Source organism: Balaenoptera borealis, assembly GCF_965194805.1.
Source record: "Balaenoptera borealis genome assembly, chromosome: 11".
NCBI classification, from domain to species: Eukaryota; Metazoa; Chordata; class Mammalia; order Artiodactyla; family Balaenopteridae; genus Balaenoptera; species Balaenoptera borealis.
Window position 1 is genome coordinate 74,913,251 of NC_138868.1, and position 72,089 is coordinate 74,985,339.

At 35.9% G+C, this 72,089-nt stretch overlaps 1 long non-coding RNA gene across 1 annotated transcript; it reads left to right on the forward strand.

Annotated features, from left to right (window-relative positions):
• Window positions 1-15,887: 15,887 nt before the first annotated feature.
• Window positions 15,888-48,559, forward strand: LOC309604977. The gene is made up of 2 exons (XR_014231193.1): window positions 15,888-30,094; window positions 30,427-48,559. It is a non-coding gene; the product is annotated as an uncharacterized lncRNA (long non-coding RNA).
• The last annotated feature ends 23,530 nt before the right edge of the window (window positions 48,560-72,089 follow it).

Consider the following 72,089-nt stretch of genomic DNA (forward strand, 5'->3'; position numbering starts at 1 on the left):
TACCCAGAGACCATATGTCAATGGGAAATATTTTATACATTTATTCTCTCAGGAAACTCATTTTTTTCCCCCCATTTTTACTGCCAGATTTATTAGATTGATTTTCAGATCAGCACACTTCTTTTTGACATACTGTCTTTTGAAATAGTTCTGTGTCCCATTATCTCCATAACAATTAAACACTGTTTGAAATCATAGTAATAATTATTTCTAGAGATGCAGACGGAAGGGACCCTGTTTATGTACAGAACATCCTCCTAGATTCTCCTGTTTTATGCTCAGCTGCATTAATAGAGATAAATAGAAAATGGGTCTATGGGATTCAAAGTCAGGGCCAAAGTTAAGATGGTAACACTGACTCTAGTGTACACTTTGCAAATGCATAACAATGGTCATGAAAAATATGTTGCCTGTTGTCATGGTTCAAAGAGGAAATCAAAGCAGAAATTACTGATGGGAGATAATTCTTCATAAGTCTCATATTTCTGAACATCTTGGGAGCAGAGGCACTGACAGTATGTGTTACAAACTACACTTTCTTGAAAGGGCAGGTTTTCATTTCTTTCTTTCTTTTTGTTTTCTTTACTGTCCAGCATGATAAAAGTAATGTCTCCATTCTCTGGGACAAAGGTCAGGCAGACTTGCTGCTTATTTGGATTCTCAAACTTGGGATTCCTCAGCTATGGTACAAATTAACTGCATGTTCAGGGTTTACCTGGGCCTTTCTAATTCACTCCTGTGGGACTTGTGCAGCAAGTGGAAGCGGTGCACATGCGATGCTCATGCTTCTTGATGTGCTATGTGTAATATACTTCTTTGATTCTGACCCAATTATCGTGTGTCTTCAGCCAGCATTCATGAAAATGTCTGCCTAATTTGTTAGCTTGTAAACAGGGTAAAATAGCAAACCCTTCACAGTTAAAGGTACTTTTATTTTTTAACATTTCTGTGTCTTTATAAAGTCTGTCATAGAAAATATTTTGAAACAAATGATAATTAAGAAATGACAGAACATACTATTGGTATGAAGTGCTTAGAAGGAAATGTATAAATGATAAAAGAAAAAAGTCTGAAAAACAATAACTTAAATGTCTAGGTCAAGAAGCTTAGAAAAGAGCCATGCATTAAACACATAAAATAGAATGATGGAAATAATAAAGATTAGAGCAAAAATATATGAAATAAAATCAACAAATTCCAAAGGTGGTTCATAAATATGAGTAACAAAGGTAATAAATCAATGAGAAAAAATGAGTGGATGGACTCACAAATTACTAACGTGTGGAATGTGAAAAAATATGCCTCTACAGATTGTACCGACATCAGAAAGATAAAAGCAGATAACATGAAAAATATATGCCAATAAAATTAATCATTTTGGGTTAAATCCTAGAAAAATACTGTTAGGATATGGAACAAGAGGAACTGTCATACACTATTGATGATGTGTAAATTGCCTTAACAACTTTGGAAAAATATCTATATATACTAAAGCCAAATGTGCTTACCTTATGAAATAAAACTTTACTCCTAGGTATTAGTATTACCCAACAGAAATTAGTGTTAATATTTGTTACATGTTTGCAGTTGTCAAAAAAACTAAAGACTACCCAAGTGCCTATCAACAGCGGAACAAATACCATACAGCAATATGACAGTGACTGGAATACAATTACATGCAACTCAAGTAATTCATGAGTTGAATCTCACAAATATAGTGTTGAAGAAAAAGAGCCAGACACATAAGAGTACACACTGGATTATTCCACTCATATGAAGCAATGGCAAGGCAAAGCCGTGTGATGCTATTATAAGTCAGGATATTTGTTATTCTGGAGATGTTAGAGACTGGAAGACAGCAAGCGGAATGGTTCTGTGGTGCTGAGTTGGATGTTGATTACACAGGTGCATTCAGTTTCAGAAAATTCATTAGGCTATTTACTTAAGATAGGTTTAGTTTTCAGAGTGAATATTTTTCTTCATTAAAAAGTTAAAGGATCACCTCTGTTCAAGTTATTATGCTAGATATTGTTGAGGCAGAAAATGTGTAAAATAAAAGTTTTCTCATATCAAGGGACATAAAATGTAATGCAAATACAAAATAAGCATACTTAAACATGATACTTGTATGGCTTCTCCAAGAGTAGTTGTAGAAACACTACTTTTTAAAAACTTTTAATTAGACTTTACTTTTTAGAGAAGTTTTAGGTTCACAGCAAAATTGAGCAGAAAATATGGAGAGTTCCCATATACCCTCTACAACCACACATGCATAATCTCCTTCACCATCTCCATCTCCCTCCAGAGTGGTATGTGGTATATTTCTTACAATTGATGAAGGTACACTGACAACATTACTATCACTTGAAGTCCATAGTTTACATTAGAATTCAATTTTGGTGTCGTGCGTTCTATGAGCTTTGACAAATGTACAATGACATGTATCCACCATTATGGTAAATATGGAATCGTTTCACTGCCCTAAGAATCCTCTGTGCTTCAGCTATCCATCCCTTCCTACTCCTTAACCCCTGGCAACTACTCATATTTTTCTGACTTCTCCAGAATATCATGGAATCATACAGTATGTAGCTTTTTCATATTGGTTTCTTTCACTTAGTTATATATATTTACTATTCCTTCATTTTTTTTCATGGTTTGATATCCCATTTCTTTTTAGTGCTGAAGTTGTCTAAATGTACCACAGTTTATCCATTCACCTGCTGAAGGATATCTTGGTTGTTTTCAAGTTTCAGCAATTATGAATAAATTTGCTATGAACATCTGCATGCAGATTTTTGTGTGGACCTAAGTTTTCATTTCGTTTGGATAAATACCAAAAGGTGTGATTGTTGGATCATATGGTAAGAGTATGTCTAGTTTTGTAAAAACCACCAAACTGTCTTCCAGTGTGGCTATACCATTTTGCATTTCCACCAGCAATGGACGAGAATTCCTGTTGCTTGATATCCTCCTCAGCATTTGATGTTGTTACTGTTCTGGATAATGACCATTCTAATAGGCATGTAGTAGTAACTCATTGTTATAACTTGCATTTCCCTCATGATATATGATGTGGGGCATATTTTCATATGTTTATTTGTCATCTATATATCTTCTTTGGTGAAGTGTCTGTTCAGGTCATTTGCCCTTTTCTTAATTGGGTAGTTCGTTTCCTTATTGTTGAGTTTTTAGAGTCCTTTGCATATTTTGTTTAAGAGTCCTTTATAGATGCATCTTTTGCAAATATTCTCCTGATCTGTGGCTGGTTTTCTCATTATCTTGACAATATCTTCCACAGAGAAACACTTATGTTTCATTTCATTTTGGATGGATTAATTTTTTCATCTCTTTAACTATTTGCTAATCTCTTTGAATATTAATAGGTTTCAAAAATCCTTTTGAAAACCAATAGAATTAGATACCTTAAACATTTTCACATCCTCTAGGTCAATGAGTGAAATCTCAGCAGCTTCCAAATTATAAAGTTATTTAGAATTAGTTATCCTACAATTTTTTGACATTATTTACCCTATTGATGTTTTTGAAAAATATAGATAATATCATTGAGCATTCTCTCTGTGCCAAAACTGTGTTGATCACTAGAAATACATCACTCAATCCTCATTAACACTTTGAGTGAGTTACTATTATAAACATATCCAGGAAAGAAAACTGAGGCACAGATAAGTTAAGTTCCTTGGCCAAAGTACTAGAACTAATAAGTGGGAGGCACAGGGTTTGACTGAGGCAGTCTGACAGGATAGCTCACTGTGTCATCTATTTCGGATTTCAATGCCTGTTGCACCAACCATCCTCAAAAAGGAAAATCTCTTATTTATTACAATATTGTACACTCATTATTTTGCTAGAAATTGTTGTTTTTAAAAAAGTTACTTAGTTTTATTTATTAAAATACAAATAATTGTTTATTCTAGAAAAATGTTACAAGTTACAGATAGGCCTAAGGGAAAAGGAATGCAAAACCACTGAACCTTTAGTTGTACAAATTTAGAGCTATTTTTCTACTCTGTAGTACTAATTTATCAAACAGTCTCAACTGAGTGAGGTAGAAACATAACTGTTTGTTCTTCTTCTACCCCTGCCTTTATTTTTCACTTATGCTATATTAAATATTCCTTTCCAGTCTTTAGTGATATTTTGGGCAGGTTTTTCTAGTCACCTAAGTCAACTCTGGTCCAGTCTAGTCAATTGGTAAGACCTCAGTTTCTTAACTATTTGAATGCTTTTCATGTTCCATAAGCGTATGCTTGGATTTTTGAAGCAAGGAACCTATATTTGGACAGAGGGTAGGTCTAGCTTTTTATTCTACTTATACTACCTTACTTTTGTGCATTCTTTGACTCCTGTTTTTCCTCTAGAGTGACATGGACTGGGAAAAAAAATACTTGGAAGAATATAGGAAAAATCTTCTACTTACTCCTTCTATCACATTCTGCCTTTACTTTTGATACCCTCTGGGCATCTAGCTTTTGGTTCCCTCATGGGGCTCTTATGTCAATTTTTGAGAAATCTTCCACCACCCAGTTCCCCTGAGTTACATTGTATTGACTTGCCCCAAACCTCCTCTGTTTTTATAGTTTACTCTCTCTAACTTCTAGGCTTCTTTGGCTCCATAATTAGCCCACTTGGCTCATATATTGGCAAAGTAGACAGAGCCAGGATGTCTTTCCATTTGCTCTAGGAAACTAAAGAATTTGCAAATCAGAGGAGTGAAGAATGTCTCATTGTCCCCCCTTTCTTTACCGTCTGTCTCCAGATTTCTTTTTTTGTTAATTCAAATATGCTTAGAGTTATCCATGCTCTTCAGGCAAAGACCACCAGGGATACACCTGTAATTGAACAAGTTGGTCTATTGTTCATGATAACAAGGGAAATTGTACGCCAAGGGGAATTGCGGGAGTCTAGGTGAGAATATATTACACAGGGTTTATTGTACTTGGGCCACTGTTAGGTGCTTTCATGGAGGGTTTAAAAAGTAGGGCTTTGCTCTGTATTATATGCTGTCAGCAAAAAGAAGTAAGTCTAAGTTTGGGTGTCTTAACAATTCTTATCTAGAAGGAGGAGAGGCTAGAATGCTAATGCTATAATTGACAAAGAAACAACTCTCCTTCATATTGGTGAAGGTAGGGTGATGTCTGGTCATTTTTGTGGTTTGAACAATGTTCATGTTTTCTCTGTATTCAGATACAGCTATGAAATGGTCTTACTCTTTTCTTGTTTAATCACCACTACAGAGTAGCCCGGTGTGATATTGATGTTCTGTGATATTATTTAAGTTCAAGAGAGGACACCAAGGCCCAGCTGTGGCAGGCTGGCTTCTAGCAGCACCACAGACAAATTGATCTGCCAGGCTGTGTGGCTGCCTGTTGCTTTTCTCTTTTTCAGAGGATAAAGCAGCAAGTTCAAAGTCAAAAGCAGACTTCACCCTGGTAATGACTTGCCAGTCACTTTTCCTGGCAGGGTTCTGTGTACTCTATGAGTAATCTCTTGGAGCCCTCTTCAGCTCATTAGAAGGTTGTGGTGACTCTCAGATTTCTAACTTTTTTTTTATATAGGCAAGTAGGGGTAGTAAGGTGATGGTAGATGGCAGCCTTATAGCAAGTACTGTAGAGATGTGTCTCATGACATTGTTCAGCTGGTCTCCTTTTGCTCTCCCAAACTTGGGATAATTCTTAAAATTGATGCAATTCCAAGATAATAGGAAAAGATTAATTCATCTTCCTAGTAAACACACACATATTCATAATATGTATTTTAACAAAATATATCGTGCCAAAAACAGTATTGTATAACCTGTTTTAATCAGCAATATTTTGTGCACGTCTCTCCATATACAGAGGAAACATTATTCTCACATATTTGAGGAAAAACATTCTCAGTTTAAGACACTGTAAAAGCATAAAAGCCTTTGAATTCACACTATCTTACTACTGGTGCTATTTTCTGTTTTATCTCACAATTAAATGGTTAGAAAGTATGCAAGACCCTCGATAAGAATTCATTCTGCCAAAGTTGTACTTTTTCTATATTTTCAATCAGTTGTGTCACCAGAAACAATACTCCTAGATCATAATGTTATAGATTCCTGAAGAAATGGTTTTGCAGAATTAAAGCTCAGTATTAAGGAACTGGTTTTTATAGAGGTCCAAAAGGGAAAACTGTTGTTGAATGGAATTTAATAGAAAGAATGTTACTGAATGGAATTCTGAATTCCAGATTTAAATATCCAACTACCTTTTTTACATCTCTACCTGAATTTCTAATATGCATCTCAGACCTACTATGTCCAAAACGGAACTCTTGTTCTTCCCTCCCACTAAACCTACTCATCCTATCGCTGCTATGTCAGTAAATGGCAATTCCAATCTTCCGGTTACTCAAGTCAAAACCTAGGAGTCTTTCTTGACCCCTCTCTTTTTCTCATACTCCAATAAAATTAGCAAATTCTGTCGACACTTGTTTAAAACTATATTCAGAATCAGACTACTGCTTACCATGTCTACTGCTCTAGTCCACTTTCTTGACTAGATTATTGCTAGAACCTTCTAACTGGTTGGTCTTAAAATTTTGCTGCTGTTCTCCACTTAGCAGCCAGAGTAATCATGTTAAAAATAGGTCAGATCTTATTAATCTCCTGTTCAAAACCCTCCAATAGCTCCTTTTCTTAATTAAAGACAGAGTCCTTACAACATCCTTCCATACTCTCCCCTTTACTCTCTACAGGTAACCATCCTACTCTCCCTCTGCCCACTCAACTCAGCCACACCAACTTCTTTCTGCTCTTAGAACATGGTAGGCATGATCCTACCTCAGGGTCTTTGTATTTGTTTTTCCCTGTGCTTGGAAAGCTCTCCCTCCACAGAGATGCATGACTTGTTGTCTAAACTTCTTCAGGTATTTACTTGTGTCACCTTTTCAGTAAAGTCCTTCTGGGCCACACTACAAAAATTGTACCTTTCTTTCCTCCACACTCTATACTACTCTTTTTGTTTTATTTTTCTTTGTGCTTTTATCACCATCTAGCATATTTTATTTACTTACATAGTTTTTTTTTTTTCTTTCCCCATCGAGAAAATGCAAGTTCTTCAAGAGCAGAGGTTTTTGTTTATTTTGTCACTTGTGAATACCTAAGCCTAGCAAAATGCCTGGCATACTGCATATTGCCAATGATTATTAGTTGAATGAATTCATGAATAATGAAAGATTCTCAGTAATGTGCAATTTTCTTTATCTCTTTAAGATAAAGATTCCCATCTCTTTAAGTAGAAAATTTGGGATTTTTTTCCCTTGGTTCTAAAAAAAATCAGAATTCATGTTTGGAATTTATTAAGTCCAGCTCATACTTCCTTTAATTGTCTGATTTTTAAAAGCAAAAACTAGATATGAGACTCTTTGTTTGTGATCTTTGAATTTAATTAGGAAATATATAAAGTAAGATATGAATTTGTTTGTTAGGTTTTTTATATGCTTAATAATAATTTCTATGAAAACATTTACATGATGTTTCTCATTTTTTTATGTTTGGTTTAAATAGGAGATTATAATAGAATAATAACACATTTCTTGATCATCACTTCTTGATTTGTTCTTAAAATGATTATTTGTGTTTCCTGAATAATACTTATTTAATAACTGACTCCATAAATTAAAAAAAATTCTTTCTTTAATTATTTTTAAACCTTGATTATAAATATAGTCTTCTGCACATATTCTGAAAATACTATCCAAATAGTTCCTAGAAACTGAATAATAACGATGTTTTCACTTGATTACACCAAACATGTTTAACTAGTTATGCTTTGAATCTTATATTTTATACTTTTATGTGGGAATGAAGCTGAGTTCCAAGAAAAATCACAAATTAAGAGGAGATGATTCTTAAAATGTCCTTAAAATATTTAAAAATCATATCCTTATTTTTCCAATGAATTCTGTGCAATATTCATTCTTACATTATAATACTGTTCTTTAACACTTGAAAATTCAGCACAGAGATACTATTGTTTAAATAGAAAAGTAGGAGTCTCTACTACAACTTCCATTAAATGTATTTTTCACAGATTGAAAATGTATGAAATATTGAAGCTGTTGAGGATCTTCCCAGTTCCCTTTACTGCTGATACACCCATCCTCTAGGTATGGATGTTGGCTGCTAACATCTGACACCTGCACCACCTTCTGAGAACCACCTTACCTGGAGAGGCATAAGGTATAATGGGTATGCTGCCTTGCCTCTTAGAGAGACAACCTTTGTTTCACAATTCACACTCCTAAAGTCTACCTGGCATCAGCCTGACACTAGATTTCTCCAAAAGTCACTTCTCTGCTTGGCTTTTCCCATAGCTTAACTTACTTTCCTTACTCCCTCAATAAATAACTTGCAAAAACTATCCTATTTCGGATTCTGCTTCTATAGAATGCAAACTAAGATAAATGTTGTAGTATGTTTAAATGTCTTTTGTTATTGTTGTTGTGAACTCCATCTTTCAACCATACTTAAATTCCTTTTATTTATGGTTTACCACTTTTTCTGTATCTGATACTTTGAACACATTTACAACAAAACAGGATACTTTTTGAAACAAAGGATAGTACTTAAAATGAAGTTTATGATCATTCTCTGATATCCTATTTTATGCTACTAGGTTTACTTGAGGTATTCTTAATCTAAATTGGAAATATATTTCATAACACTGGAAGAAGTATTCTATACAGACTCTTTTCCATCCTCAATTTTTCTGGTTACCTCTAATATGTTACATTATCTTCTTTAGACTTCTGTTTCTTGAACTACAGGATGAGGCTATTACTGCCAGTTCTACCTTTTTCATATTTATTGTGAAGAGTATATGAGATAATGAATGTGAAAACACTTCCAAATACAGATCTAATTAAATTATGTAAAGAACATGCCTATTGTTAGTGAAAAGGATAGTGTATTTCTCTATGGATGTTTTGTTGATTCAAACTGTAGTACAAAATATCACTGTCAATAACCAATTCTCAACCACTTCTTAAGATATAAGGAAATAGAACAGTTCACAGTTTTAGAAACGGGTATATCACTAACATTTAATTAGCTGCTATTCTGTGCTAGGCTGCTATGCTTTGGGTAGTTGTTACTCAAATGACAGTGACAATGAGCTCAATTGGCTTAATTGCTGGAGATGACTCCCCTCAAAGTGACTCCCAGCTACTTCTGAGAGTATTCCAGAATTTACCTCAAGGATATTTAGGAACTGACCCTCAGATTTGTTGGTGCAGATTTCTTCTCACTCTGTTTTTCCATGACTATGGTTGCTGCCAACCCACTGTGAAACCACTTACTTAGACACAAATGTCCTCTGCAGCAACCAGTCTGGGCTCAGGGAAGGGTCCTGGAAGTTCTTGGAGATTCCCTTATCATTCCGCACTAATACCTTTGGTGTGCTGTGCAAAATTGGTAGTTTTTAAGGAGATCTGACTGAAGGCGCTTTCAGGAATATCAAAAGCAAATTATAATAATACAATCTTTGCATAGTCTTAATTCCACACTAAAATTTCTTACCAGAGTGATTCCTTGTTTCTTTCTGTACTTCTTTTCCACCTGACCTTCAGCAGCAGTGCTTTCAGAAATTATAGGACAGGGCTTCTGTGTTGTACATATTTCATTTTCTGGCATCTATTGAGACCAGTTTTATGTGTCTGGTGTTTTTTCCCCCTTTTGAACAAGGAATGGATTATTTTCCTTGTTGCATTCATTTCATGATCTAAGAGATATGGCTGATATTGCTACAATACAGTTATTCTTTAGGCAAATGGTAATTCACTTTTCCTCTGGGAAACTGCCTTTCATTCTAACTCAAGCCATGGGTTTAGTTGTGATAGTCTGTACCCTAAACTTGAGGGATGGGTTATAACAAGTTCCATGAGATGAAGTTATAACTCAGGGCCTGGTCCTGGTAGAGGATGGAATCTTATAAGAGGACCATCTCAGATGTCACCCAAAAGGTCTTGTTGTGCCAGGTGACACTTTGGAAGTAGAGCATCCCTGAAGGAGCTGGAAACAAGGAAAGTGCTGTTTTTAAAGAACTGAGACCATAGAAGAGGTAGAGCCAATGCCTGAGGAATTACCTGAATAAAGACAACTACAAAATTTGCAGGCCCAGTACAAAATGAAAATGCAGGTCTTTTGTTCCAACTGTAGGAAAAGAACTGCCATTACAGATATAAATTATAAAGCTCTTTCCTTTCTTCTGTGGTCTCTCTCTTGATATGTCATCGTTTTTCATCTGCCAGTCTAAGTAAAGAAAAATTAAAATGTTAAGTTATCAGTATAAGTTTTACCATTCATTTTCATACTGCGGGATGCAATGCAAACATGAATATTTAATGTGTACAGTTGACCATGAACAGAAAGGGTTTGAATTGTGTGGGTCCACTTACACTCGGGTGTTTTTTTGGTAGTAAGTACTACAGTACCACAGGATCTGCTGTTGATTGAATCCATGGAATCGGTACTGCTGATATGGAGGAAACGTGTATATGGATGGAGAGCAGACTATAAGTTATAGCTAGATTGGATTTTCAACTATTGTTCAAGGATCAACTGTATATGGAATCACCAAAATTACACAATTTATTTTTTGCAGCTCATACAAGCTCTTTGTTATCAGAGCAATGGAGTCACTGTAGAAAACAAACAATTGTCTTTATTTACTTCTTGATACATGTACATTCTACCAATACACTGTGGAAGTGGGTGGCTTCCATACATGCATATCTTATACTTATCTTGAGTCTTGCTGACCTCCTGTCCATTGTGAGTCCAACTGACTTCTGTGCTCATGGAGCATCAGAGACACTATATATGAATGGGGTGGCTAAGAGTGGTGGACACACATACTACACTTATCTCCTCTGCTCACATGTATGCTCCATTGTCCCATTGGACTTCACTCACAAAACACAAGTTCAAGAGTAAAATTATTTTGAACTTCAAGATGACAATAGCACAATATTAAGCAAACATGAAACACTTCTGAGCATGACGCTTTATGTGACCATACAGATCCCACACTCAAGAACGCCTATGTAAAACAGATACGGAGGGTGAGTTAAGGAGTAATATAGTGGCTTCCTTACTGTTTCTTCTTTCCAATTTTCTACCAGTCCCTCTTATTTATCAAAGATACTGGAAAGACAGTTGGTAAGGGATTTGGGGAAATGTAGTTTGCAAGTATCAGACTCTTGCACAACAGAGCAGAGAAAGATGGGAAATAGATGGGGAGCAGACAAAGATAGCTGTCACATGCACCCTGGCATATACAGTAGAAATCTTCATTTTCTTTTTAACATAGTTTTAATGCCTCTGTTCCTTCATGGTAATAATAAATTTTCTGAAATCACTTCTGAGATCATATTTAAATTAAAAGTATAGACTACATAAGCCAGGAAAATAATGATGAAATGTAAATTTGCAGTTAAAGACAATTCATTTCTATTTTTTTCATTTTCCAGCTTTACTGAGATATGATTAACATATAGTACTGTATAAGTTTAAGGTGTACGGCATAACAATTTGAATTATATACATCATGAAATGATTACCACAATAAGTTTAGTGAACATCTATAATCTCATATAGATAGAAAATAAAATAAAGAGAAAAAATTTCCTTGTGATGAGAACCCTAAGGATTTATTCTCTTTACACCTTTCATATATAACATACAGCAGTTTTAATTATATTAATCATATTGTACATTACATCCCTAGTACTTATTTATCTTATAACTGGAATTTTGTACCTTTGACCACTTGCATCCAATTCCCCAAACCCCCACCTCCCACCTCTGGTAAACTTTCATTTTCTATGTTTGTTTGTTCGTTCGTTTTTTGAAGTATAATTTACCTACAGCACTATGTTAGCTCACAACAGAGTGATTTGATATTTCTGTATGTTACAAAATGATCACCATTATAAATCTAGATACTATCTGTCACCATACAAAGATATTACATTATTATAGATTATGTTTCTCACACTGTACATTGCACACCCATGACTCACTTACTCTGTAACTGGAAGTTTGTATGTCTTGATTTCCCTCACCTAATTCCAGCCTCCTCCCAGCATCTCCTTTCATCTGGCAACCATCCATTAGTTCCCTGTATCTATGGCTTTGTTTCTGTTTTGTTATGTTTGTTCATTTGTTTTATTTTTTAGATCTCACAAAAGTGAAATCATACTGTATTTATCTTTCTCTAACTTAATTCACTTAACATAATATGCTCTAGATCCATCCATGTTGCTGCAAATAGCAACCTTTCATTCTTTTTATGAATCTTATATGGATTCTATATATTATAAATATAAAATGGATGTTGAATTTTGTTAAAAGCTTTTTTTGCATCTATTGAAATTATCATATGATTGTTATTCTTCAGTTTGTTGACATGACATATCACATCGATTGATTTGTAGATATTGAGCCATTCTTGCATCACTGGGATAAACCTTTCTTGATCATGGTGTGTGATCCTTTTAATGTATTGTTGAATTTGGTTTGCTAATATTTTGGTCAAATCCAAATATATATTTAATCCAAATATATTTGGTTTTTTACATTTATGTTCATCAGTGATTTTGGCCTGTAATTTTCTTTTCTTGTGGTGTCCTTTTCCGGTTTTTGTATCAGGGTGATGCTAGCCTCATAGAATGAATTTGTAAGTTCCCCTTTTCCATTTTTTGGAATGGTTGGAGAACTTTAATTCTTCAAATGTTTGGTACACTTCTTCTGTGAACGTATCTTTTCCTGGACTTTTGTTTGTTGGGAGTATTTGAATACTGATTCAATTTCATTACTGGTAATTGGTCTGCCCATATTTTGTGTTTCTTCCTGATTCAGTCTTGGGAGTTTGAATGTTTCTAAGAATTTATCCATTTCTTCTAAGTTCTCCATTTTATTGGCATATAATTGTTCATCGTAATCTTTTATGATCCTTTGTATTTTTGTGGTATCAGTTGTAACTTCTTTTCATCTTTGATTTTATTTATTTGGGCCCTATCTTTTTTCTTTCTGGATGAATCTACCTATAGATTTATCAATTTCATTTATCTTTTCAATAACAAGCTCTTAGTTTCATTAATCTTTTATATTGATTTTTTTTAGTCTCCTTAATTTCTACTCTGATCTTGATTTATTTCCTCCTACTAACTTTGGGTTTTGTTTGTTCTTCTTTTTCTAATTTCTTTAGGTGTAAGTTTAGGTTGTTTATTTGAGATTTTTGTTGTTTCCTGTGGTAGGTTTGTATTGCTATACACTTTTCTCTTAGAACTGTGTCCCACAGATTATGGATTGTTATTTTTTTTTTCATGTGTATCCAAGTATTTTTTGATTTCCTCTTTGATTTCTTCAGTGAGCCAGTAGTTGTTTAGTAGCATATTCTTTAACCTCTACATGTTCGTGTATTTTTTTCAGTTAATACACAACTAGCTGTTTTTCACTTGCTACTTTTTGTATTCTCTCTTTATCTTTAATTTTTGCCATTTTAATTAAAGTGTGTACTGGTGTGGACCTCTGTGGGTTGATCTTATTCAGGACTCTCTATATTTCCTGGAGGTGGATATCTTTATCCTTTCTCAGGTTAGGGAAATTTTCAGCTATTATAGCTTCCTATAAGTTTTCTGAACTTTCTATCAGTCTTCTCCTTCTGGCACCCCTCTAATGTGAATGACAGTATGCATAATGCTGCCCCAGAGATCTCTTAAACTGTCATTATTTTTTGGAAAATTCTTTTTTCTTTTATCTGTTCAGCTTGGTTCATTTCCCTTACTCTGCCTTTCAGTTCACAGATCCGTTCCTCTGTATCATCTAATCTACTGGTGATTCCTTCTAGTGTATTTTTTTGTTTCAGTTATTGTATTCTTAGCTCTCTTTGGTTCTTCTTTATATTATCTAACTATTTTTAAAACTTCTCACTGTGTTCATACATTCTTATTCTGAGTTTGTTGAGCATCTTTATGATCATTACCTTGAACTCTTTATTGAGTGGATTGCTTATCTCTGCTTTTCTTAGTGTTTCTGGGGTTTTATGTTGCTCCTTCATTTGAAATGTATCCCTTTGTCACCTTATTTCTTCTAATTCTGTGTTTATTTGCATGTATTATGTATGTTAGTTACATTTCCTGATCTTGTAGACATTCTATGGGGTCCAGCAATACACTCCCTTCTGGTCTCCAGACTTATATGATCTATGGGTGCCCCTACTTGAGTTTCATGGGCTCCTCTGTTGTGGTGGGAACGACTAATATGGGCACACTGGTTGGCTGTCAGGCTTTGCCTTGTGTGCAGGCAGCTAGCTGCTAGTGGGCAAAGCTGAATTCTGGTGTGACTGGCTGTAGGTTCTGGGGGGTTTCAGAGCTGGTGCTGGCCCACTGGTGGGCAGTGCCAAGGGTGCCCATGACTAATTGTTCATTTCTAAAATTTCTGTAAGCTACTGCTTGAAAAATGGTAATAATTTGCCAAATTCAGGATATTAGTGACATACGATACTCTATGTTGAACATATAGCATTCCCATTAGATTATGAAATATATTTTTTATTTACCTTATACACTTTCCCCTTAGTATTTTGTTGTGTGATAATTATATACATAGTCAAAGGGAATTTGGACTCAGAAATACTGTCTTCCTTACAAACATTTTCCTTTAACTTTGACTGAATTGTCAAAGTGAATAAAATTCCTGTAGAGCTTAGCATGTAAGAAACTATCTGCATAATCATTGATATCTCATTGAATTTTTTCCAGTGATTGCAAACTCTGCTTCAGGTGTGATATCCCGTTCCAGCTTTGGAGTTTTTAGAAAGTCACTGTTTTGTATAGGACAAAGTACAGTGTGGGGATCAAGTTTCAGCATATGAATTGGGACATGCACAAACATTCAGACCATAGTATACATGCAGGGGCAATTACAGGCAAATTCAGTGACGCCTCAACGTAAATGGAAATTCTTAGATGAGCTTGAAATCCCATATAAAACAATGAACCCACAATTACTAATGAGCAGTAGAGGCTTGACCCTTTAATGGTGTGGTAACTGAAAAATAAAGAAGCACCTGTGTAACAGACAGGAACAAACCTGACTCCATATTGGATCTATTCCTTTAGTATAACCTGTGTGCTCTGTTGCCTGTGCTTAGTCATGCTGGCTTTGCACCTTTGTAAAAGAATGTTGCCTATAGCCTGGAATATACATGATAGCCCATTCTCAAGGCTCTGGCCTTTAAAGGTATAACAACTTTCCATTCATATAGCTATAAAAAGTTGCAGAACAGAAAATAACAATTGTCTTGTTGTAGCTTCATAGGAACATTGTGAACAGACCTATATGGACAGCTGCAAGAATAAAGGATTCCTGTTTCATTTGTAGAGATGTGGAGGGACCTAGAGTCTGTCATACAGAGTGAAGTAAGCCAGAAAGAGAAACACAAATATTGTATATTAATGCATATATGTGGAATCTAGAAAAATGGTACAAATGAACCTATTTGTAGGGAAGGAATAGAGATGCAGATGTAGAGAACAGACATGTGGACACGGGGGGTGGGGGGGAAGGGGAGGGTGGGATGAATTGGGAGATTAGGTTTAACATAAATACACTACCATGTGTAAAATAGGTAGCTAGTGGGGACCTGCTGTATGGCACAGGGAGCTCAGCTCAGTGCTCTGTGGTGACCTAGATGGATGGGATGGGGGTTGAGAGGGAAGTCCAAGAGGGAGGGGATATATGTATACATATAGTTGATTCACTTCGTTGTACAGCAGAAGCTAACACAACATTGTAAAGCAATTTTACTCCAATAAAAAAAATAAATAAATAAACAAATAAATAAACAAAGAATGCAGGATTTCTGCATCAAGAAGTCTGCAACAACCATCCACACTCCCTCCTCTTTTAGTATAAAAGAAGCCTGAATTCCAACTTGGGTAAAATGGTTCTTTGGGACATGAGTGCTGTCTTCTTGATCTGCTGGCTTTCTGAATAAAGTCAGTATTCCTTGCCCCAATGCCTTGTCTCTCCATGTATTGACCTATCATGCGGCAGTACGAGCTTGGACTTGGAACACCTGTGCATCAAAGAACACGTGAATATTAACATTCTGACACCCTTACTTACGAAAGTTATCTGTACTGAAACAGGATTTTTTCTATTTCTGTCTTTTGTTTGTTTGTTTGTTTCATTTTATACGTGAGCTATAATATCTGTGCTGTTACTCACTTGCTGCTTCACTGGAACTAAGAACAAATACATACACGTTATCCTAGTTTGTATAAAGCACTTGATTCCTATTTACTCTGAAATCCATTTTTAAATTGGCTTCTTGATTTTTTTTTTAATTGGAGGTTTATTGATCTGTATTTTCCTCTTACTATCATTTATCTTTCGGGTGCTTGCCTTCTTGAAGTGTATATACAAGGCAGCCATTCCTAACCTTCTTTGGAGCATTTTAACACACAAATGTCTTTCTAAATCAATGACTTTAACTATCTTCAAATCTCCTTTGAAAATCCATTTTATTTCTATTAACTTAGTACTCTCTTTAGTGTATTAAAGAATTCTTGGAAATAGCTGATCAAACATAATTTCAGAAAAGCTGTGTTACAAATTTATTAATGAACTCAGAAGGAAAATAGAGTTCTATCAATTTATGGTAGAGTGTTATTATTATCGTTGTTATTATAGAGGGGGTCACTTAAATTACAAGATGGAGAAGCAAAATAATTATAAGCATTTTAAAATATTATCAGATTTAATTTCCTTGTTTTGAATCATACTCAAGTCCAGTATGTAGACTGATGATGGGAAGGATTTCTTAGCTTTTTATTATACTATCAAAATATGAGGCAATAAAGCAGAGTGGAAAAGCGTAGAATTTGGCATCACATGGACTTGTCTCTGCCCCACAGGAACTGTGTGATTTCAAATGAGTTAACTAATATTGCTGAGCCTCTGCTGCTTCATTTGCAAGATAAGAGAAATGACATATACCATATTTCCCATATGCAACACTTTAAAAAAAATGTTTTTTTTTTTTTTTTAAAGTGTTGCCTATGGGAAGTATGGCCTCATAGCCCCTCCTGGATATTTATTAAATTGAATTCAATTTTATTAGTTAATTGATATAGAAAAATAAGGAGTATTCCTAAAATAGGATTATTCAAGTAGTCACTTATTTTTTAAAAATCTACTTTATAGATACATAATTTACATACAATAAAATATCACCATTTTCAGGGTACAGTTTGATAAATGTACCAAACATATACACCCATGTAATCATGATCTCAGTTGTGATATTGAACATTTCATCACCACCAAAAGTTCTCTTCTGACCCTTCATAATCAATTCCCTTGCAATCCCTGCCCCAGGTATCCACTGATCAAATTTCTATCGTTATACATGCATTTTGTTTGTTCTAGAACTTCATGTAAATAGAATCATATGGCTCACCATTTTCTCTCTCTGGCTTCATGTACTCAGCACACAAATTTTGAGATTTTTCCATGTTGTTGCACATAAGTAATTTGTCTCATTGTATTCCTGTATTCATTTCACTGTGAGGATATGCCATATTTGCTTAACTATTGATGGACATTTGGATTGTTTGCTGATTTGCACTATTATGAATGAAGCTTCTATGAGCATTTGTGTACATATCTTTGTGCAGTCCTATGTTATTTTTATGGCCATGTAGTTGAACTGCTCAGATATCCTTTCAAGATCGCTCCCAGAATCACAGTTGACTGACAATCTCCAGCTGTCATATCCTTGTATCTGCTGCAGTGGCCTTCATGTCAGTATCTCAGTATCACACTTGCCCCAGGCTGTTCCTAGCCAATGACTAAGCCCTGAGCTGAGCTATTTTCACAAGATGCAGGACTCCTCTAGCAGGCCATATCTCCTTCCAGTATCCCATCAGTCAGGCAGAGACTCTCAAAACAGTGTGTGATGATTCCTATTGAATCCTTTATTCATTCTATTTTTTCACAGTGGTCAGACCTGTATATGCTCTGAAGACTCTACCCACAAAACTCCCCCTTTACCTTTTACATGTGTTTCTTAAAATGAATCTCTTGTACATATAATCACATCTTGAAGTCGGCTTCAGTTGTTAATCTTCTTTGGTAAATACCTGGGGATTACTCTATCATGTGATATCACAGGTTGGATTCTCTTTACACCTCTTTGGTGTAAAGTCCTTTCTTTCCTTTATCTGGCACATTTTGCTCTTAGATTGGCTATACTGAGACTTAACTCTGATCATAGGGTTACAGGGATGGCAACCATGAGAGGAGGTGGAGACAGCTTTTGGGGTGGTCATTTTTGCCTTTTGAGTGAAATATTTACGTATTATTTTTCTGCATCAGTGGGGTGCTAACTTTAATAGGCAAGGATAGGCCACTTCTATAGGCCCGGAATGTTTAGAGAAATCTGAGAAGTAAACACTTCGGGGTCATCCACTGAAATATTCCCATCCTATCTGTCAGGATTCCTGGTTTTCCAAATTCTGGCCATGATTTTGGGATAACACATTTGCCCAGGCTGAGTATTCAGCTGTCTTGACCTTCAATTGTTTTATGCTCATTCACTGCATAAAATGAAGGCTTCTTTGTAAACTACCAAAGAAACTCTATGACTCTCATATTCAGTTATCAATTATTTGTTAATTGTCCTCAGTTTTTAATTATCTGCCTAAAAGGCAGCAAGTTAACTTGGTAAAAAACATACAGCTTCATTATCCTTTTATTTATTATCATGTCCACTCATGCATTCTCCTCCACCAGCATCATACCAGCTCATAACAGATGAAAATTTTAACAACTGGACTCTCATATTGTGCTAGAAGCTGTCCACACCACCTACCACCAGGGATGGAGTCTTCATTTGCAACTAGTTAATGGATAATCCAGTCTCGCAACCCCATTCTACAGCTTGTTTTCTCATATCACTCATAGTGCCAACTGTCCTAGATTGGGTTTGCTGGGAAGCAGACACTGAGAGAAAGTTAGGAGTGCAACAGTTTTATTCAGGAATAACACCTGTGGTGGGGGAAAAAGACATGAAACAGGATTTGGTAGTGGAAGGTTTCAGACAGCAATACACACCAGAAAATAAAGCCCAACAGGGAGCTCCAGATTAAAGATCACCAATGAAAGAAATCCCACGTTGCACAGAAATGGCTGGGCCCTTGTACAGCATTACCTCCCTGCTTAGTCATAGGTTGGGGGTTACACTGAGGATAGCACGATCTCAGACTAAAAGCTAAGGCAGACCATTACAGAGCTGACAGCTGACAACCGAGTAATGTGTCCTTTCTTGGAGGGAAGTCTGAGTGACAGATATATGTTTGCTACATATGATAAGTGTATGGCAATTTCTTATAGAATTAAGTAAACTGTTTTCTAAAGTGACTGTGCTATTTTGCGTGTCAAAAGCAGTGCATGAGAGCTCCAGTTGTTCCACATATGATACCTTTCTCCATTTATTTTGGTCTTCTTTAATTTTCCTCAGCAATGTTTCATAGTTTTTAGTGTAAAGACCTTATACTTGTGAAATATATACCTAGGTCACCATGATTTTTAATACTGTTTGAGTTCCATATTTGATGTGAAACTCCAATAGTTTGTTGATGGCATATTGAAATATAATTGATATTTTATATTGACCTTGTATTCTGTGATCATGCTAAATTTACTTATAATTTTGGCAGGATTTTTGTAGTCTCTTTAGTATTTTTTACATAGATTTTTATTATTGGCAAATAAAAACAGCTTTACTTTCTCCTTTCCAATCTGTATGTATGATTGCACTGGCTAGGGCAATAGTGAATTGGAATCTTAAAGGTGAACATTCTTACCTAAATCCAGATCTTAGGGGGGAAATTGTTCAGTCTGTTTTCTAATAAATATGATGAAATATGACATCTGATCATAAAACTACTGTGTTCTGCTTGGATTCTCTCTCCTTGAACTTAGAATGGGAAGTACTTCCAGGCATAATGCCTACCAGGTGGTCAAAGTGCTTACCTTGCTATTTTTTCTCCTCTCAGAGCTCACAGTGAGACCTTCCTGTTGTCCAGTGTCTGAGAGCTATTGTTCCCTATGCCATGTCCATGTTCCTTTTGTTTACAGTGGGAGAGCTGGTCTAGTCCCAGTACCCAGTCATGGGTAGAAGCAGATAGTACCACTTACTTTTAACACAGATTATAGAGGGAGATGGGTAGAGGAGATAATCTGAGGGGAAAAATAATCACTTAAGTATTATTAATGGAAAATTCTGCAGCAAAACCTTTTGTGGAGTCCCAGGTACTTAAGAAGTCATTTTGTCTAGAAATAGTCAGATTTTACTGTCTGGAACCAAATGCAGGTTTAAGTGATGACATTTTTTTCACCAAGTCCCACACCATCATCCTAATCTTTGATATTTTGCCATCTCATCATAAGAGGAGGCAAGTGAGGATAGATGTAATGGAATGGGGAAAATTGCTTGTTCTAATGGCTAGAACATCTGTAATCCCACATTAGGCCTCTCTATGGTAGAGAGCTAGCTGCTAAAGGATAGGCAACTTCAGGCACATCTTATTCTTCTAAGCACATGCAAGTAAAGTAAATGGTTTCAAAGAGAGTAAACTGACCAAAGACAAGAAAAAATGATGATGTTATATGGAAGCTAAATTGTAACCTGCTTGCTTATCACAGTGGAAGTTTTATTTAATGGAACAAGGCCTCAAAATTCACTCTACTCTGAACTTTATAGCTGTCCTTCTTTTGGAGGAGAGGGAGAAGAAAACCATGAACTGTTCTAAGAAGACAAACTTTTTAAAATTATAGTTTTATTATTATAGTTTTCTTTTTTATTTCATACTTGTCCTAAGCAGTTACCAAGGCCCATCAAGTATAAGTCCAAGATATTTTCAAATCCATCCCGTCACTACTCTAGCTCAAACCACAATCATTCCTCACCTGGATTACTCCCACAGCTTTGATCATCTGCTTCCTGGGATCATATACCAGCAGTCAGTATATTCCAATTATTTTTCATACTTTAAAGTGTGTATGGATCACCTGTGATTCTTGTTAAATGCAGATTCTAAAACTGTAGCTCTGGTATGGTCTAATATTACGCATTTCTAGTAAGCTCCTTGCTGCTGCTGATGCATGAACCATGAACTGAGAAGCAAGTGTAGTCTCTTCCCTAGGCAGCAACATTGCAGATACTGCTTCACAATTCCCAGTTTCTATCAGCACTACTGGAATCTAGCAGTAACATAAGACCCTTTACTGCATTCTGTTCTGTAGAAGTTTATATTGAGATATACAATCTTTCAGATTCTAGAGGGAGGCATTCTTTGTTTTTATTACTGGCCACGTGTACTATGAGACAATGACTACCAGAAACTTCTTACAATATCAAGTCTCATGTTCAGTAGATTTGCCCACCTATAATAATATCCACATGTGTGGATGGAATGGGATCATTGGATCATTATACTCAGCCTCACCATTTCTTCACCCAGAAACTCAAATAGCATAACTCAGACTTGCAATCTCTTTTCTGAAGAGATACAGGACATTTCCCCATAAACTACTAAGGAGACTTGAAAGAAACTGAACATCTCCAGGCTCTTTCAGGAAGGACTTTGTTATCACAGAGACCAACCATCTGAAATCTTCTGCTTAAATCACTGTCAATTCTTCCAATAACCCTTGCCAAGTAATAATTATACAAGTTTTCTTTTTGCTTTTATTTATTTGGTAACTACTTTGAATCAGGCAGTGAGCTTAATATGTATTATTTCATTCAATCTTCAAAATAATCCTATGAGGGTTTACTTCTAAAAAAAAATTAAATTTGCTCTACAACTGAAGAAACATAGGTTTAGGAGAGTTCAATAATTCACCTAAAGTCACAAAGTTTATAAAGCAAGGCTTTGAAATCTCAGTATAAGGAAACTGTAACCCAACGTTTTAGTCCTGGCCTCATAGTATGTCTCTCTTGTCTACTTGCATCAAGCCTATGAGACTCTTTCTCCCTGAGAATAATGAAATTCTTCCTCAGCTTGGTCAGTATTGACTCAGAAAATGGATTGGAAGTACGTGTGCATTTTGGAGGTCTTTGTATTTTTCTGGTGAGACTGGCATGGCAGGAGGTAGCCAGGATTGATACCTTGTCAGATATGAGAGGATTCTTAATACCAGCTCTTCCATTCACTGGTGTATGATTGGGACAACTTACTCAACCTTTCTAAACTTCAACTTCCATATCTGTAAAATAGAGATAGAAATATATCCCTTGCAGAAATTTTGTGAGAAATGAATGGTATAAGCATATTAAATACCCAGCACAAAGTCTACTAATTGTGTAGGTTATAATTTCACACTCATCTCTTTACTTTTTTGTATGCTTGAATGATCAGTTTCTGATAGATACACCATATAATTTCCAATTGTAATTTTGGGTTTATCTCTTTTCTCTGTAAGTCTGTTAGCCATTGTTTTGAGACTGTAAAAGAGGTATATGTATGTTTGTGATGGCTATATCTTCTTGTTCATTGCTCCTTTTTATAATACGTAACAAATCTTCCATGATCTGATTTGTCTTAAGAATTTATTTGTGTCAGTTATACTATTTTAATTCCAGCTTCCTTTCATATGTCTTTTTGTAATTAATTTTTATTGGAGTATAGTTGTTTTACAGCATTTTGTTAGTTTCTACTGTAGAGCAAAATGAATCAGCTATACATATACATATATCCACTCTTTTTTGGATTTCCTTTCCATTTAGGTCACCATGGAGCATCGAGTAGAGCTCCCTGTGCTACACAGTAGGTCCTCATTAGCCATCCACTCTATACATAGTATCAATAGCATATATATATCAATCCCAATCTCCCAGTTCCTCCCACCCCCACTTTCCCCCTCGGTATCCATAAAATACATTTGTTCTCTACGTCTGTGTCTCTATTTCTGCTTTGCAAATAAGATCATCTATACCATTTTTCTAGACTCCACATACGATATTTGTTTTTCTCTTTCTGATTTACTTCACTCTGTATGACACTCTCTAGGTCCATCCTTTTATTTCTTTTTCTTCTCTGATTGCCATGGCCAGGACTTCCAAAACTATGTTGAATAATAGTGGTGAGAGTGGACATCCTTGTCTTGTTCCTGATCTTAGAGGAAATGATTTCAGTTTTTCACCATTGAGAATGATGTTTGTTGTGGGTTTGTCATATATGTTCTTTACTATGTTGAGGTAGGTTCCCTCTATGACCACTTTCTGGAGACTTTTTTATCATAAATGGGTGTTGAATTTTGTCTGAAAGCTTTTTCTGCAACTATTGAGATGATCACATGGCTTTTAATTCTTCAATTTGTTAATATGGTGTATCATATTGATTGATTTGCATATATTGAAGAATCCTACATCTCTAGAATAAATTCCACTTGATCATGGTGTATGATCCTTTTAATGTGTTGTTGGATTCTGTTTGCTAGTATTTTGTTGAGGATTTTTGCATCTATGTTCATCTATGATATTGGCCTATAGTTTTCTTTTTTAGTGATATCTTTGTCTGGTTTTGGTATCAGGATGATGGTGGCCTCATAGAATGAGTTTGGGAGTGTTCCTCCCTCTGCAAATTTTTGGAAGAGTTTCAGGATAGGTGTTAGCTCTTCTCTAAATGTTTGATAGAATTCACCTGTAGAGCCATCTGGTCCTAGACTTTTGTTTGTTGGAAGATTTTTAACACAGTTTCAATTTCATTACTTGTGATTTGTCTGTTGATATTTTCTATTTCTTCCTGGTTCAGTCTTGGAAGTTTGTACTTTTCTAAGAATTTGTCCATTTCTTCATTTGGTTGTCCAACTATATGCCAGAAAAATGGTTGCCCATTTTGTTGGCATATAGTTCTTATAGTAGTCTTGTATGATCCTTTGTATTTCTGTGGTGTCAGTTGTAACTTCTCCTTTTTCTTTCTAATTTTATTGATTTGACTCCTCTCCCTTTTTTTCTTGATGAGTCTGGCTAAAGATTTATCAATTTTGTTTATCTTCTCAAAGAACCAGCTTTTAGTTTTATTGCTCTTTGCTATTGTTTTCATTTCTATTTATTTGTTTCTGCTCTGATCTTTTTGATTTCTTTCCTCCTACTAACTTCGGGTTTTGTTTGTGCTTCTTTTCTAGTTGCTTTAGGTGTAATGTTAGGTTGTTTATTTGAGATTTTTCATGTTTCTTGAAGTGGGATTGTGTTGCTATAAACTTCCCTCTTAGAACTGCTTTTGCTGCATCCCATAGGTTTTAGGTCATCATGTTTTTGTTGTTATTTGTTTCTAGGTATTTTTAAATTTCCTTTTTGATTTCTTCAGTGATCTCTTGGTTATTTAGGAGCATATTGTTTAGCCTCCAGGTGTTTATGTTTTTTACAGTTTATGTTCCTGTAATTGATCATATATCTTTGATATATCACTTTTTGTCTTTTTGTTTTTAATCCCTCTGGTATAGTCTTTTTATTTAATGCTTGACTCATTCTTTGAACTATATTTTACTTCTAAAAAATATATAATATATCCCAGTATATTTGTCTAAATGAGTGATTTAACACTTTTTACTATAAAATAATTATTTATTTCACATTCTATTTAAATAGTCATTTGCAATCTCTTTTTTTCCCATGTTTCCTTTCCTTTGTTTTTGATGGATGATATTTTCTTTGTTGGATATAAGGATTAGTGATTTTATTTTTATTTCTTAAGTTGTAACTATTAATTGAAGATCCCTATTCATGCTTATTTACTGCCACTACCTTATTAAATACATCATTTTCTGTATCTTCCCTCTTTCAATTCAAGTAGTTTAGTCCTCTCTTATGTCTCCCCACCCACCCATTCCCAATCACCAAAAGCTCTTAGTCATTAATTCTATTTCTTATATATATAATTTTCATTTTTCTTTCTTTGGTCTTTTATTATAAACATCAATAAACTTCATCAAAATAATTGAACATATCTCTTAATTCACACATCTCTAGTAGTATTTCCTGTGTCTCTTATTTTAGTATTTCCTCTAAAAAGTATTTTACTCTATGTGGAAAAAGATTTGAGATATTTATAATTGAAAATATTTTTATTACAGTTCTACACATGGTAGAAAATTTGGTTCAAAATTATTTTCCTAAAATACAAAAGATCTCCATTTTCTTCTTACATCTTGGGTCACTAGGAACAATTCTGATGCTGCTCTGATTCTTGTTCTTTTAAGAGGTAACCTGCTTTTACTCTTAGAAGCATTTAGAATTTTTTCCTTTGATTTTTAACAATATTCCATAATATGCCTAAATTTGTCTAAATATGTTCAAATGTTTCATTTTTCTCCTGTCTGATAGGTTAAACTCAGGTCTTTTTATCTTTAATACTGGCTTTTTATTCATTTTTAATCTATTTTCTCATATCCATTTTTAATTTTCTCTCCTTGTGGGATGCCTAGTGTGTGTTCTGACAGTTTAAATTTAACTTCCTTACACTTTAGCTCTTATTTTGTATGTATTTTATATCTCCATCTTTTTCTGGTGTCTTCTGGGCTGAGTTTCAATCTGCTCTTTCAACTCACTATTCTTTTCCCCTAAGCTGGACTCCTCCCCCTACTTATCCTATGTATTATTTATTTATTTATTTATTTATTTTTTATACAGCAGGTTCTTATTAGTTATCTATTTTATACATATTAGTGTATATATGTCAATCCCAATCTCCCAATTCACCTTTTCTTTTTTTTTTTTTTTAATTTTATTTATTTATTTATTTATTTTTGGCTGTGTTGGGTCTTCATTTCTGTGAGAGGGCTTTCTCTAGTTGCGGCAAGTGGGGGCTACTCTTCATTGCGGTGCACGGGCCTCTCACTGTCATGGCCTCTCTTGTTGCAGAGCACAGGCTCCAGACGTGCAGGCTCAGTAGCTGTGGCTCATGGGCCCAGTTGCTCCGCGGCATGTGGGATCTTCCCAGACCAGGGCTCAAACCCGTGTCCCCTGCATTGGCAGGCAGATTCTCAACCACTGTGCCACCAGGGAAGCCCTATCCTATGTATTCTTGACATAAATTATTGCATTCAAACTGGAGGATTCATGGCGGCTTCACTAATGAGAACTCATTTAACAGAAGGGGTGGTTGTCACCATGGGTATTAGAGGTCTCTCTGTTACAGGCATTCAAAATTTTACTAAACCAGTTTTTACTTCAATTTTTGGTATTTATTCTTCGTTCAGTTGTAGTCAGAGCTCTAATTCCTGTGTAAATAGTCACACCTGAAAGTTTTTGAGCAGAAGTCATTACATTCCTCTTCAACAAGCATTTGTTAAAGTGATCCTATGTGCATGGTCTGATGCTGAGAATTCTGCCAGTTTGATTAAACAAAGTCCCTTTCTCTAGAGAAAGAATTACTTTAAAACTGAAACCTGAAAACATACTCAAGAACATAATCAGCCACATAGGCTCATTAATGAACTAAAGTGTTTATAATATAAATCCTCAGAACCACTTTCTCTGAAGCAATCTATTTTTTCAGGAAATTCATCTCCATCAGGAAAGTTGGAAAGGTGGGGGAGAAGTAGGAGGCAGGAAAAATTTTAGTACCATTGCTACTCTGATCATCCATGTATCCAAAAATGTGAGATGTGTGTCTATAATGATGATATTGATTTTCCTTTAAAATGAATATGCCAGAAAGTACACACCTAAGGGAATATTGTCCTTCAAAGCAGACACCTTGGGAAATTATTCCTTTATTTTAGCAATGTATCATTAGAAGTGTCTGTTAAAATCTTTCTTAATAGCTATACAAGCTACTTAGGAAAATCAGTATCATTATTTAAAGTCATATCTTGTGTTTTAACTACCACTTTATTGAACAGGGTTAAACCTGAATAACTTTTGGCTGTTGAGCTAATAGTGTAAATAAAAGAAGCCTGCCTTTATAAAACACCAATTTTAAGAGGAATAATTAAGCAGTTTTTAAAATTATGCCTATAAACATGTGTCTAATCGGTTGGCAGCTCCAAAATTTTGGGAGTACAAGGAATGAAGCATCCCAGGCTGTCGATTATATGGAGTTATGGAAAAGTCATGCTCGCCTTAAGCAGAGCAATCTAAGTGTTTTATGTGGTATTAAGATGAAGTTCTACCACAACTCTTATATTAATAGTGAGTTTATGAATCCAAATTAAATATTAAAAGGTTGGAATCAGATTAATTTGGTGTGAAACTGCAGATAAAACCATGTAGGATGTATGCTTTATTTCTTCTTGGCCAACAGCTTCTTTCTAATGTTTTGTGGAGTATTATTTTAAGTGTTCTATATAATGGTGCTTTTATGGTTATTAAAAATTATATATGGTATTGCTTAAAAAAAATTATTGTGTTCATTCATCATTTCAATTGGTGTATTTTATACATAATAGTACAATTTATTTTATTTATGATTTATTTTTCTTCTCTTATAATGCCAATACCTTCCATTATCCCCTTGTGAATATCTATTACACATATTCTAAATTATCGGTCCTTTGTTTTAATTCTGTTTTAAATAGTATATGTTACCCAGTTTCTTTTGAAGTAAGGTACTCCTCAGAAGTCTAGGGTGTTGCTACTTGAGATTGTAAACTACTGTTCCCTTAGGGGAACCAGCTGACTTGAATTGTTATTTGTACTGAGGAAGCACCCAAGGCCGGGCCCAGTTCTGTCCATCCTGGTGAGTTTAAAGGTAGGGCAGAGAGCTCCTTAAAGCACAAAACCAATTTTATCATTTCCATTTGCTATCACCCCATGAGAAAAATCATCTGTCAAGGTTGTAGGTCTTTAAGGCTTAAATGCTTCATTAATAAGGCAGTCTGCATAAGGAGAAAATGGAGTGTCCAGGAATGAACACCCAGGGAAAGCCAGTCATCCACATCTGCTTTCACTGGCTCCTCACCTCTGAGCACGGTTTTGCTCTGCCCTTACCCCAACGAACCCTGTGCTGGAAGATGCAGTCTGGCACAGCTGAGTCCTGCAATGAAGGAAATAAGGCTGTCTCAGAGTAACATGGGGGTGGCCTGGTGCAGTGCAGGATGAAGAATTTTAGAAGCTTTTCCCCAACAAATCCTCTTACTGCCACATCATCCACTTTCTGCCCTTCCTGCAGCCAGTTTCCTCCCATACCTTCTTCACATCCACAACAGTTAGTTCACCATAGCCCTCAGTCTCCCCCGTACGTGTCAGATGTTTTTGTTTGTTTTGTTTTTATTTATTTTTTTAAATATTTAAAGTTGAATATATTTTAATTAAAAATAAGTAAATAAGGGCTTCCCTGGTGGTGCTGTGGTTGAGAATCTGCCTGCCAATGCAGGGGACACGGGTTCGAGCCCTGGTCTGGGAAGATCCCACATGCCGCGGAGCAACTGGGCCCGTGAGCCACAACTACTGAGCCTGCGCGTCTGGAGCCTGTGCTCCGCAACGGGAGAGGCCGCGATAGTGAGAGGCCCGCGCACCGCGATGAAGAGTGGCCCCCGCTTGCCGCAACTAGAGAAAGCCCTCTCACAGAAACGAAGAGCCAACACAGCAAAAATAAATAAATAAATAAAATTTAAAAAAATAAGTAAATAATATAAGATTTTAAAAATACATAAATACTTTAAAACTTATTTATTGGGACTCATCTTTCCCCTTTTTTTAGTATAGTTTCTCTGGAGTTTTTTGGGAGGTAGGTAGCTTGCAGCCTGGCTAGTTCCCCATCTTGGTGGGAACCAAAGTCCTCCAAAACCTTTCTGGCCTCTGTGTTGATGCATCAGGCCTCTTGTTGTTATCTGCTGCTGAGTGTGGCTCTTGGTCTCTATACCTGACCCCAACTTGCCCCACCTCCCAATTCTGCCTGTTCCTCGTGTCAGCTCTCAATGGAACTGCAAAGTCTCCAAGGATAACATTGCCAAAATATAATACATCTTATACTTTACTTGAAAAAAGAAACTGGAGTTTAATTGAGCTATTTTGTAATAACTGCACTCCTTTTCATTTGCATTTGTTAATTTTCCCTTGAGTGAAAAGGAGGGGAAGTTAGAGGAATAACACTGAGCCAATTTCACATTCTTAGTGTGTTAAGCCTGTGAATAATATGCTGTGTGTTAGAGGATGGGGTAGGAAGTGTGAAGGTCTCTGTTCCAGCTTCTTTTTATTACCATGGAATCAGAAAATATTTGGACAACTAGGAAAGTCCTGGAGAATACTGGCATTCATAAATATTCAGAAATTTCTGGTGTCTGTTCTCTGTGGGGATTTGTGAGTAAGAGGAATGGTTTGCCTGAGTATTGTAGTGTTAAATCATAATCAGTTCCTGTGCACACACACAAAAAGAGAGTTAACAATTGGCAAATGCCTTGAACAGCTGCATTATTGCCTATAAAAAATGGGAATGAAACAAACTCATACCTAGGGTAAATGAGATAGTGAAGCCCGTATACTGCCACCTCCAAAAATGATTTTTACTCATCATCAGTAATGAGCAAAACATCTAAACAGCTTTAAGGGACATTTGAAATTTATGTAGTTTGACACTTAAAAATTTTAGAAACATCTAAAATAGCATAAAAATAACCAAACTGTGAAGTTAAAATATACTTCAGTTCAACCTATAAATCCATGTCAGGAGAGATTTATTTTAGATCAACATCTCAAATACAGTGCTAGTTTAAGCTCTGTAGTCATGCTTTTTAAGAACAAAATAGTAAAATTATTAAGGAAAGATACAATTGCCACTCCAGATTAAAACTTTCTCAGGAGTACATCAGAAGCTGCTGTTGGGTGTTGGGATATGCTGGCTCACAAACACAAACATTTTGTTTGCTTATTTCACCAGGATCTATCTCAATAGTTACCTTTAATTATGATTCTGCTTACAATTTAGTAATAATGATACTATCCATTAGTGTTCCAATTTCAAACTGAGCTTGTTTTTGTAAATGTTTCACCACCTGTTGTCCAACTTAATAGTTCACATTCAGGTACACTGAATTTTTTTTTTTTTTTTTTTTTTTAAAGTTAAATTTTTTAAAATTTATTTATTTATTTACTTATGGCTGTGTTGGGTCTTCGTTTCTGTGCGAGGGCTTTCTCTAGTTGTGGCAAGTGGGGGCCACTCTTCATTGCTGTGCGCAGGCCTCTCACTATAGTGGCCTCTCTTGTTGCAGAGCACAGGCTCCAGACGCGCAGGCTCAGCAATTATGGCTCACGGGCCCAGTTGCTCCGCGGCATGTGGGATCCTCCCAGACCAGGGCTTGAACCCGTGTCCCCTGCACTGGCAGGCAGATTCTCAACCACTGCGCCACCAGGGAAGCCCCACTGAATTTTTTAAATGATCATTCCAAATCAACTGGCATTGACATTAAAGGTGTTGTAATGTTGCCCATACTGGCAAACTTGCTAAAAATGAATACTCTGCTTTTGTTTATACATTATCAAGAATTTCAAATTCCCACTGGAAAACATTCAGTTTTATACTATTGTAAACCCAAAAAAAGGATGCTGTGAATTTTAACACATACCACCAAAAAAAAAAAGAAAAGAAAATATGTATATATAAATGAGTTTTGATTTTCTCAAAATGGGCCTTGCAGTTCTGCATTGCTTTCCTCACTATTTTATGCATTTGGCTTGCTCTTAATTTACTGATAAATGGAATTTGATTCTTTAAAACCATTTTACCTATTTCTAGCTTTTAAATTGTTTTCTTGTGTTCTGGCAACCGTCATAATCAATTTCCCTTCCACTCAGTAGAGATGCTGACATTAAAGAAAATTTGAGTTAAACCCTGCTTTCTCTACACTCAGGATTGTAATGGCAGTTACCATAGGAGAAGGATATGTAAGTGTTGTTGGGAGGTGGAGGGTGAGGGGAGCTGGGACTTCAGAAGGTTTCTGTTTATAAAAAGTTCCCTGGCACAGACTCGGAAACTCTAAATAAGTTTTAAATGTGGGCCCTTCAAACATGAAGCTGACAATTTATTTGAGTAAAAGCCCAATGTAAATAGAATTATAACTAACTCATTTATTTATTTAACAAACCTTTATAGAATACCTACTCTATCTTCAAAGCCCTAAGATAGACTTGCAGGGCATGGCATGTTGTAAAGGTTACAGTTTCTACCTTCAAGGAGTTTCTGGAAACAGCAGAATATCTGTAGTAAAATGTAAATATGAGAAAGTCACTGGGATTTTGCATGAACTCCCCTGTTCAGTTTCTTGAGGCTAATACAGTAAAATGCTAAAATTCAAATGTTATTCTAGTGAAATAAATTATTCTAATACTTGTAGCATTTACTAATAGATTGGTCACAGTATTCACATGCTGGAATGCGTGTTCTTGTTGGCAAGCCCAACCATCAACCACTCCACACGTTTCTGGGATCCATTATTAACATTAACTCTTTACATATGCTGGTGCTTTGAAAGTCACTTTCACCCAGACATTTTTACTTGATTCCTCTAACAGACTTATGTAGGAGGCAGAAGGTATAGAGCTTATAGTTCGGGATATTGGCTCTGAAGCAGTTTATCTGGTTCAAATCCCAGTTTCTAGATTTTATTATCCAGTTTAACTTGGGTGAGCTATTTACACTCTCTGGGCCTCAGTTTTCTTATACAGGAAAGGTAGATAATAATAGTATTCAACATATAATGTTGCTGTGCATATGGAATGAGTTAATACATAAAAGAACAGTTGCAGTGATCTGGGGCATCTTGTTCCAGTTATGTAAAATGTGTTCTTTAGGCTTCACTGCCTGTTCAGGCTATATTGTAATTATATCACAGCTTACTCTTAGAGAAATGATCTACCCAGTTCTCTGATTTTTCTTTAAACCACCATACTAATTTCTTCTTTAACTAAGTGATCTTTCTTACGCAGATGCCTATGATCTCTTGATCTATAATTCAGTTATGACCCAGCACCTTGTATTCTAATCAGAGATGTCACATTAGCTTTCACTCATATGCTAACTCTATGTAATTAGTAGGGTCTGTCTGGAACTAAGCTTTGAGAAAAATTCTAAGGCTCAGGAAAAAAAAATGGTTTCCAGATATATTACTGATTTGTCCTTTAGTCACCTGAGAACAGGGAAGAGCACAAACATGGAGGTCTGATTTTCCATCCCGGATGTAATGAACCTACTTCTTTTTATTATATTGGGTTGAACAAAATGTTCATTCGGGCCAACCCACTATATAGTAAAAGTTATTAGGATTTAGAAACTTTCATAACTAATTATTTTTATAAAATTGATTTTCAAATCCTTTGCTATATTCAAAATGGCAGTGCAGGAGATGGTTATGTGCAGGGATCATGGTGTTTGGGGTGCAATGGTTAATTATTGTTCATTTCTGGCTCAGTTTAAAACGATCTTTAACACAAAGAAACAGGTGAAATATAAATGATGCCAAAGAATAAATGCCTGAATCCTCAATTAGGGGTTTTGGCAAACCATAAATAAACTTAAAATTTAAGTTTTAATCTAAAAGAGTGTAGATCTAGAACTGTCTTGTCAGTTGATCAAGATCTACAATGTTAACATTACCCAAGAAGGGCAGAAATTATTAATAAATAACCCATTAAATTGAAATAAAAAATGTCACCTTAGTCTCATTGTCTTAAATTATGATCATATGGTAAAGTTGCATCATTTAAAACCCAATAAATTTAAGAATTGAGGTAATTCAGACATGCTATCTGAAATTATTATTCTGTGAAATGCTGGATATCACTCCTCCCTATGCTAATTATTAGGGTTTTGAAAGGGAAACTATATACCTACAGAACAGTATATTAATAAGGAGGTTATTTTTGTTTTTTGTTTCTCTGACACATAACTTAATTTTTTTATGTTTACAATTCACAAATATATATCTCTTAGAAATTACAGTTTTAAAACTCTCTTTAATGTTTTTATAGCCATGTCACTCTGAGTTCTCACTTTGTGGTTCTGATATTGTGGTTTCTTTATTTATATTCACTTTTTTTTTTCACTTTGATCCTTTTCAGATTTTATCATATTTTTCTCTTCCCTGCTTTCTATTTACCTTTCACTCATTTGGATTTCTATTTAGCATTTTGTGTGTGTGTGTGTTTGTGTGTGTGTGTGTGTGTTTGTGGCCTCACATTTACCTTTTCATTTTTGTTTTTAATGTTCCTAATTATTGTCTACCTCCAGATATGTTTCTTAAGATTATCAATTATTCTTATGATACTTTTTAAAAGACATTTTACTTTAAATACAGCAGTGTGTACATATCAATCCCCAAACTCTCAATCTTATGATACTTTATCTTTTTCATTTTTTACATTAGATATCAACCTCTATTTCTGGTCACAACTAGAAAGTAGGTGGTTTATATTGCAAACCTTCTCAAGATTTTCCTTCTTATCATCCCCATGGATTAATTTGTAAAGTGGTTTTAAATCTAGTATTTATTTATGATTCCTTCAGGCTTTGTTTGTTATCAGGGATCCTACTGACTTTTTAAAAAAATAGACATTGCATTTTACGTATAAGTCTTGAATCTTTATATTTCAGTGCAAATGAAAGCCCTGATAGACAATGTAAAACTTACGAGGCTATCTTAAAAGACAGCAATCTTTTTAAATAACAGTTCATTTATTCAAACTCCTCTTAAACTAAAAAGTATGTGAGTATCCTTTGGTAGATTTCTGATTTTTGTATGTAATTCTAACATAATTCCATATGTTCTTGGTACATACTAATGTTTTGTAATAAATTTATTTATTGGTAAAAGCATAATTTTTATTGTTTCATTCATTCTTTTAATCTTTCATTCAGAAAAGATTAATGAAATCCTCTGGAAATAATTCTATAAATAAGTATATACTTACACTTATTTGTTCTTCCATTCAACTAGTTGACAGACCACTTGGAAATAAACACACTGATAGGTAATTGGAATTCAATTTTGTAGATAGTGATATATTTGTTTTGAATATTTTTTTAATATTAATTTTATTTTATTTAATTTTTTTTATACAGCAAGTTCTTATACTTTAAAATATCAAGATAAACGACGTCTACCACATCCTGTGCAAGGAAAGAGATGATATGAAGGCTTCCAAGTGAAGTTTACACCTAAATTGAACCTTGGAGAATAATAGGAATTGGCCAGCCAAATGATGAGGAGGGAGAGGACAACATATCAGATATATAAGCAAAGGCACTCTATCTGAGAGAAAAAGAGGTAGATGAGAAGGAGAGATGGAGAAAGAGACTACAAGCAGACAAGTAGTTTGGAATGCTAGATCTTTGTGCCTAAGTATGTATACATGTTTATCATGGAGGCAGGGTAGGGAGGGGAACACGTATCTGGGTTAAGGTTTCTGAAGCAGGAGAAATGAAACATTTAATTCCAAAGTTAAACTCTTCAACTGTGTGTATTATGTAATAATAATTAACCGTTATCATGTATTTCACTCTTCGCCAAAAATTCCACATTCATGATCCTATTCATTACTAGGGAGAATCCTATGAGGTTAGCCTAAGATAATTTCCACTTTACCATAAGGAAACTGAAACTTATGAAACCAGAATCACAGAATTTGTAAGAGGACGAAGAAGGAACCAGTATATCTAAATTGAGCCATCTCTGCCCGTGCCTGCATCTACACCTGAACCTATATCAATACCTATATTTGTATTCTTACAGTTTACACTACAGTAATACTTCTTACATAAAATATTGTATTCCTTCCATAATGTGATATATGAGAAAACTGAAATTTCTGTTTGGGGCACAATAGCCACTAGAGAGTAATCTTGAGCCCTTGGATGGGGACTAGTTAAAGCAGAGGATTAATGGAATCATTCAATTCTAGACACCTCAATTGTTCATGGAACCCAGACAAATATTTCCTACTGAATTATTGGCCATACCTTCTATTCATGCAGCACATTGATACGATGGATTGGAAAGAAATTTACCACTTACTGATTGCATGTCTCTGAAAGTCAATTATCATCAAGAATGGTTCAGTAAGCTGACCTGTATCAACCTGCTCTGACTACAAATTTTTTTTTAAGTTTAGTAATAAATCTACCTCCCTCTATTTGCAAACAATTTTATTTAAAGTTCACACCTATGAAGAATTCTACCTGAAACCAGTTGTCATGGAAAAGATTGCTAGTTTGTTTGTTTTTTAACTCGGCCAAATACATAACTTCATGTGTACAGTTTACAAACTCTACATATCATATCTTAGATATCTAACACCACCTGCACTCTGCTAGCTAGAGGTATAATATATGAGTGTATTTATCCTTTCCTTGTTTCTTTAAATCCTCCCCATTTTATCTAAAGTCACTTGTGTGGCAAGTCTCTACTGTTGATTCAGAGAAGACAGCATCAGGGTATGTTTTGCCTAGAGCTCTGCTTATTCAAGATTATAAACATTCATAAGTCAGTAAACTTGAATTTCAAATAACAGGAGAAGCAGAAGACTATGTATAAATTATAAACTACTTGGTTTCTATCTCTGGAATATTAACTTAAATAAATATGCAGAAATGAGTGGTGCTAGAAATGTACCTGTCATAAATGGGGGACAAATGCTTTCACATCTGTCATGGAAAGAGACATTTTATCAAGTTTCTCAATATCAATCTGGAGGAACACCAGGAAGTGATTTTGGCAGGGAAGAAAATCTGTATTAACAGTGCCAGCCAGTGACATGAAGCAGAAGTTCAAGCAAGACAGAAAAGTGGAAAATACCTTTAGAGACTTTTTTGAAGTCACAGTGGTAGTTAGACAGTTCAGGAGTAACGATGGAAAGCTCTTCCATGCCTGGAGGATAACTGAATTAAAGAGTCGTAGACATTAGATATGAAAGAGCTCCATTAAGGTCATCTCATTCATTCTCTGCCAGCAGAGGATTATTCCCTATAGCATAGTCTATAGGAAAATGGAATAATGTTTGAAAAAAAAAGAAGACTAAAATGATTTCCCCCAGCCTACACTAGATAGTCATTGCATATCAGAAGCTCTCAAACCACTCATCCTGTACACTATCCTAGTTAGCAAATTAAAATGATGATAGACTTGGCGTCTTCAGGTCTAAATAACAAAGGAGGAATCCTCTGTATCAAAGTCATAGTAAAAGGCATTGATTTAATAAAAAGGGATCAATATAAATGGAATGAATAACTGAAAATTTATATACAAAGAAGCCCTTCCCCTAGGTGGACATGGGGCTTCAGACACTTATGAGAACTTACCTGTAGTATTATTTAAGCCACCATTTGCAAACCTCTGAAGTTAAAACCTTTTGCACAGGGTTTTAGATAGAGGAAATGTTTTACTCTCTTGCTTGGGAATTGTGTGCCTGTAATGAAAAGATCTCTTAAAGGTGTCCCAGGCATTAAGAATTGAATAACTGAATGTCTCATAAAAGCTAATTGCTATATCTTGATTGAATGCAGAGTATCCTGAGACCAGTGAGTAGGAAGTTAAATGCAAAGGACAAAGTACAATGAAATGAGCCAAAGAGTGACATTCAGGAGTCCAAGATCTGGCCCTAGTCTCAGTTTGCTTTTCCAAGGATTTGTTTTTATATTAAGTCTCATTTTTCTAACCTTTCCTTCATAGCTTTTAAATTTACAAACCACAGCATCTGACAAGCTATATTCTATCCTTAAAATTTATTAATAAAAAGACTCATGTTAAGAGGAGGATACAGTGGGAAGTCTTTCCTACTGAGATTCTCAACTCTCCCTGGCTATGAATGTGTTTTGTACAAGAGGCTGTGTGAGAATGTGAGCCAGAATAGCATACATAACTAGGTGATACCAAAACTCCCATCCTCAGTGAGCCGACTGGTTCCTAAGTTGCCAGAAAAAGAAAAGGGCAAAACAGGACATCATCAGAATACTTCTCTTCTGAAGGATCAGCTCCTAGTAGAGAGTATTGTATTGGGGTCAGACCTGTGTAGACCCCTATGGAGTACGGACTGGCTGAACTCAACTGATGAGTGTTTTTATGTGAATAAGAGACAGGCGTTTCCACACACTTCACGGTGCTGCTGCTGCTGCTATTGTTTTACTCTTGGCATCAGATGACCGGATCTTGCCGCCCAGTCTGTCATTGATTCACTGTGACAAGTCACTTCTCAGTTTTACTTTCCCCTCCAGAAATGGAGATAATGACAACAACTGTTCTATATTTCTCACCATTTATGAAATTTGTAAACCATAAAATGCTATATTTAAGCTTATTATATTTGGAATTATTGTGAGATATATTTTCCTGCTCACCTCCAATATTTTTTGCTGACAACATACCCACGAATCAAAAGCACACTGTTTGCTTTGTGCTTATGTTGTGCTCAAAACTGTGCTTAGCACATACATTCAACTTCAGTTTACAAGGTCCTTTAGTTCCAGATTCTCAATAAAAACAATGGGTGACATATTTCCCTTGTATAGGAATGTTCATCATTTTTATATTCCCTAATTTTAGTTTTTATTGAATTACACTATTTCTGAAAAATGGGATGGTGCTTCTCTTTAAAATTTTATGATGCATATGTTTAGAATGGGCCTTCTCCTTTAAAGAGACACTAATTTTGTTCCTTAATTTTACAAGGGCTTTTTAACCATCTCTATGTGTCATAATTCTATTTATCCTTTAAGCCCTAGTTAAAATATAATTTTCTTCTGAAGTTTTATTAGATAACTTTAGATAAGAATTTAGAATCTGTTACTGGTCCAAGCTCATACTGCTCGCTGCAGGACCAGCCAATAAATTGAGAGACAGTGTTGGGGCAAGGAATAGCAACTTTATTCGGAAAGCCAGCAGACCAAGAAGATGGACGACTAGTGTCCCAAAGAACCATCTTACCGAAATTAGAATTTCGGCTTCTTCTATACTAAAAAGGGAGGCATATGGCTGGTTGTTGCAAACTTCTTGGTGCCTGAATCCTGTGTTCTTACAGCTGTCCACATAGGTCTGGCCACAATGTTCCTATAAACCTCCAACAAGACAAATGTTATTCTTTGTTCTGCAACTTTTAATATCTATATGAATGAAAAGTGTTATACCTTTAAAGGTAAAACCTTGGAGGCAGAACGTTGAGAACGGGCTACCATGTATATTTCAGACTACAGGCAACACTCCTTTACAAAGGTGCGGAGCCAGCATGACTAAGCACAGCAAGAGAGCCGAAGGTTAGAGCCAAAGGAATAGATCGAGTATGGAGTCAGGTTTGTTTCTCTTTGTTACAATTCTGGAGTCAGATGACATAAGTTTCGATTTTGTTTGTGTCCCCTATTAGCCGTCCAAATTTGGAAAAGGTGCTTAGGTTCTCAAAACTTGCTTTTCTTTTAGGTAAATTAGGGTGACAGTAATACCTATCTTATAGGACTATAAGAAATAATGTATTTTAAAGTGCTGTGCACAGAGCACGTCACCCAATAAATGCCAAATAGTATAATTGTTTCAATTTATTTTCCTCTATACTTCACCACTGTTCAAATACAACATGTAAGTACTTGTATATGTGTACATATATAACATATCTGTCTTCTGTCCTTCTATCAATTGAAAGGATGGAAAGACCAACACAGTAATAAAGCCCAGGGAAAATGTAACGACATTAGCCTGCACTTATGTATGCTAAAGTCTGATGTGAGCAGTGAGTGTATAATGTTTCAAGGGTTAGGGCAGTGAATGCTATGCTTCAGCTATGCTAACCATGCCTTATAGATATGGAAATTACACAGAAAGATAAAGATAGATAGAGATAGAGACTTTTTAGGTAAAAAATTCTCCAAGATTTGTGCATATCAAATATCGCTGCCCTAATAATAATAATTCCATTTGAAACAATGATCTTTTGGAGCAAGTCTAACACTGAGATAGACAACATTTACCACTTTGATCTATGATGCATGTGTTATTAGTCCTTTGGGATTCACATTATAAGACAGTTTTCAGTGGATCAATGATATTTACCTCTGTAATTGCATTAAAGGAAAGGAGAGAATGAGAAAATAAAAGCCAGGCAAGAGAATAACATTCTGCTTTCAGCTGAGCTTGGAAATGGAGAGCTAATGAGATGGAGAGTAATAAGAAGACTGTTGCAGGCAACAGAGGTTACAGGGGAGAAATTTCATTTACCAATATCAGAATAATTAGTGGAGGGCTAGGGTTGGATGGGAGGAAATTACAGATTATAGATTTCCATGAGGAAAACTATAAGAAGTCCACTGTAACTTTAGAAACAAGCAAAGAAACATTTGGAACAAATGCAGTGAAGAGATAGTCAATGGAATTGCTAGGGGACAAGGAAATGGTGGTTGTGTGTGTAGGTGTGGGTGTTGCTGGGCTTCTGTGGTCAGCCTCACATAGTACGTCATAGAACTTGAAATTATGAACCCTGAGAGGCTACTGCTGAAGTGAACTTTGTAGTTAAATTGAAAAACAATCAAGGTATGGAGGAGTTAAGCAGAGGTGCAACTGTGACACAGTGGTGTACGTGGACAGATTTGCAGAAGGGATTGTAATGTGTTTTTAATGTTTTTGTAAAAGCTGTGAAAATCCTGGCGTGCTGCCCAAATCATCAAGTCTCTGTGCAAGTAGGTTGGAGGGAAGATTTGAGATAGTTAGATGAACAGCATGAAGCATGCCGTAAGAGGCTGAAGGGGAAATAAGGTTTATTAATTAGGGGAATTAATTGGAGAGCTGTGACTTTTTCCTCATGTGGTCAAAATGGATTGGGAAAAAGATCTGAAAGGTGTATACAATTTAGTAGCTGAGTTTCAAATGCGATCATCTTGTAACAGAACCTAAGAAATTAGATGCAAAATGACAAAGGCCAAGAGGCATGAAAATCATACTGTACTATCAGTAACTGTCATACTTATATGGTATCATTTAATGATTCGTGTTTCTTAGGGACTTTAGTTCAAATCAGTTCGGTGAAAGAGACTGCCAAATTGCTTAGCAACAGAAGTAAATTAAATGCTATTTCAATGTAAAATGGCAGCTCTTGAACAGATTTTACTAAAGATGCTATTTAGTATGCTATGAATTTCTCCTGATCAAATTTAGAAGCCTTTTCTCTTTTAAACCTTTGAAACCTCATGGACATAATACTCTTAACAAATACGTTTTTCTATTGTATAGTTTTTGAGTTTTTCTTGAGTTCTCTGAGACCTTTTTTGTAATACAGATTTCTGCTACTCACTTTAAGATCTCTACTTTTATCCTCTACTTTAATTTCATGGGTTCATTATTTCACCTAATTTCAGATTCCATGTATAAACAATACATCTATTCCTTTTCTCTTATTTTTAGATTATTCTCAAATAATCTCCTTCTCAGCTAATCAGGTTGTCTCTTCAGTTGCTGTTGTTGATGATAACAAACAGTAAAACATATGGATTCAGATAAATAACTTCTCCATTCAATTTGAAGTTAAAATTAATATTAATTAAATATATTAGGGCTTCCCTGGTGGTCCAGTTTTTAAGAATCCACCTGTCAATGCAGGGGACACAGGTTCGAACCCTGGTCCGGGAAGATCCCACATGCCACTGAGCAACTAAGCCCATGCGCCACAAATTCTAGAGCCTGCGAGCCATAACTACTGAGCCCACGTGCCACAACTGCTGAAGCCCGTGTGCCTAGAGCTCATGCTCTGCAACAAGAGAAGCCACCACAATGAAAAGCCCCCACACCACAACAAAGAGTAGCCCCCACTTGCCTCAACTAGAGAAAGCCCGCACGCAGCAGCAAAGACCCAATGCAGCCGAAAATTAATTACTTAATTAATTTAAATATATATATATATATATATATATATATATTATTTTCCAGTTAACAAGGCACTTTCCCATATTTTATCTCAAATAATGCTTATCATGAATTTGTGAAATAGCTGTAATTCTAATATTGTAGATTTGGAAAGAATACAAGACTTGTCTACTATTTTTTAGCTAACTACTTAATGGAGCTCAGGCTTGAGCATTCTGACTGTCAATTTAGTCTTATTTCCTAATTCAATAACAGAATTGTTTTTAAGTTCACATGACATGCCAGATACTATGCTAACGACTAAAATATAAAATATTTTGGTCCTAAACTCAAAGAGCTTATACTCTAATGGAAAAAGGTAACTGAGCTTATAGTCTAATGGAAAAGGGTAACTGAGCTTATAGTCTAATGGAAAAGGGTAACTGAGCTTATACTCTAATGGAAAAAGGTAACTGAGCTTATAGTCTAATGGAAAAGGGTAACTGAGCTTATAGTCTAATGGAAAAGGGTAACTGAGTCTATAAGGTGAGAGTTTTGCTAGAATTAAGTGTGGAAGCAATGAAAAGACAGAGTAGGGGCAACTATTGTAGTCAAGAGAAGGATAAGGGGGGATTTCCTGAAGACATTCATTCAGCCTGACACAGAGTGTGAATAAAAGACAAAACATCTACAGTCATAGGTACATGCTGGGTTTTGGAAGTGAGAGAGGGTATATATATCGAGGAAATTTTACATGTTACGTACAGCATGAATGAAAGCAGAGTAAAAGATAGGAGTAGTAAGACATAAACCTGGGAATAGATCATGTGTTTGAAGATTTGGGGCATTGATTTGTCAATTAGCATTTTTGTCTTTGCCATTCCCCTTCCATTGCACTACACCCTCCTGTGACTTATCTGCTAATTCAAAATTTTCCATAACATTTAAGGGAGACATTTGTGCATACTGGGTACTTGGGAAATGTTATCAACTGACAACTCATGTTTTGACTCATAGTCCTTGGGCTCAGCTCCTCCCTATATTTAATGTGCAGCCCAACTGTGTATAAAAAATAAAGAATATAATGAATATATATAAGTATGTAATATAATATATATAATATAAAGAATATATATATATATATATATAATATAAAGAATATAACTTTAATAGCTGCCAATACTGGCTATTAATAATAGGCCAGATTTACATTTCTTCTCTCTATCCTGTCCCCTTTCTTCAAGCACAGACCTGCTTGTTAAATGTAAAAAACACTGAGAAAAAATTACTACAAAGGTAGAATCCTGCCTACCTACTATCATTAGCTGGTGAAAATTCAGAAAGTGGGTCAATGGACAAATAAGTAGCATAAAATTTATAAAACATTGGATTGTTCTGCTATAAATGGTTTTATATTTCTAGACAAGGAAGTATTTTCATTTTTGATGAAAAATGATTACAATTAGTCAATTTGGATGCAATTTAATCCCAAAATTAGATACTCTTTGATTTTTCTAAGTGTATAAAAAATTTTCACAAGGATGTTGGTAAGAAAAAGAAATATTCTAATCAAATAACTATGGAGCATGCTGAGATCACTCTCTTGACAACTTCTCGCCTTAGTTCTCCCAAATACAAATATTGAGTTGGCAATATGACTTTTTGAATCTCATATATATTTTACTAATGAACCTCTTGGCAAAGAGCCATTTTATATAAGCAGAGTATAGATTGAAAACAGTTTAGGAACATTTCAATTCTATTTTCATTTAACAAGTTTGCTTACGCCCAAAGAAGTTTTGTTTCTCTCCTACCAAAAATTTTATTCATTTCCTTTTGCTTACCTTATAAAGTTCAAATGCCTTAGCCTTATATTAAAGGCTCATCATGTTTTATCAAACAGAATTATTGAACATTATTCTACTCATTCTATTTTATGCTGTGATTGTTCATTTAAAATGAAAATAAGTTTACATACTTCCCATATGCCAAATGCTACTTATATACTATCACCTCTAAGGAGAGCTCTAGTTATGCTTTTTCCCCCCAACTCCACTCACAAAAATGAGTAAAAATGAAATACTAAGATGCACACATTTGTCTACCATTGTGAGGGGTGAATATTTAATTGGGAAACAATAAGTGAATTATAAATGGAATTGAACTAGGGTAAATGATCTTCTCAGTTTCCTTGCGTGTCACTTGAGAGGTGTCCAGACATTAGATGGGCAAGTAAAACCAGGAAAGGGAATATTGAATGGGTAGATCGGAACAAGTCTATATTGGTTAAGAACATTGATTGTAGGGTTGAATATATCTGGTTTTAAATCCCATCTCTGCTCTTAATAGTTGTTTGGCCATGAGCAAGATTCTCTAAGTCTCTAACCTGTCTGAAGCCTCCATTTTCACATGATAAAATAATGTTTAAACTTTGGGCAGTATTAGAAAAGTCATCACATATCTTTCACACTTACTGTGTGGCAGGGACAGTGATATGGACTTGATAATAATATCTTCTTCAATGCTTGAAACAACCCACTCAGGTGGGTGCTGTAATTGTCTTCATTTAACATGCCTGGCAAGCTGGTGGGATAAGCCAGTGATATCTGTTCATATGCAATATCAAGAAAGCCTTTTGCTTCCTAAGAAAAAGAGAAACCAGTCACAACAAGATTTCACTTTGAAGGGTTTTAATACAGTTTAATAACTTATACAAGGACAGAGATATAAACCTACTAGGAGTTTAGAGGATTTTCACTTATTTATCGTTTATTCATTCCCCGAGGAAACGGGGCTGGGTTTGCTGGCATCTCCCCACAGATTTTCTCCATCCCTCAGCAGTCTCCCCTCCTAGGGGCCTGCGAACCTTCAGGGTGTGATAGTCTTTGTACTTGTACTTCAGGGACTGGGGAGCATCTCCAGTGGCCCAGAACAGTTTGCTCAACCAGTCTACTTCCTGGTGTTATTCATCCTGGCAGGGAAGAGGGGCCTTTCGGCCCTCAGGGAGAAGGCACAGTAGTCTTCCTCTGCCCGGAGTCATGCCATCCCCACCTCCCTGAGCTGCCTGGAGTTGTTCCTTATTCCCCGGGCCTGAGTCTACATCACCTCAGCTTTGTTGGACTGAAACCAGAACTTTTCATAGAGGCAACCTAGGAGCTGAAAAATGATTGCAGATGAGCAAGGCGAGGCCTGGCCACCCAGCCCACCCACCGTCTCTGACTTCCGAGATGGGGAGGGGTTCAAGGTCACGGCTTCCTTCCCTGGATCCCTTGACCTTCACAGAGGCCTTTTAATTCAGGGATCTTTAGACATAGGATTGGGGCCAATTAGGAGGGTAAGGTTAGTTCTTGGTTCTCATTGCCCGCAGCTCCAGAATGAACTCTGGAAGGGCTCAGAAGTTCAGAGCCTCAGGCCCCATCCCAGGCCTCCTGAATCCAAATCTGCTTTTGCTCAAGATGTCCCAAGGATCCCTGTGCATTCAAGGTTGACAGGTGCTGCTCTAGAGCAGCAGTTCTGAACTTTGGAAACATTGGAATCACTTGGGTGAGGGTGGGGCGTAAGTGGTTGGACCTTGAAAAAAGAAAAAAAAAAATTATTGCTCCTGGTTCATACCCCCAGCAATTGGTCAGAAGCCTTTATTTTTGTTTTTGGAATGGGGGGGGCTGTAACGTGCAGCATGTGGGATCTTAGTTCCGTGACCTGGGATTGAACCTGTGCCCCCTGCGGTGGAAGCGTGGAGTCCTAACCACTGGATCGCCAGGGAAGTCCCTCAGGATTTTTTAAAACTGTCGGGCAATTCTAATGTGCAACCTAGGTTGAGAATCGCTGCTTTGGAGTTCTTGTGAACAAGTAGGCCTCACGCTGGGGGCGTAGATATCAGAAGTCTGCTTAATCTATAGCCTCTTCAGGCACAAGGGCTGTTTCCTCTAAATAGCATGGGCCTCCAGCCCTTTACTCACCTCCTGGTACTTCTTCACAGACAGCACTACGTGGAGAAAGCACAGTCATGAATCTCAGGAGAGGGGAGAATGGGGAGGAGGAGGGGCACCAATCCCGCAGGGCAGCCAGGGCCTCGCCCATTCCCAGTGCCAGATTGTTGGTGAGGTCTGGGGAGGGGCAAGGAGAAAGGGCTGTACTTGGAGGCCTTGGAGGCATGTAGTCCTCAGCCCAGGGGTCACAGAAATAGGGCTGTGGGGAGTCAACGTTGGCCTGACCCACCACGGTCTCCTGCCCTAAGTCCTGATTGTCCACCGTCTTCGGCACCAGGGGCAGCACAAAGGACTCATCTCTAGGCATGTACTGCAGCCCCAAGGAGAGGCCAAAGTGTGAGGCTTCCCATGAGATGGAGCTACCCCAGCCCTCGTCAAAGGCCTTCTCACCAGCGTGAGGAAGAGGGCTGACTGGGTGAAGTTGGGATTAGTCTGGAAGTCCCTGATGGGCTCTGTCTGCATGGACTCTTCCCAGCATTCCACCAGGATCCCAGGCAAATGCACCTGCTTCATGTTCAAAAGGCCCCAGGCCAGCATCTGACAGAACAGAGAGGGAGGGTGGGGAAAGGGACAGGCGGTGCCTCTGTAATGGGGTCCAGGCCTGGGAGCGATGGGGCCTCAGTGGGCCTGCAGGGCCAGGGCACGAGGCTGGGTGAAGGCAGAGTCTGAAGGCTCACCCAGGCCTCCTGTCCTGTGAGGGATGAGTCCACCAGGCCTGGATGCTGTCCTTCCTCCTCCACGAGGGAGGTACCCATTAGGTATTGCCCTTCCTCCCCTGCTGCCCATCTGGCCTCTAATCATCTCTCTCAGGGGTGACTTCCTGCTGCTGGCTGCTTCCCAGACCCTCAGCAGCTGGGGTGCCCCAGGGTTCTTAGGCACCTCTATGCCATCCAGCTCGTGGCTGACCTGGATCCCACAGAGCTCCATGGCCAGTCAGCAAGCTAGCACCCTGGGATCTCACTCTCAACTGACAAACACTGGGTACCCAGGAGCTGTCCACACCCTACTCATAGGGCCACCTCAGGGCCAGAGTGGGAACCAGCCAGGAGGTCTGATCTTGGCTCCAGTGCCAGGAAGACCTGACCATCTTCCAGTCTTTGCCAGGTTTGTGGCAGGGCACGTAGGTTCTGAGGTGGGGACCTCCATGCTACTCTCAGAAGAGGTGAGAAACATCCTGGCATTTGGAGTCAGGCAGGGCCGGGCCTAAATTCTGGCGCTGCCACTGAGCCCCTTTGTCACTGTGCGTGGATGTGCAGTCTCTCAGTGCCTGAATTTCCTTCTCTGGAAGATTTTCCCTACTTTTTGCGCAGGGACCATGTGAGGCTCACATGTGGTAGGTAATGAATGCTAAAGCCCTTTGTCTATGACCCACTGCAGAGGTTTGCATTAAAATACTTTAAAAGAAAAAAAAATACTTAGGTGAAACTATAATATTAAAAAATAATTTGTAGAACACTGATCCCATTTAATTATTAATTATGTTTTCTACCACCTACTGTATAGGTGACAGAAGACTACAGTACAGGATTTCACTAACTACCTTTACCCAATTTTATGAGCAAACCCTGTAGGCAGTTAGAAATGTGAATATTTGGGGCACAAATATTTGAGAAGGACATGGGATATTCATGCATGGTAAAAAGAACAGGATAGAAAAAGGGAAAGAAGAGTGAAAAAGTGTATAAATATAAGTGAAGGAGAATAAGATGATAAATAGAGTTGAATATCAAATAAATAACACACATTGAATAAATAGAGAAATGGCAGCATGAGAGCAAGAGAAGGTAAAGACTCTTCTATTAAGCCCTGATGGGAATTCCTTAAATGAAAGTGTCAGCCAGTATAAACTGATATTTTTAGTTTAATGGTTACCTGAGAAGAAAGCTGCAGACAATTGTTGAATAAATGTCACTCAATATTTAATTTAGAATCTCCTTTTTAACATTTTTTTGAATCTAGAATTTTTAAGAAATTTAATTTTGATGACAATATGATACGTATTTAAATTATAGAATCAAGAGATTTGTGAATCTTAACTATGGCAATTAATGGTACACATTTAACATCCTATTGACAACTTCTCTTAAGCCAATTCTTATTTGCAAATATACTCATGGATAAATATGTCAATGCCTTTTTTCTTAGATATTTTAGATTCAAATAATTTTAGAGGTCATGTAAAGCAACCCATGGGTATAAATGAAGCTCTAATAACTATAAAAATTCAAATCCCTATCCCTCTGGTTCTTTTCCCCATCTGCTCATGCAGAATATCAAGTATTTATGAAGGCCTCAAAGGTTGTCTTACATGTACATAGAATCTCATTATGTCTTGCAGGATGCAGCTGCTGTTTCACTATCTTTCTCTGGGACCCACTGGAAATTGTCATGTCCTCTGGTTACAGTGTAGGCCATGGACTTTTCAGTGCCAAAAATCAACTGCGTTTCTTTAAGAGGTAGGTGAAAATACCTCTCACAATTTCTTTTTCATCTGTTAGAGGGCTAATCAGAAGCATTGTTTGCACCACAATGAATATTTCAGTTTTAGAAATTTATGTTGATTTTTGTTTTCATTTTATTTCTGCTTATCTAATTCCACCTCCCTGCCTTTTGCCAGATAGCTCTCTGAAAGAGTAAACATGAGTGAAGAGGGTATTGGAATAGGAGACGGAGGCTGCTGAGAGCCATCAAGCTGTTTTAAATTTTACCCCTTAAGACAGACCTTTATTCTTTGATCAAGCTTATTGAGATTTGTTCCTTCTTCTTTTAGGTTAAATTTATTCTCTGGAAGTCCATTCATACTGCATAAAGATAAAATTTTGGCCAGTTTTCCAGCTGAGCACAGCAGAGATTTAAGCTGAGATATCTGCTATAGAGTAAACTGAAGTAGTAGTAACAATACCAACAACAACTATAATAATTGTTGTTATTGTTGTTATCTAACCAAGGGCTTTATCTGGATCAGATAGTGTTTCAAAGAAATCTATGCTAGCAGAATTTTAGAGGTAGAAAAATACCAGATTTTTATGTTTTCTTTTTTTTTTGCAGAATTTTTATCATATTTCAAGCTCTTTAAATTTGGCTACTTTATCCCCCTACATAAATGCCAAGTAGACAACACCTGTTTAGGAAACTGCCCTGGACTATTCTCCACTTTTACCCACCCTACTTCTGTCAGTCTGGCCTCCCTCCCTCTCAGATTCTGGATCCATAACCTGGCTTTGAAATTCTGCTTTCAGTTTTAGCAACAATTTCACTCTTCCATGTTTGACTTAATGGATTTTACCTTCCCAGCTAGATTTTGGCATTACTTAGTCACCTGATTTTATACCTCCTAAATTATTATGGAAGATAACGCAAATAATAATAAATCTTTCCTCGTTCAACACCAGCCCCTCAACTTCACTCCCAGAGGTATGGAAAAAAAGGGTGAGATAAGTGATTTGCGTAAGAATTAACTGCCTCATTTAATAGGCAGTAAAACTGAATTCTAGAATGGTTATGCGATTTTCTAGAGTGTTTATATGGCAAACTCCGTGAAGGTAAAACCATTCTCACTAAATTTTGCATCCTGTCATGACTCAACCAGGTGTATTCAGAGATAAGGTAATTATTGAATTGAAAGAGACACAAATTATTTGTGGCAAAAGAAGGACCTTGTAAAAAAATTGTATATATATATAAATTATAATTTTTTTATAAATGTATGTATAAAATACAAACATATATATATATATATATATATATATATATATATGGCAATTGGAGAGTAGATTTTCCTTTTTTTCAGCTCCTGAGCAACAAGGAAAAGTAAATATGACTTCAGGACTTAAGTTCAGTGAATTTTATATTCCCATCTGGGAATTAACTTTTGAATGAATGTCACAAAATGCAAGATCAGCTAAAGATTTTGCAAGAGACTAGAATGGAGACTTGAAATAACAGCAAAGTGGGTATTGTCCTGGTATACTGGGGTCCAGTGGCAGGTTCCAGGGGCTGGGGCTCTGGAGGCAGGCATAGGCCATAGAAGTGTAGTGAGAGGATGAGATGGGTTGTTATAAACAAACATTTCTCTCATTTGGATTTGGCTCTGCTTTGCTTCTTGCTTGAATAACAGCTTTGGATTATCTAGATCCTGTGACCTCTCCTATCCTTCCAATTAATTAATTTTCTGCTTGATTTACATAGATTGTTGAACGTTACTTTCAACAAAGAAATGGACATGATATCAGAAGTGTGGTACAAGAAATACGGATACGGATATTTAGGATTTGTTAATTGGCCTAATTTGAGCATGAATCAATTAAAATTTTCTTGCCATTTACCAAGGCAAATGTGCTCTGGAGAAAAGGTAAAACCCAAACATTTAAAAGTTTTCCTAATTTATTGCTTATACCTTGGAACCCAGGATACCACTGAAAAATTCTAGTTTTGCAGAGAGGTATGGGATCAGCTGAAACAAAGAGGTTTCAGAATATACTTGCACAGTAGTTCACATGGGTCCTTGAACCAGTAACTTGTTTATTACCCAAGTTTCTGCATGTATAATTGGAACTGATATCTCAACATCATGCAGAATCTCCATTTGTCTCCTTTCATTATCAATGTGATAATACTTACTACAGTAAGAAGAGCCAAAAGGAAGGCCCTGGAGCTCTGTACCCAGAAGGACTCTAAATAACAAACACTAATCCATTCTTGGGTAAGTGATAGATATTAGTTTTACCATCAAATGGAAAGTTGTAGATGTGGAAATTAAATTTCTGCTTTGACCTATGTAGACAACAGGTACATCTAATAGTTGAGTGGCATGTTACGAGGACCTTTACTTATAATATGGACTGGGGAAGTTTTAAGGCTACAGGAAATGTACATTTTGGAAATGGAGGAGAACAGCCAGAGCTTTTTTTTTTTTTTTAACACACATAGTGGTGTTCTCTGTTACACTGTACAGCTACTTTATTGCAGACTTTCTACAAACAGCCACTTTATATAATTCTTGGATGATTAATGCCTTTTCTGTGTTTTATTGAGGTAAGAGTGTCTTGGAGAAGCTGTAACTCGAGACTAGGTATTTCATGTGCCATTCATTCAGGAGATGTGCTACCCCTGACAAAATCCTGAAACTGAGAGGACAGGTCTTAAAGAATTCAGAGAGGGAGTTCCTCTCTTTTGCTGTATCTTGGACTTGGTTGTTGAAGAAATACGATGGTATAGAATGTATTGGATAAAAGGGGAAAGATGGTCTTATTCATGAGAGAAGGAAAACTGGTAACAACAGGGTATCTGCCTTCTAGGAGACCACTTGTTCTGGATAAATGAACTAAACCTGCAAACTAGAGTACATGTTACATGTTTCTTTCTGTATGTTTTCCCATATAGATTCTGATTCTTTATTTAAATCTGTGTTTTCCTTTTATACCCGGGGTCCCTCTTTGTCTCTATCTCTCCCTCTCTCTCTCTATTCTACTAAGAATAATGCAAGAGCTACCAAATTTTTCTGCCTAAAACCACCTGTTGGATAAGTTATTTATCTAGTAATAATGGAAAATAATATTAGAGATTGCTATTTTTGAGATTTAGGATGAGTTACAGTAAATATCAGAAACTAGGAAAGCATCTTAGTTTGAAAAATTTTACAGTAATTCTGATATTCTCTTCCTACCACTCTTAACTCCCAGAAACTTTCCTTCCTGCACTGCTATATAAAGGGAAGTCATGTTTTCTTACATGGCCCAGAGTGTTCAGAGTCATGCAGTCCTCTTCTCTCTCTCAAACCGGCAGGATCGTAACTTATACTTTCTGAATATCCCTATATCAACTAGGGTTCAATCAGAGAAACAGAACAAGTAGGAGATACATATTAAGATATTTATTGTAAGACATTGGTTTACAGGCTTGTGAAGGCTGGCAAGGCAAATCTGAAACCGGTAGGGCAGACTTTCAGATAAGGCAGGCTGGAGCTTTCAGCATGAGACGAAGCTACCTTTGGGTAGAATTTTTTCTTACTTTCGGCTCAGTTTTGTTCTTAGGGCCTTTCAGCTGATTGAATCAGGTCCATCCAGATTTTCTAGGATAATCTCTCCTACTTAAAGTCAATTGATTATGGATTTAAATCACATCTATAAAATGACATTTCACAGCTACACCTAGATTAATATTTTGTTAAATAATAACTGGACACTGTAGCTTAACCAAGTTGACAAATAATAACTGACCCATATAATCCCGAATTTGAATCTTGGCAACAAGTATCGTAACTTCGCATTTTCTTTACGTGGAGATTATCATTGCCAACATTAGCTGAAAGGGTTTTGATTGATGAATATTGAGAATATGTTGTTTTTTATGCTATATCTTGCCTGCTGGGTGTAGGGGACCACCTGTAGTTTGTAATAATTGAACTAGAGCACATGATTGCATTTTAAAGTAAAGGAGATGATCTGGATTAGACAGAAAGTCCACAAAGGTTTATAAAACAAGCTCTGAGTCATTTCGCAGAAGAACCAGATAATTTCATGGCACTGGTTTATATAACTTCCTACAATTTAGTGTGTGAAAAAAAAAATTACCTGATTTAGAAATTCACTGGAGTTATTTAAGCTTATAAAGTGGTTACTTCACGGTTTCTGAGTTTTACTTCACCATTGTTCACAGCATAAAGGGAACCAAGTACTTACATGAAAAATGCATGGCTTTCTGCATTACAGGTTTTATGCTGTGTGACTTAGCCAAGTAATGATATTCTATTAACTTCTAAAGATTTCTTAGCACTAATTTCTTTGTAAATTAAGTAATAATCATTTACACTTAAAGTGACTTCTCCCATTCTTTCCTTACCTAACTGTTAAAAATGTTGCACTAGAATATAGCAATGCCAAGGTGTTCAATTTACATCATGCTAGTGAAGCTTAGAAGTTTCGTTAAAAACTTGATGTTCTCAATGCCTCCAGCCATAGTTCTTAGAATGAGGAAGTTATGCCTGGGCTGTATTCTGTTAAATATATTACCGCTATGTTCCTTGCTAACATTAATGTCTAAATATGCTATCTGCAGAGATCTGATGATCAGAGGGAAGGGTGAAAAGAACTTTGAAAACATTTTTGGAATCCACTGACATTTCTCTCTCTCCATAGTCATCACCCTTTCAAATCTACAATCGTCTCTCTGCAGAACTACTGCCTTCTACCACTTCTCCTGGCATCCACTAAAATGTAAATACTTTTCCCTAAAGTGCTGTAATATTTTTTTCAGGGATCTTAGAATAAACATCAACATCATTAACATAAATTTTAAGAACTTGTATGATTTGACTTTCTTCTCCATCTACAGCTTTATCTTGACAATTGCCATCTATATTTAAGCAAAATTGACCTCCTTTTAGTGCTACACTTTCTCTATAGTAGAGGTTCACATACAAGACAATATAAATACCTCAAGGGCAATCATCCAAGTTACAAACAAGTTTCACAATTATGTCACATTCATTCATATTCTATTAAGTATGACACTTTAAATGTCATCTTATTTGGTGTACCTCAGGTGCAGAGATTGAATTAATCATGCCCATCATTTTATAGCATGCATCTTCATTAGTTCTTCAAGGCCTTTCTTCTCGTGCTTCATTCCCTCTTCCAACTTTATACAAGACTACTCCAATATGTTGATATTCATCTTGAATCTATATGTATCCTTGAATCTATATAAATCTATAGGGCTGTTTTCTCCAGGTATATATTTTAAGTTTCATAATTATATCATGATTTAAAATAATTATCAGCTCTGTTTTGTTTGTAAGGAAGAGTTGAGTAAATCCAGCTCATTGGATTGCAGTAAACCTAACTTGTTTTGCCTGCTGAAATCTGGGTGTGTCAACATAGAGAAGGTTAGGAGAGCTTCTCCAGGTGCCGATTTTTACTTTCTGCTATAATCTACACTATATTTGGTGTACGTAAACTTATTCATTTTAAAGTTAATAATCTTCATTGATAAAATGAAACATGTATGAGTCTGATCATTGATGTTTAATTACCAGAACCCTCCATTATATCTGCTTTCTTTAAGACTGTCCTTGTACTTTTCCATCTGCTTGGAATTTTGAATTCACTACTACCTCCCTCCCACTTCCCTTCAGTTGATTTATGCCCTATGTATCCTTCATATTTTAGCTCAAACATATGTTTCCTAGGAAGTCTTTGATGATGACCCTCGGACCAAGTAAAATCTTCTTTATATATATTATCTCTGCTTTACTTTTCCTTTGTCTTTATTTTTATACTGTAATTAAATATTTATATATGTCTGTTTCTAACTTAGAAAATAAGTTCTATTGGAGTGAGGTAGTATGCATGTCTTGCTGTATTTCTATCTTTAAGGTCTAGTGGTGTTCTCAGCTCTTAGTAAGTGCTCAATAAATATATGTTGAATAAATCAGTGAGGGAGGCATGATTTTATAGAAAGAAAGAGTCATTGTTGACTCTTCTGAAGAAAAGTCCAGCCTAAGGTTAAGGAGATTGATGTAATACAAAGGCATTTTTTTCTGAAGTGCTTGATTATTTAAAACCAAAAATGAAGAAAAATAGAGATTGAAAAGATCAGGCTAATATATTCCAGAGATATATGCAGAAACACAGGGCTAGTCTTAAATTGATTTTTATGTATAAAAAGTTGTTTGGAGGGTCTAATCACCTCTGTGATTATGGTATCATGGAATAGATGAAATATTGGTCCAAGTCAATATCAAAGCAAGTCAGGTGGATCCATGGAGACATCCTTTTCCAGAATGTAGTGTGGGACTAGATATATTTACTAACATGCAGGATCCTTAACTGGTTCCCTAACATATCAGTGGAATACGATGGTAGAAAGGTTTCTTAGAATTGTTATCTGCCATATCTCATCTCTCACCTCAGTCAAATAGAAATCAAAGGCAAAAATGCATCCCTGAAGGAATTGCAGGTAATACTTCCATCATCAGTGTCAAAGCTGTGTTGGTGGTGTCCCTTTGTACATCCCCATGTAATTCATTTCTGGGGCTATTGAGAAAGCCAAATAAGTCTTATAAAATGACGAGGTAATGGTAAATTTACTCAAAAGGTGATAACTAGTCATAGCTACTATTCCATATTGGTAGCAACAAAATAGTGGTATGCAGCCATTGATCTAAGAAATTGTTTATATTCAAGGTAATCAGTAAAGACATCAGAAGCAGTTTGCCTTTATATTTAGGAAAAAAGCTATAGCATTGTTATCTTAGCTCAGGATTATGTAAGCTCTCATGTTGTCTGTCATAGTATAGTCTGCAGGAAAGTTGATCATTTTTATATCCTTCGGAATATCACCTTTGCCCAATACATTGATGTTGTTGTGCATATTCGACCTGAAGAGCATGACATTGAAAACATCCTAGATACCTTAGACATAAGAGTATCAGAATTTATGAGAAGTTCAGGGATTTGCCATATCTTTGAAAACTCTAGGGGTCCAGTTTTATGTGCATGTCAGGAGATTATTTTTAAAGTAAAAAACAAGTTGCTGTCTTTGAGCCACCTATTAAGCTGAAAGGATACTTGATGACATTCTTTAGATTTTAGAGGCAAAAAGGGTGTGATTCTTTAATCTATTTACCAGATAATAGAGAACACTTCCAGTTTCAGCAGTGCCCAGAGCAAGAAAGGGCTCTGCATCATATCCAGGCTATGCTAAAAGCAGCCTTGCCACTTAAATCATATGATCCAACAGACTAAATTGTACTTGAGCATTCTGTAGTACAAAGAGATACTGTATGAAGCCTTTAGCAAGTCCCAATAAGAGAATCAGAGGGAAGATTCTCAAATGTTGTAGTAAAGCCATGCTATACTCTGCTTACAAAAATTTTACCTTTAGTGAAATAGTTCTTATTTAGACTTTGCTATTAGACCCTTGTAGAGAGAAAGAATGCCTGATCATAGGACACTAAGTGACTATGAAACTCAAGATGTCCATTATAAATATGTTATCTGATCCATTCAATCAGAAAGTTGAACGTTTGAGCAAGCATTCTATTATTAAATAAGAACTGTATATTGTGAATGTACCCAAGGAGGTCTTGAGGGCACAAGTATGTTGCTTGCGAATATGGTTCATATTCCAAGGGTACCTGCTCTAAACATTTTATTGCTTCTCTGTGAATCTAAAACTATGGCTTCTTGTGGCATTTATTGTATCTAGTTAACAGAAGACCCAGTTAAACAAGTCTAGGTTTGGCATATAGATGGATCTACATCGTATTTGACACCAATGGAAATAAACAGTGCTATACTACAGCCTCACTTACAAATGACCCTGATAAGCATTGTGTAAAGGAAACTTACTAGTGGGAAGAACTTCAGGCAGCAAATCCGGTTCTCTACTTTGTCTGGAATAAGAGATGTATTGAAGTAGAGATCCTAACAGACTAGTTTCATGGAGGGTGTTTAATGGATTGGTCAGTTTGCCAAGGATTTGGAAAGAACACGATAATGACTGGTTACAAGGGGTCTTCGGGGGAGGTATTTAGAGAATAAGCAGTGTGACAATCTGTGCTCATGTAAATTTTCAGTGGAGGGTCCCTAGACAGAGATGCTTATCAATAATCAGGTGAAAAAGATGACCTATTATATAGGTGTCAAAGAGCCTCTTTCACAGTTGCTCCTGTGCTTGGTCAATGTGTCTATATGTAATCTTGAGACAGCAGCAGGGACAAAAGCTATACAAGGACTTAACTGCATGTGCTTTCCCCACCAAGGCTGATCTGGTTATGGAAACTGTTGTCAGGAAGCATCTTGGTATGGCATTCTCATGTCCACCACCTGGCAGGACGTTGATCACATTGAATTACTTCCATCATGGACAGGCAGTAATTAGTCCTTATGGGAATGGATACTTAAATTTGTACACATATTTGCCTTTCCCACCTTTATTAATTTTGCCTGAATCACCTCAGAATGCTTTCTTTTCACTCTGAGATATGTGAAGAACATAAATATCTGTCCAGAGAATGAAGTTTATGGTGAAAAAAATATCTGCAGCAATGGTCCTCTGCTGATGACATTCACTGGTTGTATCATGTAATAGAAGTGTACAAAGGCCTGTTGAAGTTCCAAGTACAGAGTCAGCTGTAAAACAACATCTAGTTAGGTTGGTGTGTCATCCTACAGGGTACAATATATGCCTTAAAATAAAGGTCATAGGGTGACCTCTTCCAGATTTCCCAGTTTTCAAGGATCCATAAACCAATAGGTGAAAGTGGACCCCTCTCATGATTATACCTAATAATTACTAAAATAAGTTTATTCCTTTTCCCACAGTCTTGGGCTTGGTGGGTTTAGATATGTTAGCACTCAAGAGAAAAGTAATTCCTCTAGGAAACAAAGTCAAAACTATTTTCTATTAGAAGCTGAGATTACCTCCAGACCACCTTACACTCCTCATGCTACAGAATTTGCATGCTTCTGAACTACTTTGTTGGCCAGGATGCTTGATCACCACAAACTAGGTATATTGTATTATGGCTACACAACGTGGCAAGTAGGACAATGTCTGGAATTCAGAGAATCACTTGGGTACAACTCAGTTTTCTCACATTCAATAGTAATAACTAACGAGTAACTGTAATAAGTCTCATGAAGGTGGGACCTATAAGGGCTCAAAAATTATAATGATAGAAGTTTGAGTCATCACTCCAGGAAAGGAAAAACAACAACAACAACAAAACTAAGGTGTTGACAAAGGGCAGTGGAAGATAGAATGTGTAAAAAGAAAGCCATTGGTTACTGCTTTAGGACTCATTACCAGTGCAAAATGCAGACTGTAGCAGCTTTGTTTGGTGGTAATTAATCACACTCCCTCCTTTTATTCTACTAATGTACACATTAGTACTATTGGTGACTAATTTTTACTGATTTAACCATACCCTGTTATTATATGGTTGTTGATGAAACATTGCATTTTTCCTTCTTTGGGGAAGTGGAAGTTTCTTCATCAAAATGATTTATAAAGAGTGGTACATGGCAAATGAATGTTGAGTGGCAAAAACAGTGGTGTACCCACAAGTTTTATACTTTACTCTCTCCAGCTCTGTGACTACAAAGGTTAACCAACCTCTACAGACTGCAGTGTAAGAACCTCTCTTTCCCTTGATTTCTGGGAAAGGACTAACAGTAATTGAAAATATGTAAAATAAGGAATAGATCAAAGTATATTATGCCTCGTTTTTGCTCTCTCATGCATCTCCATGGTTTGGCCATAGTTTGAGCAATCATTGCATACCTCTATGGCCATGACTCATGTTGGTCAGCCTGTCTACTTTGGATCCTACTCTTCACAGGTTCAGCTTCAGTCTCTTGTCCCATCAGGCTAGTGGTGATGCTGGTGATAACATCTTTTCATTTTTAATAATTCTTGGTTACTTCACCACCTATTGTGAACTTCTTGATTCACCCAAACTCTATGATAAGTCCCCTTATTAAATTCTGTTCATGTATATCCTTTAAGAGTACCATTGATTTATGTCAGTACTGTGACAATATAAAAGTCTTTACAATTTCTTTCAACTCTTAACATTTTAAGTTTCTATGGGTAAAAGATAATTATCATACAGTGTGGATATAAAATACAGTGAGTCATTGGAAATTTATGTAACACAATTTAATTAATTCCATGCCCTACACTATTGGTTTTAAAATGCCACCCTTTATAATGCTACAGCTAAATAGGGTAAACTTTCATATATATATATACATAGTATTTAGATTTATTTTACACTGAGACACACAAAGTAATAACCTTGTAAAAAGAGATACATTTTTTAAAAGGAGGAATAATTATGTGGAACTGTTGCTAAGTTTTGAGGAAAATGTATCATTAGTTAAAAAAGTAACAACCAACATCCTCTAGAAAGTACAAATATGACTTTCATACCCATGAAGTCATGCTCATGCTATTTTTTCCCTTTTTACAATAGCACATCACAGAAACTTGTTCAATCTCCCTTGTGACCTTGTGAAGGGGAGCAAACATGTCCCTTTGTCACGTAAAACATTTTATTCATTTCAAAATGGGCACCATGACACTGCAGCTATTTTAAGCCTCCCATTGTTTGTCTAAAATAGATTGTGCTGGCAGAGTATATGTTCTTAAAATTGTTTGCTTGGTGTTCTCATTACTTCATGTCAAATTCCAGAATGGCAATTTCTAACAATTTCTAAACTTTTTTTTTTTCCAAACTGGTTAAGTGAATGATAATAGTTAAGTGTATGGTTTGTGGGAAATGAGCTGAGAGAACTAGAAATTAGTCTGGATGAGGGATAGAGAGAGACACAAAGACTATTCTGTATTATGGGATAAGTCAGGTTTCACAGAACTGGGAAGAATGGTGATCAGGTGTAAGGCCAACAAGTTTTCAGTTCTTGTTAAAATCAGGGGCAAATTTAACATAAAAACAACAGGAGGTTAATTGATATTGATAGGATAAAACATACTCAATAGGTCAAATAAACTGATTTTCATTTCCTAAGAAGTCCTTCCAGTCAACATAACACAATATAAAGCAAATTTACTTATGCCTCTACAATTCTTAAAGTCATCAGCTTTAAATATGACTTTTTTAGGACTTCTCATTGTTAATGGAATCAAGTTCAAGCCCATTGTGGCTCCCCCATCTTATTTGCAAATATTCCTTTCCATAAATCTTACCATCTAGAACTGTGTTTTTTCACTACTATTCTGATATGTGTTACATGTTTCAATATTTTGACAGGCATATATTTATTTTTGTTTCAAATAGCAGGTTGAGCTTATACAGTGTATGTAAATCAGCATTTGGTTTGTAGCATGCAAAGTTTTAGTCAAAGGCCAAAGTTGCATAAGAGTTCACTGGCATATGTGGAAACTTGACTGTAGAAAAGGTAGATAACCCTGCTCTAGCCACAGTGAACATACTTTGGGCACAATACATTATATACCTTTATAACTTTTGCCTTGTTCCCTCTACTTCCTTAGCTTAGAATAGGTGTCCAAGGCCTACTTCTCACTCTCCATACAAACTCAAGCCACACCTTCTTTTGGAAAGTCTTAATCTCCCCAGCTATTCTCTTCTCTGGTCTCTCAATTATTTCTTCATTGCTCCATTAGCTCAGGCATCTGACTATGTTATAATTATTAGTCTATTTAAGCTCTAGTAGTGAACTTCTTCCGGGTAAAACTAAAATTAATATCTATAGTTTTGGCACCTAAAAAATAGCTTACCCACCTGTGGGTGCTCAAAATGGTTTGGTTAAGGGACAATCACTTCAAGCCTGGATCAGGAATCCATATAGATGTACACTTCAATACAAAAGCAACGGCACATTAAAAACCTCAAAGTTTGCTTTGATTTCTGGTTAAAACGTCTCTACATAATCATACATTCCGTATGTTCTGCCCTACATTCAGATGTATCTAGAGAAGGCAATTTCAGTAAAAGAGAAGGTCAGAAATTTGAATTATTTCCTCTTTCTGAAAAGGATGAAGGAGGAAAGCTAGAAGGCTAGGGTTTGAGTTCCAGTTCTGCCATTATCTGTCTGGGTGAACTTTGGAAGAACAATTGCAAGAACAACAACAAATTTCTAGTAACAACAATACCATTATCAATAATAATTATAACAGATGGAACAGAATGTACTACATGACTCAAACTCTATGATAAGCATATAAACTACCTAAACAGTTATTCAACTATAAAGTAATTGTGTTTCTTATTAAATATGATAGACAGAATACCTTAATTTTTTGTATGCTCTATCTGAAACCTCTATCTCTATGAAATATAAAGGAATATTTTATTTAAAAAATGTTATAGATACCTAAGGGAAAAGTTGAGGAGATACTATCAGATGAGATATGACATTCAAATTTTGAAAAATAATGACTAATGGATAACTTAGCACAGGAGAGAAAGCTGAAATGTATCATCTGACAGGCAGAGTTAGAAACCAACAATAAGCAAGCTTATTTATGCTGCAAAACCATGGAAGGTCTCAGGAAGTGGAGACACCAGCTCAATGAAGTCAGGGATAAGGGGTGGAAATAAAAACAGAAAGAACTGTTTTTGATCAGTTTAAAAGCACTTAGACTTTTTTGTTCAATATTTCCTTATTTACTCCACACAGCAATGTGACTATCCCTTCTCTGGTAAGGTAGGGAAAGAAAATCTACTCCATGGAAAATTAAAACTAGTGAGCTCTAGACTTGAAAATATTGAGCCAAGTTAAGAGGAGCTGGGGGTAAGTGAGGATATTAAAACAGGAGGATTAGATAAATGCCTCCTTTTTAAACTCTGAGACTTCATCTTACTTGTCTCTCTGTCCACTTCTAAAATTCAGAAAACCAGGCTTGTACTACCTATTAGGAAGAACCATCTGACCCAAGACAATACAAAACAGATGATACATGTTGATAATTATGTATCATCAAATGAAACAACTTAGTGTCCACTAAATAAGTAAAACCTATTCATATTTTAGTCTTTCTCACAACACATATATCCCAATCAATTTTTTTTTTTTTTGGTTCCTCAATCTTAAATAGAAATAGACAGCTAACATATTTTAGGAAATGATCTAAATTTAAAGACAGACACAAAGACAAATATGCATATGCAGTTAACCCTTGAACAATGCAAGTGTTAATCTGCATAAAATTTATAGTTGTCCTTTATATCCACAGTTCCTACACATCTGCAGATTCAACCAACCATGGAGCATGTAGTACTGTAGTGCTTACTACTGAAAAATATCTGCATATAAGTGGACCCATACGGTTTAAATCCACATTGTTCAAGGGGCAACTGTACATAAGCATAACAAAAGAAAAACACTCCAAGGGAATATGGATCATTTAGAGAGAAGAAAATTTTAAAACACAACATTAATAGGAACTGTAATATCAAGAGAAGATATAACATCATGGCATATAAGAATAGGGTGCTATATTTTTTTATGATTTAAAATGAAAATATCTCTTGAAAATCAAATATTTATATACATACAACATGGGTCATCATGTCACTTAGAAAATGTTACTATTTCAATGTACAAATAGGGTGCTCTATTTTTAAAAGATGGACCATTCAGATAATTAAAATGTTGGTATTGAAAATTTGAAAAAGTACATTTTAAAAAAATAAAATTTTATTTGACAGTTTGTTTGTGTAGGACCCAAATGGTAGAAGAATAATACAGAAAAAAAGAAAAACTGATGACTATAGCCAAATAAATTCAAGATTTAAACTAGAAGTTTTAATAGTTTTAATGGGCCAGGGATATTATCAAAGATATTATTTTAAAAATTACAATAAAGGAGATGTGGCCAAGACAGTGAAGTAGGAAGACCATAAGCTCACCTCCTCACATGGGCACAGCAAAATTACAACTGCTTACAGAGTAATTGTTGATGAGAAAGACCTGATGACTAGCAGAAAGAATCTTCTACAAATAAAGATATAAAGAAGGACTCACAATACACGTAGGAGACGCAGAGACATGGTATAGTCAAGATCAACACCCCTGGGTAGGTGACTCACAAATGAGAGGATAATTAAAATTGTACACTTTCTACACAAAGAGTGAGGGATCTGAGACCCTTATCAGGCTCCCATACCCAGGATCCATAGACCAAGAAGAACACTCAGAATGTATGGCTTTGAAGGCCAGCAGTGCTTGCATACAGAAGAGCCTGAGGCTTATAAGAAACAGACTTGCTCTTAAAGGGTGCATGCAAAATATCGCATGCACTGAATCCCAGTGCAGAGGCAGTAATTTGAATGCAGCCTGAGTCAGATATATTTGCTGATCTTGGAGAGTCCCCCAGAGAGGCAGAAGGCAAATGGGACTCCCACAGGGATAGATGTTGCTGGCAGACATTTTGGGGAGAACATTCCCCCACAAGGACACTGGTGCTGGCAAGTGACATCTTGGAATTCTCCCTCTAGGTTATTAGTGCTAGGAGCTTAACCACCCACCAGCAGGCCAGACCACTAGCAGGACTCCTTTAGCCTCCACAACTATGCATCCTGTGACCCAGCCTTAAGCAGCATTGGGTTGACACCAGCCTAGGCCCCCTAGGACCACAGAGCCAGCTTGCAGGGTCCTTGCTCTACCCACTGGTGGGCCAGTAGCCACTATGTGAATCAGAGTCTGGCAGACAAATTGGCCTGGGGCCAGCTCTACCAACCAGCATGCCCAAAGTGTTTAGTCCCACTACAACAGAAGGGCCCACACAGCCAACATAGGGGAAACTACTAGAGCATATAGATTTGGTGACCAGAGAGGAGTGTATTCCTGGGGCCCATAGGATGTCTCCTACATAAGGCTGCTTCTCCAAAATTGGCAAATGTAACTGACCTATAAAACACAGAGGAATAAACAGAGAACTGGGCAAAATGAGGAGACAAAGGAATGTGTTCCAAATGAAGGAACAAGACAAAACCCTAGAAAGAGAACTAACCAAAAAGTGGACATAAGAAATATACTTGATAAAGAGTTCAAGATAATGATCATAAAGATGCTCAGTAAAGACAGAAGAAGAATGGATAAACATGATGAGAAGTTCAACAAAGAGCTAGAAAATATGAAGAGAACAAAATGGATCTGAAGAATCTGAGCAACTGAAATAAAAAATCCACTAGATGGAATAACCAGTAGATTAGATGATACAAAGGAATGATCAGTGAATTGGAAGATAATAATGGAACTCACCCTTGCTGAACAGAAAAAGAAAAAAAGAATTTAAAAAATGAGGAAAGTTTAAGAGGCTTCTGGGACAATATCAAGCATACTAACATCGCATTATATGGGTCCCAGAAGGAGAAGAGAGGGAGAGAAAGATGCAGAGAAAATACTGAAGAAATAATAGGTGAAAACTTCCCTAACCTGAGAAATGAAACAGATATCCTAGTCCAGTAAGTGAAGAAAGTCCCAAACAAATGACCCCAAAAAGGTCAACACCAAAACAAATTATAATTAAAATGGCAAAAACTAAAGTGAGAATCTTAGAAGCAGCAAGAGAAAAGCAACTAGCTCCATACAAGGGAACTTCCATAAGACCATCAGCTGCCTTTGCAGTGCAAACATTGCAGGCCACAAAAGAGTGGCATGACATATTCAAAGTGATGAAAGGAGAAAAGCCACAACCAAGGATACTCTAACTGGCAAAGCTATCATTCAGATTTGAAGGAGAGACAAAGAGTTTTACAGACAAGCAACAGCTAAAAGAGTTCAGTGTCACTAAACACATTTTACAAGAAATTTTAAAGGAACTTCTTGACGTAGAAAAAGAAATGACCACAATTAGAAATATGAAAATTATGAAAGGAATAATCTCATTGGTAAAGGCAAACATACAATAAAAGTAGTAGATCAACCACTTATAAAGCTAGTAGGAAGGTTAAAAGACAAAAGTAATAAAATCATCTATATGCTACAATAAATCTGTAGAGATATTGAAACATTAAACATGGGGATAGGGGAGTAAAAATGCAGGATTATTAGAATGTGTTTGAGCTTAAGAGATTATCATATATATACACATGAAACAAACCAAAAACATGTAATAGATACACACACACAAAGAAAGAAAGGAATCCAAACATAATACTAAGGATAGTCGTCAAATCACAAAGGAAGAGAGCAAAAGAAGATGAAAGGAACAAAAAAGAGCAACAAAAACAACAAAATTTCAGTAAGTACATACCTATCAATAATTACTTAAATATAAATGGACTAACCGCTCCAATCAAAGGACACATGGCTGAATGGATACAAAAACAAGATCCATATATATACTGCCTACAAGAGACTCACTTTGGATCTAAATGGAAAAAGTTATTCCATGCAAATGGAAATAAAAAGAAAGCTGGGGTAGCAATACTTATATAAGACAAAATAGACCCTAAAACAAAGACTGCAACAATAAACGAATAAGAAATATTACATAATGATAAATGAGTCAATCAAAGAAGAAGATATAAAAACTGTAAATATGTATTCACCCAACATAAGAGTACATAAAATCATAATGCTAATACTAACACTCTTAATGGCAGAAATTGGCAGTAACACAATAATATGAGGGGATTTTAACACCTCATTTTCATCAATGGACAGAACTTCCAGATACAGTAAATCTATGAGGAAATACTGGGCTTAAATTACATATTAGACCAGTTAAAGTTTATATATATAAATAGAACATCCAAAATTAGCAGAAAGCACATTCTTTTCAAGTGCACTTGGAACATTCTTCAGGATAGATCCCATGCTAGGTCACAAAACAAGTCTCATTGAATTTAAGAAAACTTGAAATCATTTCATGCATCTTTTCTGACTACAATGCTAGGAGACTAGAAATCAAGTACAAGAAGAAAACTGTCAAAAACACAAACATGTGGAGGCTAAATAATAAGTTTCTAAGCAACCAATAGGTCACTGAGGAAATAAAAGAAGAAACTAAAAAAAAAAAAAAAAAAAAGCTAGTGACAAATGAAAATCGTTAACACAATTTTAAAAAATCTATGGGACTCAGCAAAAGCAGTTCCAAGAGGGAAGTTTATCGCAATACAAGCCAACCTCAAGAAACAAGAACAAATTCAAATAAACACTAACCTTGAACGTAAAAGTACTAGAAAAACAAGAACATTGAAAACACAAAGTTAGTAGAAAGAAAGCAATAATAAAGATCAGAGTGAAAATAAATAAAATAGAGACTAAAGCAATAGAAAAGATAAATGACACTAAGTGCTGGTTCTTTGAAAATATAAATAAGTTGATAAACCTGTAGCCAAACTCACTGAGAACAAAAGATAGAAGTCCAAATAAATAAAATAAAAAATGAAAGAGGAGAGGTTATAACTGATACCAGAAAACTACCAAGGATCATAAGAGAATACTATGAGCAATTATACACCAATAAAATGGACAACCTAGAAGAAATGGATAAATTCCTAGAAACTTAAAATCTCTCAAGACTGAATCAGGAAGAAACATAAAATATGAACAGACCAATTACCAGTAATGAAAGTGAATCAGTAATTTAAAAACTCCCAACAAATAAAAGTGTAGAAGTAGTTGAATTATTCCAAAAATTAAAAGAAGAGTTAAAATCTATTCTTTTCAAACTACTCAAAAGATGGAAGAGGAAGGAATGCTTCTGAACTCATTCTATGAGGCCAGAATGATCCTAATACCAAAACCAAAGACACCACAAAAAAAGAAAATTATAAGCCAATATCTCTGATGAACATAGATGCAAAAATACTCAACAAAATATAAGCAAACAGAATTCAACAATACATTAAAAGAATCATACACCATGATCAAGTGGGATTTATCCCAGGGATGCAAAGATGGTTCAATATCCACAAATAAACAAATGTGATACATCACATTAACAATTTTGAAGAATAAAAATAATATGATCATCTCAAAAGATGCACAATAAGCTTTTGACAAAATTCAACATCCATTCATGATAAAAAAACTGTCAACAAAGTGGATATAGACAAAACATACCTCAACATAATAAAGGCCTTGTGTGGCAAACCCACACCCAATATCACACTCAATGGTGAAAAGATGAAAGCATTTTCTCTATATCAGGAACAAGACAAGGATGCCCACTCTCGCCACTTTTATTCAACATAGTATTTGATATCCAAACCAGAGCAATCAGGCAAGATAAAGAAATAAAAAGCATCCAAATAGGAAGGGAAGAAGTAAAACTGTCACTGTTTACATGTTACCATATATAAAAAACCCTAAAGAAGGCACCAAAAAGTATTTGAACTCATAAATGAATTCAGTAAATTTGCAGAATACAAAATTAACATACAGAAATCTGTTGTATTTCTGTATATAAAAAATGAACTAGTAGAAAGAGAAATTAGGGAACAATCTCATTTACAATTGCATCAAAAAGTAGAAAATACCTTGGAATAAATCTGACAAAGAAGGAAAAATAGTTGTACTAGGAAAACTTTAAGGCATTGATGAATGAAATTGAAGATGACACAAGCAAATAGGAAGATATAACATGCTTCTGGATTGGAAGAATTAATATTGCTAAAATGTCCATATTCCACAAGGCAGTGTACAGATTCAATCCAATCCGCTCCAAATACCAGTGACATTTTTTCACAGAGCTAGAACAAATAATTCTAAAATTTGGGAGGAAACACAAAATACCCAGAATAGCCAAGTTTTTTGAGAAAGAACAATACTGAAGGTATAATGGCCCCTGACTTCAGACTATACTACAAATCTCCTGTAATCAAAACAGTATGGCACTGGTACAAAAACAGAGGCATAGATCAATGTCACAGAATAGATAGCCCAGAAATGAACCCAAACTTATACGGTTAATAAATCTATGACAAAGGAGGTAAGAATATACAAAGACCTGTAAGAAAAGACAGCCTCTTCAATAAATGATGTTGGGAAAACTGAACAGCTACATGAAAAAGAGTAAAACTGAACTACATTCTCATAGCAACTACAAAAATAAACTCAAAATGGATTAAAGACTTAAATATAAGACCTGAAACCATAAAACTCCTAGATGAAAACCTAGGCAGTTCATTCTTTGCACTGGTCTTTATTGTATTTTTATGGATATGTCTCCTCAGGCAATGGAAACAAATCAAAAAGTTTTAAATGAGGCTACATTTACTAAAGAACTTTTACACAGCCAAGGTAACAATCAGCAGACTGAAAAGGCTGCCTATGGAATGGGAGTCTATATTTGCAAATTATATATCCAATAAAGGGTTAATATTAAAAATATAGAAAAGGGAACCCTCTTACTCTGTTGATAGGAATGTAAGTTGGCACAGCCACTTTGGAGAACAGTATGGAGCTTCCTTAAAAAACTAAAAGTAAAACTACCATATGATCCTGCAATCCCACTCCTGGGCATATATCCAGAGAAAACCATAATTTGAAAAGATACATGAACCCCAATGTTCATTGCAGCACTATTTACAATAGCCAGGACATGGAAGCAACCTAAATATCTATCAACAGAGGAATGGATAAAGAAGATGTGGTACATATATACAATGGAATATCACTCAGCCATAAAAAAGAACAAAATAATGCCATTTGCAGCAACATGGATAGACCTAGAGATTGTCATACTGAGTGAAGAAAGTCAGACAGAGAAAGACAAATATCATATGATATTGCTTGTATGTGGAATATTGAAAAAGGGTACAAATGAACTTATCTACAGAACAGAAATAGAGTTACAGATGTAGAAAACTTATGGTTACCAGGTGGTAAGGGGGAGAGGGATAAATTGGGAGTTTGGGATTGACATATACACACTACTGTATATAAAATAGATAACTAATAAGGACCTACTGTATAGCACATGGAACTCTACTCCATACTCTGTAATGGCCTACATGGGAAAATAATCTAAAAAAGAGTGCGTATTATGTATATGTAAAAATTAAAAAAAATAAAGTTATTTTTAATTGGAAAAAAATTTCTATTTTCAGCATTAGCACAATAAAGTAATGGAATAAATTGTGCTATAGAACCCTGAAACAATCCAATACATTTTTGGAAATTTGATATTTAAAACTGTTAGCCTTTGTCACATAGATTAATGGTTCAATAAGCACATCTGGGAAAATAAATAAATAAAAATATATAAAGAAATTATACAATTCAACATTAAAAAAACACAATTAAAAATTGGGCAGGAACATATGTGTTGTCTGACCGCAATGTTGGTGCCTACTCCACAGTGAGGGCGACAGGAAGTTAGTTTCCCTAGGACCAAGAGGGTGCCTTCACACCTGCGGGACAACTTGTTGCCCCATCCATAATAAGGTAGAAGCTTCCTGCTATGGCCGCAACTGCTAAGAAGCCAGCCTTGCTGCTATTTCTCTCAGACGTTTTTCTAGATATTCTTTTTCTTTGTTTTTGCCACCCCACACAGCTTGTGGGATCTTGATTCACAAGCCAGGGGTTGGGCCAAAGCTCCTGTGGTGGGAACTCCATGTTGGAACCACTGGACCAACAGACAACCTCAGACCCCAGGGAATGTTCACCAGAGTGAGGTCTCACAGAGGTCGTCATCTCAGCACCAAGACCCAGCTCTACCCAACAGCTTACAAACTCCATTGCTGGAAGGAAGCCTCAGGCCAAACAACCAGTAAGACAGGAACACAATCCCACTCATAAAATATATATATAATGGTAAAAAAATATGTCATGGATGAAGGAGCAAGGTAAAAACCTACAAGACCAAATAAATGAAGAGGAAATAGGCAATCTACCTGAAAAAGAATTCAGAGTAATGATAGTAAAGATGATCCAGAATCTCAGAAATAGAATGGAGGCATGGATTGAGAAAATACAAGAAATGTTTAACAAAGATCTAGAACTAAAGAACAAACAAACAGAGATGAACAAAACAATAACTGAAATGAAGAATACACTAGAAGGAATCAATAACAGAATAACTGAGGCAGAAGAATGAATAAGTGAGCTGGAAGACAAAATGTTGGAAATAACTGCTGAGGAGAAGAATAAAGAAAAAAGAATGAAAAGAATTGAAGACAATCTCAGAGACTTCTGGGACAACACTAAACACACCAACATTTGAATTATAGGGGTCCCAGAAGAAGAAGAGAAAAAGAAAGGGTGTGAAAAAATATTTGAAGAGATTATAGTTAAAACTTCCCTAACATGGGAAAGGAAATAGTCACCCAAGTGCAGGAAGCACAGAGAGTCCCATACAGGATAAACCCTAGGAAAAACACAGCAAAACACATATTAATCAAACTAAGAAAATAAAATTCAAAGAAAAAATATTAATGGCAGCAAGGGAAAAATAAATAACATATAAAGGAATCCCCATGAGGTTATCAGCTGATTTTTCAGCAAAAACTCTGCAGCCAGAAGGGAGTGGCAGGATATACTGAAAGTGATGAAAGAGAAAAACCTACAACCAAGATTACTCTACCCAGCAAGGATCTCATTCAGATTCGACAGAAAAATCAAAGCCTTTTCAGACAAGAAAAAGCTAAGAAAATTCAGCACCATCAAACCAGCTCTACAACAAATGTTAAAGAAACTTCTCTAGGCAAAGAGAAGAAAAAGACCCACAAAAACGAACCTAAAACAATTCAGAAAATGGTAATAGGAACATACATATCAATAATAACTTTGAATGTAAATGGATTAAGTGCCCCAACCTAAAGACACAGACTGGCAGAATGGATACAAAAACAAGACCTATATATATGCTGTCTACAAGATACCCACTTCAGACCTAGGGACACATACAGACTGAAGGTGAAGGTTTGGAAAAAGATATTCCATGCAAATGGAAATCAAAAGAAAGCTGGAGTAGCAATACTCTGTCTGATAATATAAACTTTAAAATAAAGACTATTACAAGACACAAAGAAGGACACTACATAATGATCAAAAGATCAATCCGAGAAAAAGATATAACAATTATAAATATTTATGTACCCAACATAGGAGCACCTCAATACATAAGGCAGATGCTAACAACCATGAAAGGAGAAATTGACAGTAACACAATAATAGTAGGTGACTTTAACACATCACTTAACACCAATGGACAGATCATTAAAACAGAAAATAAATAAGGAAACACAAGCTTTAAATGACATAATAGACCAGATAGATTTAATTGATATTTATAGAACATTCCACCCAAAGTGGCAGAATACACTTTCTTCTCAAGTGCACATGGAACATTCTCCAGGATAGGTCACATCTTGAGTCACAAATCAAGCCTTGGAAAATTTAAGAAAATTGAAATCATATCAAGCATCTTTTCTGACCACAATGCAATGAGACTGCATAAATCTCATAGCAGGAAATCAATTACAGGAAAAAAATGTAAAAAACACAAATAATGGAGGATAAACAGTCCACTACTAAATAACCAAGAGATCACTGAAGAAATAAAAGAATACATAGAAACAAAGGACAATGAAAACATGACGACCCAAAACTTATGGGATGCAGCAAAAACAATTCTAAGAGGGAAGTTTATAGCAATTCAATCTCACCTCAAGAAACAAGAAAAATCTAAAATAAACAATCTAACCCTACACTTAAAACAACTAGAGAAAGAATAACAAAGAAAACCCAATGTCAGTAGAAGGAAAGAAATCATAAAAATCAGAGGAGAAATAAATGAAATAGAAACAAAGAAAACAATAGCAAAGATCAATAGAACTAAAAGCTGGTCTTTGAGAAGATAAAAAAAATTGATCAACCCTTAGCCAGACTCATCAAGAAAAAAAGGGAGAGGACACAAAACAATAAAATTAGAAATGAAAAAGGAGAAATCACAAGTGACACCGCAGAAATACAAAAGATTATGAGACTACTACAACCAACTATATGCCAAAAAAATGGAAAACAATGAAGAAATGGACAAATTCTTGGAAAGGTATAATTTTCCAAGATTGAACAAGGAAAAATTAGAAAATATTAACAGACCTATTACAAGTAATGAAATTGAAACCATAATTAAAATCTTCCAACAAACAAAATCCAGGACCAGATGGCTTCACAGGCAAATTCTTATTTAGGAAAGAGCTAATACTGATCCTTCTCAAACTCTTCCAAAAAACTGCAGAGGGAGAAACACTCCCAAATTTATTCTACAAGTCACCATCACCCTGATACCAAAACCAGAAAAAGATATCACAAAAAAAGAAAATTATAGACCAATATCACTGATGAACATAGATGCAAAAATCCTCAACAAAATACTAGCAAACAGAATCCAACAACACATTAACAGGATCATAAACCATGATCAAGTGGGATTTATCCCAGGTATGTAAGGATTCTTCAAAATATGCAAATCAACGTGATACACCACATTAACAAATTAAGGAATAAAAGCCATGTGATCATCTCAATAGATGCAGAAAATGCTTTTGACAAAATTCAACACCGATTTATGATAAAAACTCTCCAGAAAATGGGCATAGAGGGAAGCTACCTCAACATAATAAAGGCCATATACGACAAAGCCACAGCAAGCATCATACTCAATGGTGAAAAACTGAAAGCATTTCCACAAAGATCAGGAACAAGACAAGGATGTCCACTCTCGCCACTCTTATTCAACATAGTTTTGGAGGTCCTAGCCATGGCAATCAGAGAAGAAAAAGAAATAAAAGGACTACAAATGGGAAAAGAAGAAGTAAAACTGTCACTCTTTGCAGATGACATTATACTATACATAGAAAATCCTAAGTATGCCACTAGAAATCTACTAGAACTAATCAATGAATTTGGTAAAGTTGCAGGATACAAAATTAATGCACAGAAAACTCTGGCATTCCTATACAGCAACAATGAAAAATCAGAAAGAGAAAATAATGAAACAATCCCATTTACCATCTCAACAAAAAGAATAAAATACCTAGGAATAAACCTGCCTAAGGAGGCGAAAGACTTGTACTCAGAAAACTATAAAACACTGATGAAATAAATCAAAGATGGCATAAACAGATGGAGAAATATACCATGTTCTTGGATTGGAAGAATAAATATTGTGAAAATGACTGTACTACACAAAGCAATCTACAGATTCAATTCAATTCCTATCAAACTACCAATGGTATTCTTCACAGAATTAGAACAAAAAAATTTGCAATTCGTGTGGAAACATAAAAGACCCCAAATAGCCAAAGCAATCTTGAGAAAGAAAAATGGAATTGGAGGAATCAGGCTCCCCGACTTCAAACCATACCACAAAAGTACAGTAATCAAGACAAGTACCAAGTATCGTACCGGCACAAAAACAGAAATATAGGTAAATAATACAGAATAGAATGCCCAAAGGTAAACCCATGCACATGTGGTCACCTAATTTACAACAAGGGAGGCAAGAACATACAAGGGAGAAAAGACAGCCTCTTCAATAAGTGGTGCTGGGAAAACTGGACAGCTACATGTAAAAGAATGAAATTAGAACACTACCTAACACCATGCACAAAAATAAACTCAAAATGGATTAAAAACCTAAATGCAAGACCAGGCACTATAAAACTGTTATAGGAAAACACAGGAAAAACACTCTTTGACGTAAACCACAATAAGATCTTTTTTGACCCACCTCCTAGAGTAACAGAGATTAAAAACAAAAATAAACAAATGGGA